Genomic DNA, 72,089 nt, shown 5'->3' with positions numbered 1-72,089 from the left:
TTATGAAATACTGTTTTTTGAGGGGGGCTTTTGGTCCCATTGTCAATTTTTGGTTGGCTAAATATTGTATAATATATGAGGGGTAAGTGCAATATTGAAGCTATTGCTTCTGTCTACACTATATTGTATAAGTATTCGCTCGCCCAAAGGTGTTCTCTCTGGTTGAGGACAGGACTCTGTGCAGGCCAGTCAAGTTCTTCCACACCTAACTTGCTCATCCATGTCCTTATGGACATTTCTTGTTTGTGTTTTTTTGTTTTGTAGTAATGTCAGAAGTGGGGCTGTCCCCACATTGTTCTTACAAAGTCAAAAAAATGCTTTGGTATGCTACGTAGAGTTCCTTACTCCTGAAAAACAAGCCTCTACTGTTGTAGAGTCCAGTGGCAGCGTTCTTGAGCAAATCTAAAGGCTACGTGAAGTTTGGAGGTCAGTATTGATTGACTCTGCAGAAAGCTTGTGGCCTTTAAACACTATGCAATTCGTCATCTGCTGACCCCGCTATGTGATTTTACATGACACATACTACTTCATGGCTGAGTTGCAGTCCTTCCCAATTGCGTCCAATTTTTTATAATGCTACTAACAGTTTACTGTGGAAGGTTTAGTAGCAAGGAAATTTCACAAGGTGACATCCTGTCATGGTAGCACGTTGGAATTCATGGCGCTCCTGAGAGCGATCCATTCTTTCACAAATGTTCATAGAGGCAGTGTGCATGCCTAGGTCCTTGATTTTATACACCTGTGGCCACGGAAGTGATTGACAGCCCACATTTAATAATTTGGGATGGGTGAGTGAATACTTTTGGTAATATAGTGTATTTCTTTCTTTTTTCCTTTTTTTTTTCTGTTTTGCTATGATCATGTACAAGATTCTATGTACAAGAATCCGTAGACACACCAAAGCACAACTTCACTTAATCCCAGCAGGTCTTCGGGTATTAAGCAAGTCTAATGAAAAGTAAGTCTAAAGTGAGTGAGCTATGAAGGGGTCATATTCAAAAATGTTTTATTTGTCAGACAAATCATTTGGCTTCAACTAAAATAGTCCACATAACCAAACTGATAACACCCTTTTAATGTAAATCTCCAAATACACAATCTGTTTGTTTTTGTTTGTTGCCAGCGACTGATTTTGCCAGGATCTACCATGTGTCTGATATGACACAATGAAAGTGTATCCAACAGACTAGCCAGTAGTGCAGCTAATTTATGTAACAGCAGCAGGGAATGTGCATCACTGGACTTCATCCTACATCAATATGCACGACCTGATTGAAATGCTCTCCAGCCCCTGTGTTTTGCAGTCATCACAGCTGTCACACACACACTCTCATCAGTCATTAGCGAAACACCCATTTTTAATCATTTAAAGCTGCTCTGTTGTCTGGACAGGTTTTTAGTTGAATCCACTGATCTTTAAAACCTCCAATAATTAGTTTAATGGATCACTTTAATGGGCTGCTCTGATGACGGTGACCAGCCTTAACAGTTACTACATGTCTGTATAGATGCACTGATGTTTCCCTACAAAGTACTTTTGAAATAAGTGGAAATAAAGTTGAAACCTACAATATTACGTGCCATTTACAAATAAAAAGTGACAAATATTGCAGTCTATAATTTATTTCAAGTCTGTTATTGTAGTATCACATTGCAGTATGTGCTGGGTTGAGTAGATACAAACATAGATAGATACATACATACATACGTCAAACCAATGGCATCATGGAGTAAGTCCTTATCCTCTACTATTCCATCCACCTTTTGCAATGTACAAGTGTACCACTACCAATGGCAGCAAAACGGTTATTGTGGCCAGATGGTTCAATCTTTTTATATAGTGACACATTCAGATAACTTGCACTTACGGACAGTTGAATTCACTGAGTTCCTTAGATTTTCCCAGTGTTCTGAGTATTGATCAAACCAGTGAGTGATGTCAAACAAATCATTTTTATGCTGGCAAAGGGAAACTACCAGTTGAGATCAAGATAACTAATGAGAAGTTAATAGGCCTTGGCATTGTCAGGTTGAAAGATATTGCAGAGACATTAGCAACACTTATCAAAAGATTTAAGCGAAAAGTATATACATTTGAGCCTATATGTATCCTTTTGGCTGTGTGTATTAGAAAAAAAATGCAAAATAAATTAAAACCCAATTATTGTTTTTAAAAGTCAAATAATATGTAGGCAGCAGAATCTTTCAGCACCCTCAGAAAAGAGCAATTCGAAGAAATCATTAAAATTACCATGACATTAATGTTCATGATGAGGATATATAAACTTGCTGCAGATGCAGAATTAATATGAAATCTGGGGAAATTATATGAAATTATAATTAGAGGAGAGCATATCCAGATTGGCTAATAACAAGAAAATGAAAGACTAAGATCATCACAAAAATCCTTAAGTTAAATATATATTATTTTAACAGAGAAACAATGACAGACCCTCACTTGTTAAGGAAGTCTCACCTGTTCAACGGGATCTAAGCGAAAAAGGAAATACAAAGGAGTGAATGCTCTTGTCTCGTTCGGCTCTTCGGCTCCTTTTTCCTTTTGACAACAGTTGGCGCCCTCTCACGGTTTTTCACTAACATTACAATGAGCGGTTTGGGATCAAATAACTGAATAAACCAACGCGAATCCGACGGATAAGTGTCATTGAACGTTAAAACACGAATTATTCATAAGGCTAAAGGGAAAGCTGGTGTTCATCTCACTCCGTAGCTCCGTATTTGTGTCTTTAAGGAGAAAAACAAGTCTGAAACAACTTTGAAAACAGCAGCCAGTGAACGAAACCGTGGAAGTGTCGTAGAAAGGGGATGATTTTTCACATAGAAATATATTCTGTAGGTTTACGTTTTTTTTAAAAAAAAAAAAAAAAAAAAAAAAAAAGACGTGTTTCTGTTCGGTTATTTTACACATCCGCAAGAATCCAGTGTAGTCAGCTGTGCGCTGTGCTCTGGTAACGTTGACCATCTGTTATACCCTCGTGTTTCATTTGGTGTACGTTTACGATATTATCACGTGGCTCGTTGGTCTAGGGGTATGATTCTCGCTTAGGGTGCGAGAGGTCCCGGGTTCAAATCCCGGACGAGCCCTCGTCTTTTTGCGTTCGTTCCATAGGTTTTAATATCGTTGTCCCTCAGGTTTATTTTTCTAAGCGCGTTTTGTCACACTTCTTTTTCCACTATAAATTAAAGTGTTGTTTTAATAATTTTTTGCTACATAAGTTTGCTCACTAGATCACCCTTCAATATTGCCTACTGTCAGGTGAGGGAAGCCCATGGGTGGGCTGGTTGGGTTGATGGGGTGCGGCACAGCAGGGGAAATATTCATTTATAAATAAGTTGCTCTGCTCATGCTGTTTGTGGATTTAGACAACTGAATTCAACAATATGTAAACATGTGTTTCGCACATTATCATGACTGTTTTGGATTAATTAGGACATAGGAAGTAAGCAAAATTACCTGCCACATGAAAAATGTTACTCCGTTTGTGCTCACTCCTCTACAACAACACTAGATAGATGCTGAATTACCAGTTATGCCACTTTGACATCTATAAATGCATGACAGGGAAGAGAAGGGAAACTGAGATGTGTTGAGGCTGTATGTGAACTATATCTCCATATTGTCTGCTGGAAGTAACACCAGGCTAAAGCAAATGAAGAATTAACTTTTTCCGCAGTGTTAACCTGCCTATCAAAGGTGATTACTCATTTACTGAAGTTACCAGAGCCCTAACATTTATTAAATGAAAAAGCTAAAGCTTTGATTTTATCTTTAGTGAGTCATGTATAACCCAGCTATTCATTCAAACACAAGGTAAAAGTAAACGAGCCTATAAAAAGGTTTAGCCAAAAACATCCCAAATCTCTAAAGCTGATGACTTGTTAGTACCAGGATAGCATCACACAGTTGTTCCACAATACAAAGGTGCTCTATTAGATTGAGATCTGGTGACTGTGGAGGGCATTTGAGTGCAATGAACTCATTGCCATACTCAAGAAACCAGTTTGAGATGGTTTGAGCTTTTTGACATGGCATTTTATTCTGCCGGAGGAGACATGGTCCCACAGATCAGCAGTACACTGTACAGTACACAACAATACTCTGTGGGCCGCAAAGAGTGCCAAAAAATATCTCCTACACCATAAAACCTCCACCCCCAGTTTAAACCGTTGATAGAAGGCTGGAGGAACTCATGTTTTCATGTTACTTACACCAAACTCTGACACTATAATCCAAATGTTTCAGCACATATTGAGACTCATCAGAGAATGCAGCATTTTTTCCAATTATCTGTTGTCCAAATCTAGTGAGCCTGTGCCTCAGTTTTCTGTTCTGGCCTTGTGCTCCTGTGGCCCATCTCCTTTGAGGTTTGACATGTTGTGCGTTCAGACTTGTTACAAACATTACATTGTTATGTTTGTAACAAGGCAGATAAAGGAAGCCCAAAGGCTGATAAAAACTTTTCATGCTTTTTTGCATACCAATTATTAAGAAACGCAATTCATTACATCAGAATATTGAAGAATATATTTCATATTTTATGCATAATTACATCATTTTACTTTCTAAAGAATAGCCTGGTTGTTTAAGGCTTAAATTTGAAAACGAGTGTTTTGGTTAACAACGCTTCTCCTATCCATCTGTCCATCTGTTCATTTTCCTTTCACTGTTTTATGACAGTTTTATACTAAATTTCGAGAGTTTATCAGTGAATTGTTTAACTGAAGATTGAATATAATGCAGTTCACCTAAAGCAGCAGCTCTAAATGATAAATAATCTAAATAATACACTCAACGTCCACCGGAGGGCACACATCACCAAACTATTTTTACCGCATGCTGCTGACCTGTTAGCATGAGCATATTCCATGCATACATTTATTTTCCAGCAAGTGTCAGTATCGTACCTTCTGCATTCTTTCAGCCTGCTAGCTTCACTAAGCTCCAAGCGGAGTACGCATCACAGAAATCAGCTCTCTCTCAAACTTTGCTCATTGCCACTGCAGCTAGTTTAAAGTACACCAGCTATCAGGCCCTCCTTCAAGCCCGTGCAGTTTCCTGGTTTACGTGGTGACAAGTAGACCTCTGAAAGTGCTTTATTAAACAGAAATCAATGCCAGCACACATCAAAACCAACCAAACCTAAAAGCAACTATATTGTAAAATCTAATTAGATAAGAAAAAGTAAATAGCTTCTCAAAGACAAACTGCAAAGAAAACAGAAAGATGGCGTGACCTCTTTTGTTGTCCGTCCTGCTGAGCAGGCAACCTGGAGGAGGTGAGTCCTGCAAATATTATAATTTGTTCAGCACAAGAGCTAACCAGATCTTTAATTACAAATAATAATAGTAATTTGAAGTTGGAAAAAGTTATGACTAAGATCTTCTAGTCCACAGAGATAGGATGGTCAGCATCTTGTGCAAACTGTCATTGTGAAATAATGCCTGAAAATATATATAAAAATACCAATTAATTATGAGCTAATAAACACAATCCAAGGTAAGAGCATGTTGTAATAATCTCCATAACAACAAACTCTTAAACCTGCTTAAAAGACTTTAAAAAACACATCCAGTGTGCACAAGGATGTGTCTGCCTTTACATTGCATGGTTCACAGTGCCAAAGTAACCTCCAGCGTGCTTCTTTTAAAAAACAAATAGAAAAACAAATATTTCCAGGAACTTTTTTCTATCTCTGAGGGAGTTTTGTTTCACTTTCACAGCTTGTTTTACGTGGATGAAAGAAACAGTCTATCCCACGCCCGTATTTCTTATCCTGTTCATGGTCGAGCCGCTGGAGCTCATCCCACTACATCCTTACACAGAAAGGGGATGTTGACAGTCTTTGTCTGGGTCAACACAGATACGGAAAGCTTCAAAATTTCAGATTCATAGTGGCTAAATATTGACACGTGTTTGGATTGTGAGAGATCACGCACAGTTAACACAGGCGAGGCCCCCACAGCCGGTGGGTCCCGTTTGAGCCAATAGTCTCTTGTGAGAATTTGTGAGAGTTGCATTTTGGATTTTCACAACTCTGAATCCCCACATCCAATCAGGTGTCCTCTTTGAAGGACCAATACCCTGATTCATGAATTAAGTCACCAGTTTGAACCAAACCCAGCATTCCAAAAGGTGAAGATCAGTCTTGTTTTCAACATTTACGTTGGTCTGAACAGATGAATGAAACTTTTACACGCCCCAGTTTTTTTTGTTTTGGTTTTTTTTGCTCCAACGCTAAATTTCATAATTTCAGCAGGTTACTGGTAGCACTAAAGCAACCTCCTCCTCCTCAGCCTCCTCAAACCATACTCCTCTACACCTGTTGGGCAAGTTTAGCATTCATCCACACATACAGTTGATTCCCAAGAGAAGCGGATAAAAGCAGGCAAGTACTAGAGGAGGATGAGGACTAGCACTGCACTTTCGTGAACACCAGATTATAATAACAATTGCAGCTGCATGTGAAAGGAGTTTAATCCATTCCTTACAGCTTTATTTTTGAGGTTGAAAACACCACCAAACTCTGAGCACTCTGAGCTGAGTATTTCTCTCAATAGATGCATGCTACGTGCTCAGCATAGTGAGGGTCGGCAAGCTATGACTTCTTTGGTGAAGGGCTTTATGCTCAGTGTCAGAATCACAGGGCATGTCATTGCTAAATCGTCCTTCATGCTCAGCACATAGTTTCCTTTGATACAGCATGTATACGACTGAGCCGACTTTAATTTATTTTTCATTGGATGTTTTCTGGATTAAATCTATGTACCAGAAAATGAGCACATAAAAGAAAGTGCGTGGTTGTGGAATTTTGTGAGTCCTGACTTGAATCCTGCCTGGAGCATCAAATGTTACGTCAACATGCCGCAACATCTCAAATCTGTTCCATGATTTACAATAAGTATGTTTCTAACTTTCCCCCATAAAACTAAATCTCTTTATCAGTTGAGCAGAAGACTTTTAGTTCTTTTAGTTTTACAGTCTATTTATGCTGAAAGGCAAAATTCTGGGACATTTTGCATGTTTGAAGTTTTTCCTGCTATCAGATATTTAACCTAAAGGCAGTGAAGGGCTTCAGATGAGCGTGCAGTCACTCTGTATCATGAATTTGATAATATCACAGTACTGAAATAGGAACAGAGGAATGCTGCATTATCTTATTGCTCTTATTGTACGTCATGATATTGTGCAGTCAATCGTGATAGGGTTCCATGTAATGCATATTCTCATTAGTGATTAAACTGCAGACTTTGCAGGAATTGTAGATATTTTGATACCCTTGATCAGTATCCATTTGCACCATTACAGCTTTGCAGTATTTGGCTGAATCTTTGCATATATAACATGCATAGCCCTGTATCATCCTGCTGCTTCTATCAGCACACATTATCAAAAACAACTATAGTGACCTGGTTCCACTTGCGTCCATACATGCCCATGCCATAACATTCCCCATATCATGATTAAAAGATGTGGTATTCTTCAGAGCATGCCTGTTTTTTCTCCTTTCCCATACTTTTCTCTTCCCATCATGCTGGTACAATTTAATCTTGCTTTCATCTCACAAAAGAATTGTTTTAGATGCTTTTTAGCAAAGTCTAATCTGGCCTTTGTGTTGTTGAGTGTAGAAAGTGGTTTCCATCTTGTTGTAAACCCTCTGTATTTCTATTAATGAAAATATTTCTTGATTGGAGACTTTGACCATGATACGGCTACTTACCCAAGTTTACTTGACTTGGTTAAATGTTATGAAGTTGTTTTAGTTGTCTTCTGTCATCTTCCAGGATGTTTGCCCAGTGCATTCCTTGTTTTTGAGAATGTACCAGTGTTGATGCGACCACCCCTGAAGTTTTTGTTTTCTCTACATTGGGTTTATTTTGCTTTTTGAGGCCAATGATGGCTTCGTTAGCTTGAATCAACATTTCTTTGGACCTCATATTAAGAGTTGAACTGAACAGCTACAAAATGTAAGTTGAACAGTTGGAATCACCTTCAGATCTTTTATCTGCCACACTTGTCATGAAATAATGAGAGACTGACCTGACCATGAAACTGGTCTTACTTTTGAGCCTTTGAAAATGGGGAACCAAATTGTCAAAAATTCCAAAGCAGTTCATTCAATTTGTTAAACTCTCTGAAAAAGAGTGGAATGTCTGTGCAGAGCCAAAATTCCCAAAAACGTTGCCATTATCCAAACATTTGTAGACCTAGCTATCTAAAAATTATGGGAAAAACATGACCATAGATTCACAGCATCTGTAGCCTGATAAATATTTAGTTACTCTAATATATCACAGTTTAATGTTTGACCATTTGATCTTGGATGAAGCAATCAGTTGGAATAAAGAATGACTTAATTACACATAATTTCAAGAATACTGAACTAATATTTTACCTCTGATCTGATGAACGAGTCTTGCTTTTTTTAAAGTAGAGCCACATGTCAGTCTAAAAAATGGGAGAAAAACAACCCCAGACAACACCAGACTGCAGTATAATAAATTAATTGTTTACGTGCAGTTTTCTTGATGACCAAAGAAAATCTATGATTTTGAGGCAGTTACAAAGTTATAAATATGTTAACGTTCATCTTTGGCTTGATTTACTCAGTTCTTGAGTTTGTCATTTCATTTAATTTGTGCATTCATCAGTGAAAATATTCATTCTGTCAAGTGTTTATACTTGTTTATTTTCCATGCAGACACCGACTTGTAGTCAGTCCTCAGATGCACCTCAAAAGGCGTAAATATTTACAGCAGCACCAACACACATTATAAATGGAAGACGTTTGTCTCTTGCATACTAATCTAAACAATCAAAGACTCCAATGTTTGTTGTATTGAAAGTACTAATACCCTCAGGTTATTTATTATTCACACATGAATCGACTTTCAAAGCAAGGTAAGAGTAGATCTGCCTATAAAAGGGTTGCAATTACATAAATATATCTCAGTTTTTCCACATACATTGAATCTACCGTCATTTCAGCCTCTTTCAGCTTCATTCAAACCTATGGACTGAGGATCTGTTTATCTAATTACATGTACATTACAATTTATAGTCAGTAGGCAAGCAAACAAGAGCAGTTTGATTCAAACACCTTAGCTAACTCTATAAATATTTGAGGTATTGTAATCAAGCGCATTTTGTATTTGGGGGTTTTAGCATCCTAAAACACCAGATAATTTTATTTGTTAGTGAATAAATATTATAATGAACAAAAGTATGTTTCTTTTACAATACAGAGATGACAACAGACCTCAGAGCATAGCTTTTATGTTTATGTTCTTCTATTAAAATTTAAGGCCAAAAGAAACAATCATGGCTCAATGAAAAAGAGACACTTTTGATATACAGAAAATAAAAATTAAACTAACTAAATTAATTAATAAAATTAAACCATAGTCAGATATGAAAAGCCCTGGCAAAAATAGATATTTTTACTTCCATCCTATAAAAAAAAATCTAAACTGCAATTAAAGCCCCCACCAACATTCATCACTGTTATTAGGTGTTCGGTGAATGTGCCATCTTTTGGCAACACTTTGAAAATGTTATTTTTTTGCAATATTCTGAAAGATATGAAGCGATCCCAGCACTGGGACATCCAGAATCGATGAGAGTTAGAGAATCTTACGCTTGTTTTCACTGAAACAGAGCAAAAAGAAAGCACAGATAAATTATGTTGTGTTTCTAAGACAAGAGCACAAAACTAAGTCTACTTTTTCCAAACACAGCGTTGGCAGCACTAAACCAAAAACACATTTCCAAATGGAATTCTGCGTTAGATTAAAACAATAAGCGCCTTTATTTTGGAAACATTTTCGTTTTGTGATTTTTACACCAACATTGTGCTCAGGCAACTGAAAGGACAAATAAACTTTAGCCAGCGAATGTACAGAACAACCTTTCAATCTTTTTTACTTTTGGCCCGCTAAATTTCACAGCCATAACACACACACACACACACACACACACAGAAAGAAAAACATAAGCTTTAGCATGCACTGATAGACATTTGACCCACCAACGCAAACAGTCCTTTCCTGCAGACTTTTCAGTGATTAAAGGTTTTTTTTTTTTCATTCTCTCATGACTGTATATGGATCTGAGATAGGAACATACACACATCCAGAAAACTGAGACAGCGGTTTGTTGTGTTCAAACTTATGCAAACCGCAGATCAGATAAACACCAAAATCCTCCTTTAGAGCCAGAAAGGTTTTACAATCATTGCTTTGAAATTATATACATTTATAGTCATAACAGAGTGAAGTTAACTGACTATTTCATCTAAAACCCCCATATGGTTGATATTGTTAAAAAAAAAAAAAAAATTTAAAAATTACTTGCACAGGTGGGTGATTACAGTCTGGTGCAGAACTTATTTCTAAAATAACCCTGCAAATAATTGCAGCTAAAATAATTTTGTGTAATTTGGCCATCTGGATAAAATCTCTTTTACTGTAGATAAATGAGATCCTCTGAGGTTTTTCTGCTTGATAACTGTTTGTCCTTAAACTTTTTTAAGCAGCACAGTGTGAAATTAGATTTTTATAGAAAATAAAATTAGTTACATCTGTTTTTGTGATTTAGCCGTAGGTACGAGCTGTTGAAATGCCAGCTTAAAGTTGAACGCTGCCTTCACTGATGTTTTTGTCTTTATGGGTTCATGTTTTAGTAACTGATCACTGTTAAGTGTATACAACTATTCACAATCACACTCCAATAATGAGAGATCACTCGAAACAATCGAACATGATTGACTGAGATAGAGAAATTAATGTATTTGTCGATTAGACTTCGATGACCCATCATGGCAAAACAGAATCCCCCCACCCCCATAGTTTAGACACTGGTGGTGAAGATGAAGACTGAGGCCTGGATCAAGCTCTGACTGAGATGTCAGAGCAGATGGGGAGGAGTAGGATTGCACAAATGAAGGTCTGAAAGGGAGAGTGATGGTGATCACAGATCTAAACTATGCAAAGTGGAGGCTGATTGGCCCAAAGAAGGCGGGCAAGAAGATGATTGGACTAATGGAGTAATGATGACAATATTGAGATTGACAGCGAAAGCGTTTAGAGAACAGAAAAGCTGCCTAACACCCAGGAAAGCAGGCAGATGACTGATTACAGATCATCCTTATTGAATTTACACATAAGCTTCATTTTAATATTTATCTATGCATGCAAAGTGATGATTTTCACACAACTTCTGAGGTGGGCATGATGATAGTGTACTATAAAATGTTCATGTAACAGTCTACACTGATTAAAATGCCATTTAGAGCAATGAGAAAATTACTTATTAGAAATTATACGTAGTGATGATTTGTTTATGTACCTTTCTGTTTCTTGTTAATGCACAGAAAATGTCTTTTTATCCTGTCAAATTTATCATACTGTATGTTATCTTTGGGGGAAAAACATGAAGTTTTAGACAATTTAGACAAAGAAAATCTGCCAATCCAACCTCTCTCTCTCTCTCTCTCTCTCTCTTTCTCTCTATCTCTCTCTCTCTCTCCCAATTAATCTCATTTTATAGCCAGATGGACTGATAGGAGGTTTGGCTGCAGTAGTATGGGATTACACTTGAATGAACAGCACATTTGTGTCCTTCTATGAGCTGGATAAGATAAAGCTGAACAAACTGTGGGTTTTGGGAATGGGACTGATTCAAATGGGTAAAGATTTGTCATAATCTGTCAGTGTCCACCAGAAATGTCTCTGGCCTAAAGGTTAAATAGAAGCAGACGTCTTTTAGAGTTTAATCAACAGAAAGCTATAGACCAGGTTTGCTTTGCTGTGGCTTCCATCCAGTGAAAGGAAGATTGTATATATAATGATTAACCCTCAAGGTTTGGTCAGAAATACGTGGATGCCAACTGTCTCTCATTAACATCCATCAAAGAGCCCTCTGTTTGAAGCAGCCACTCATGTGCTGCTGTACTGAATAAACAACTAGGAGCCATCTGTAATTGAAGACTAATGAGACCTTCTGTTCATTTCCATGTAACAAGGAAAAGGCTTCAAATTCTATTTTAATTGGGAGCATTATCAACAGTAGAAGCCTGTGGGAGAAACCATTTGGATGCACCAATCAGGTTAATTGGATACTAACTCTACTTGGCAAGTAATTTTCAGATGAATATGAGAGTTTAAGGAGGTCAGGCAAAGTATGACGTGCAGTAAAAGCCATCTCCACGGCAACAAATCTAAAAGCTACCATTCCAGATTGTTATCAAGACATGTGTCATTACTCAATAGGAGAACTGTGGTAGAGCGAGAGCTGGATGATTGATTTTCCTGCCTTAAGAGTCTCCTGTGAGTTTCTCATCTAACAGAACAGATCAATGCTGAGTCCTTATAAAAACACAGGTAAAACCACCTTGCTGACTTCAGTTTGCTGGTTAAAGACACATCTGGCATTTCCATCTGACAAGTGTGCATAAATTGTCGTTGTTTTACTTAATCTCGTGCAGAAAAATCCAAAGGATTGTTAATATAAATCTGGAACAGACCAAAAGGTTAGCGTATCTAATAATGAAACTACTAAGTCTTGGCTGTTTTTCAGTCAGACAAGGTGAGTCACGACAGTTTTAGTTCAAGCAAGTTTTGACTCATGATCACTTGGCTTGTCATGTAGGCTTGGTGTACTGGAAGACATGTGCTTCTGTTTATACTGTACACGCTGCTCTTTTTTGTGTTTTTAGAGGTTTGTTAACTGTTTCCATCTGTAAAAGTAAGTGCCAGCAGACCTCAGATACACATCTCTCAGATTTCTGAATTGCCCTGGTTAATCTATTGCAGTGACTGTTTCCTGGCATGAGAAGCTCATTAAGGCTCGGCTTGGCGTCCTCTCTCCCACCGAGTTTTTTAAGGTCTGGGGAGGGGAATAGCACTACGTTCACTTTTTGGATCAACTTATGCATGCAGCTATGTAGGAGAGTCAAGACAGTGGGTGGGGGAGGTGATGGAGGACTAAAAGGAGAGGGTGGGGGTGGGGGGGCCAGGAGACTACAAAAGAGATCAACTCTCCTTCACTTGAAAGCTGTGCTCTGAGGAAATGTAGGAGAAAAGAACATCAGAGCAGAGATGAAGCATACAAACCAAAAGGTCAATATGGGGGAAAAAACAGGGAAAAAATGTGTCTTTTTAAATTGCCTTTTTTATATTCACTTCCATTTCTTTCATATTTTTTCTTGATGTCTTACATGAAGCACTTTGCATTCTGTTGTTGGAAGGTGCTTGAAAAATACACTAGCCTTCTCTTATGAAAGTAAATCAATACCCTATCTAAAATAATGACAGAGGCATTCAGCTTTTCAATATAGAGTTATTTTAACAACTTAGCCTAAAGTTTCAAAGCTTTTATTTGATGTCAAATTAAGTTTTTACTCCACACCCAGGGTTGGGTCTTACCACACTGGTTAGAGTTTAAAAGACAGACTGTGCTCCCAAACCTTTTTTTCTAACAATTTTCTGAAATTTGATCATTTTGTGTCACGTTATGAACATGTTGGACAGATATAAAAATGTAATACTTACATAACTGCTACTGGACAAAGCTTGGGTCATCAGTTTCAACTTTACACAAGAGCTTTCCAGCACAGTTCAGTGTAATTCACATCAATCAGTTGACTAAAGGAGGCTTTAAAGGACTCTTTCTCATGCAATTCTCCCAAACATTTGTTTGCTATTAGTCACATCCTGGTTATTTTATGCTTTGTGAGTCATTTTGTTGTTTAGGTTATTTCAGTTTTCTTCTTACATTTCATTTTTACTTCAAGATGTATTCCGCTAAGCTCACCCTTTCCCTGTCTAAACCCTCCACCCACCCCTCTTTCTTCTATTCTTTTCCAACATGCCACAATCAAAGGCTGTGGTTGCATAATCAAATGATTACTAATGTAAACGGTATGCCTCTATGGTAACCGTCTTATGCTTGGAAAATGTTTCATATGAGATATTCATGGCCATAACACCTGATAGAGACTCAGACAGTCACCTTAGCTTCTCAGCGATATCTGAAGGAGGCATTAATTTATTCATAAGTCTGCCTATAAAGCCGTACACAGCTTGTAGACCACATATATAAGGTACAGGCAGTCATGTCTAACTTTGTTTGGTTAATGTGTTTTCTTCCAAAAGAATAGTCAAAGGAGTTTGCAAAGAAAAGCGTCTGGACTTCTTTAAGTTGCTTGAGGACTCACCAACTACTTTCTTAGGTACAATTGCTCATTAACACAAATATTTAATCAGCCAATCATACTGGAGCAACTCAGTCCATGTAAATATGAAGACATGTTCGAGATCACCTCCTGAAGTGCAAATTGAGCATCAGAATGGGGAACAAGGGTGATTTAAGTGGCTTTGAATGTGGTATGGTGGTTGGTGAATTTTCCCACACAATCATCTCTCGTGTTTACAGAGAAAATGTCACGGTTTGCGGGCCAAGCCTTGTGGTGTTTGTGAATAAAGGAGCCAAAATGCAGGCAAAGGCTGTGATGCGAGTGAGCGTTTATTTACAGTGAGTCAAGTACAAACAAAAAGCGAGGGTGGTAAGGACAGAACTAAGGAATGACCTGAACTGGGAAAACTAATGAACTAATGTAAAACATGTAGCAGGGAGAAACATGGGATGATGAGCAGAGACATGCAGAGGCATACCAATTAACGCAGACAGACCAACAATGAGCACAGGCAACCACACACTATATATACACACACAGAGGGAACACGGAATGGCAAACCACAGGGAGGCACAGCTGATCCTAATTAACATGACGAGACAAGAGACACAGACCTTCAAAGTAAAACCGGAACCCACAGACTGAACTACCGACAACGACTCAGGGACATGAAACAGAGCACAGAAAGAGCACACAGACAGAGATAACCTGGCACACAACAAAGGAGACACAGGACAAAACTCTCAACTAGAGTACATAATCAAAATAAACATCAAATCATCAGATAATAATGACAAAAATAATAATGAACACAGAACACTGGGTCACCGATCCAGCACCATGGCAGAATATGCTTTGTTGATGCCACAGACCAGAGGGAACTGTCCAGAATGCTTCGAGCTGATAGGATGGCAACAGTAACTAAAATAACCACTCATTACAACCAAGGCATGCTGAAGAGCATCTCTGAATGCACAGCACGTTGAAGCATAAAGCAGATGGGGTACAGCAGCAGAAGATATTTTCTTGGCACACTTTGGGACCCTTAATACCAACTGAGCATCCCTAAAATGCCACAACCTACCTGAGTATGATTGCAGACTATACCCCTCCCTTTATGACCACAGTTTACTCCTGTTCCCATGGAGGTTCTCGTCATGCATATGCAGCTGACACATCTGCAGTAAATACCACTTGAATATGGGCCAATGCCCTATTCAATAGGAATCTACGAATGCCACAAATGCTTAAGCAAGCTGTGAGCTGGTACTAGCAAGGTGTACCTACTAAAGTGAATCCAGTGCGTATATTTTTGTTCACACCTGGAATTTAGATACACATGCAGAGGTCGGTCAGAGTTCTCAGACAGTGATCGTGTCTGCCATCAATTGGCTGTCTCTGAGGCCACTGGATGAGAGAATGACTGCACATCCTGTGACAATATAATAAGAGGCACCAGAGCAGAAAATAAGTGTCAGCTTATCAATGGCTAACAGTGGGTGAATGCAGCAAGTGACACACAAATAGCATAATTTCAACATTTTAAAAGTGAAAATTCACATTATAACCACTGACATGGCAGCTTTGTCAGTAACCTGTTTCACAGCCTGCCAACAAGCCAAAGAAGTGTAGCTTTGTTTCATTAAATGCCTCAAGAGCACAGAGACCAGCTACCAACACTGATGTATGTGTCTAATTTTTAATGTTAGTCATTATTCTTTGTGTCTTTACTTCAAAAGAATTCAAACCTTCTTTTTTTTTTTTTTGCACTGAGGCAATTGTAGATAAGGTGCACTCTTTTTTGTGAAGTTAAAAGCTTGGCTTCATGTGCTTCTAGTTAGCATGTAAATTTGCTGAGCACATCCCTCCCTGACTTTATTGCAGATTTTTCCTTCCATAAATTTGGCCACAGCGGATGGTGTCACTCTAAAGTTCATTCATTTGCCGCAGTCTTCATTCCCTGCACATTTGGGAGGACAGTTTAGGCCGTTATATTCATGACTGTGAGGCTGTATGGAGGAGAAATGGAGAAAGTGAATGCAGAAGTCAGGGCACAGACCTGAGGCTTCATGCCCTCATTAGGTGCACAGGGACTGGCCCTCATGGGTGCCTCCCTTATTGAAATGAGGCTGTGGGGGGTGTGGGGAGAGGCTATTAGGGTATTTAACCTCTTATTAAAAGGAAATATATAATATTGAGACTATAAACAGATCCGGAAATGTGCAAGATACAATGGCAAATGTACTTAATGCAGCATCTAAAAGAATTACCAAGTGTAATAGTAACTCTGTAGAAATCAGTATAAATGCAAAACAGACCGAAATTCATCACAGCTAGGAGGGTGAGAGAGTAAATATTGCTTTCCTCTTGTATGCAAAAGCAAATAGTTTGCATACTGAATAATGCAGTGAATCATTGTTGATTTATTTTATTTCTTTAAAATCATGACAGCAGTTAAAACTATAAACTATCACGAGTTTTAAATGCACTCAACTGAACTAGATTATCGAGTGAGTCGTTAATTTTATTTTTGCCCCTAGAAAGATCTCTGCTCAGAAAAGGGAGAGAATTAGCATCTTCTTGCAGCCTCACTGCTCCTTTTATACCGCAGCCCTGCAGCTGTCAGCCTTGCCTTCCTTTCTCAGTTTGATCTGTCTGAGCCTCTGAGTCCCAGCCCTCTCCTTTTTCCCATCTCTTTTTTTTCTATTATTCAGCCATGCCCACTGTGAATCAGGGGTCTGGAGATCATGACACAGATTGTAGAGCGGATCTCTGATACAGAGACAAAAGACTATTGATATAAAATATCATAACGTAAAAGTAAAAGTGACCCAATCAAAGGGAGGGAGACACGTAGAGGGGGTGAAATGGAAAACATCGAGCTGTCACAGCACTCTGTTCAGGCTGATTGAGGTGAAGTTTTTGATGAGCGATTTCATATCAGCCGTTTCAGGGCGAGTGACACTTTGATGACACAGTCAGAACTTTTTAGATCTATAACTGTTCAGTTTTTCCATTACATCCGAGCTTTCGCTGACATCTCTTAGGCTATACCCAACCATTTTTTCCATCTTTAATTAAAGCGGAACATTAGCAAGAAGAAAGATCACACTTCTATCTGAAAAACAAAATCTTTTAGAAAAGATTAGAGCTTCTTTGATTTAAATAATAAATTGAGTTTATATTGCTATTAAGACAACAGTTCCAGCTCTTTTCTTCAGCTACATTTATGCACATTTTATTCACAATTGAGCCGAACATATTTCTTTTATTTAGTGTCCTTCTTATCTTTTTTTGTAAAATTCCGTGATTTTTTTAAACTATTTATGGCTGTACAGGAAAAAAAAATGTTTTTAATGCAGCATATGTGCAGTTTTAATCGTTGTTTGGATGTTTTCTTCTGCTACAGTATGAAAGACCTTTACATTTCTTGCCTGAGTAAGCTTCACACTAAGCGCACTGGATGTCCATCCATCCATTTTCTACCACTTATCCAATTCAGAGTCACAGCGGGGTTGGAGTTTATCACAGCAGCCACAGGACGAGAGGAGGGCTACACCCTGGTCAGGTCGCCAGTCTGTCACAGGGCTAACAGAGAGACTGAAAACCAATCACACTCACATTCACACCTACTTGCAATTTTAAAGCACTGGTTAACTGAAGCCCACTCACACCATGTCTTTGGACTGTGGGAGGAAGCCGGAGTACCTGAAGGGAACGCCACTCAGACACAGGAAGAACATGCAAAGGCCACACAAAAAGGCCCCAGCAGGGTGGTAGATTCAAACTCGGGACCTTCTTCCTGTGAGGCAACTGTACTAACCATATTGTTACAATAATCTATCATCACTTAGACAACTGGCAGCTGTCTTATTAGACAGTTTAGTCAGCTTTCAAGACACTATGAGTTTATTTTTGAAGTACATGTTGCTCTGTTATTTTACATTCCTTTGAGTTATCATTAGAGTACAGCATGTGACTCTCTTGTCTAATTTTAGCTGGTTAACTGCTGTACTCCTTAACAGATAACATGCTAGGGGAAGGATGGGAACAAACTGGAAAAACAATACACTATCAGCCAGATATGATATAAAGTTTCCACTTTACATATTGAGCGGAAACATGACTCAACATTAGCATTTGCTTTAATTGTTTTTGTGGAACTGAGGATGTAGATCTACCGACACTTTGTTCTCCATTAACAGTATAAACATTATTGTGTTTCTATTGCCTACATAGAATTGGTGAAAATAAAAATACATCAACAACAAAATGAATCGAGCACATAATTTGTCATTGTGAAACATAACTGTACTGAAACTGCAATGTTTCTCACAATAATGAAAGACATCTACTGATTTACGAGTTGTATATCACTTATTTTGATTCACACTTGTGTATATTTTTTGTGTAGTTTCTTCAATTTTTTCAACTTTCTTAAAGGAATTAAAATTTGGCACAATTATTAAACTTGATTCCAGAAAGCTGATTCAAATGTGTTAGTCAAAGGTCGAGGTCACCTCACGAAGACTTTTTCAGGTATAATTAATCATATTTTCCAGCCAAAAGGTCAAGAAGCCCACATTGTGATGTTCATTAGTCACCATGATTGCGTCTCCACAGGAAAAAAACAGTTTGTTCTGTTCCTCACTGAAGAGGACTTCCCTTTTATTTCAGTACTTGTAAGAGACCGCATTCTTCACTTCCTATCCCAAAGTAATAACCAGGACAAGGGGAGGTCTCTGTTCTTCTAGTGGTTTGACCTCAAGCTCACTGGTTTTGCTGATTCTCCTCGGGGATTTTAGTTTGGGTGCTTGTTGCACCATTTAACAAAGCTTTCTATTAGTCTTCTCTATCCTCTATTCAGTACAATTATACATTCTTCTCATCATAGTGATACGTTACATTTCTCCCTTTTCATTACACCCCTTTTATAATCCTGACAAGATATTGGTGTGAACTACAAGTGGGCTGATTAGTTGAGGTAAATAGTCATTAGGCTGTAATTGCAGTTTTATTGAAAACACTGGCTAGTTGAGCAGAACTATATGCTTTCTTGATCCCAACTGCTTTGATGTTTCAGTTGCTCATTTACTCACGGTGAACTCCAGGCAATCAGTAAATAAAGTGTTTTTAACAGGCCAATGATCAAGCAGAACGGCTGTATAGTAATTCCTAAAATTCGATCTACTTCTTATTTCCTTTATTATTTATTTTATTTTATTTATTTATTTATGTTGGAAAAAAATTGTCCATGGTACTTCATGATTAGTGGAAAGTTGTGTAGGGTACCTGAGGAATGTCACTTATAGATGATTACTTTAGGTACATCTTTCTAGAACAGTGTTGGAGACCCTTTTTGCTCCCAGAAGAGCTTTATTTGTTTGTGCTAAAGATTCCCAACACGTGCTGGAAACATGGTTTCATGATTTTGGTCCATACTGATACAGCTGCTGAAGATTTGTCAGCTGCACATCCATGGCACAAATCTCCTGTTTCACCACAGTACAAAGGTGCTCTACTGGACTGAGTACAGTGAACTCATTGTCTTGTTTAAGAATCCAGGTTGAGATGATTAGAGCCTTGTGACATTATGCATTATCCTGCTAGAAGTAGCCATTAGAAACACTGTTATCAGCAACAAAATTCAGACAGGCTACAGCCTTTAAATGATGCTCAGTTGGTATTTAGGAAAACCAAAGTGTGCCAAGAAAATAACCCCTCCACCACTACACCATCACCATCCACCTGGACTCTTGAAATAAAGCAGGATGGGCCCATGCTTTATTGTCGTTTACCCCAGATTCTGACCATACCATTTGAATGTTGCAGCATAACTTGAGACTCATCAGACCAGATAGAGCAGGTCATCTACTAATCAGAAGACTAATGGTTCGATCCCTGGCTGCTTTAGTCTGCATGTCAAATATCCCTGGGCAAGATACTATGCCCAAGTTGCTCACTGATCCATCCATCAGAGTAGGAATGTGTGTAAATGTTAGATAGAAAGCATTTATATGGAAAGACCATAGAAAACAGTGCTTGTGTAGATGGGTGAATTAAGCAAGTTGTATAAAGCAGTATTTAACAACTAGTTCATTTACAATGTTTTTTTAAATCTTCCAATTTTGTTGAGTCCATGTGAACTGCAGCCTTGGTCTCCTGTTCCTAGCTGTCAGGAGTGGCATCTTTAGTACATGGTCTTTAGCGCGCCTTGGTTGCAGTGAGTGGTTATTTGAGTTACTGTTGGCTTCCCGTTAGCTCATAGCAGTCACACCATTCAGACCTTTGGCGTCAGTAAGGCATTTTCCCCCAAAGAACTGCCGCTCACTGGATAGTTTCCCTTTTTCTTTGTAAATCCTAGAGACGGTTGAGCGGGAGTATCCCAGGAGTTAAGCAGTTTCTGAAATACCAAGACCAGCCCATCTGGCACCAACAACTGTGCTATATTCAAAGTAGCTTAAATCACCTTTCTTCCCCATTTTGATGCTTCGTTTCAGCTTCAGCAGGGGATCTTCACCATGCCTACGACTATATAAAACCTTTGGTCAGGCAAATGTAAACTGACATATTCTAAAAGTAGACACTTACTGGTTGTGCCAAAGGGAAAGGCCCCATGAGGCATGACACTGAAAATTACGGTGAAAGTGAAAGTTTTATGAATTTAAACGTGGTGTTGTAATATGAACTCAGCAGAGGTGATGACGTGCCTGAGAAAACTGCACATCTATTAAGAACAGAGCATTTCCATGGAATTTCAAGCTGAGACATGACACTGACTACTTTCCTTCACCTTCACTGCTTGCTTTGTTGCTCATTGACTGAATGGAAAAATCTGACAAGACAACTGGAATCAAATGCACAAGACACCCCCAAGTGCTTTGTATTTGAAAAAACATTTCATCAAAATCAGTCAGTTAAGTTGCATACTCGGGGCTTTTTGATATTCATAATATATAGTCTGATGCTATCTCTCTCTAAATGGAGAACAGAAACGATAAAGTGGGATGGCAGAATGATGTGCAGCTGGGAAGAGGAAAAGAAGATAAACCAGTAGAGCAAGTTAACTTGAAATCATGACATGTTTCCTGAGGGCCTAAACAAGCCATTTTCAGTCCTGATATTGAGAATGTACTGCTAACAAGGACTTCATTTCATATCTGCTTAGACTAAACCTCCTTTTTGATGCTTCAGTCAACATGAGTCCCCTGTTTTCCCAGTGACCACACGATGCCAAGAAATTAGTGGGTTCAATACGCCCACATTCCACACAAGCCACAACAAAGCAGATGGAAAAGTACAACACACATGCATGACACCCTAAAAAGGATGCTGGCCGAGAGGTTTTTTGAACAGATGTGAGACAAAATGTTTGAAATTTTTAACTGTTTCTACTTTGTGTTGATATATTGCATTTTATGAAAATTTGTCTCGTTTCATCTTAAAAAATTTAATTTATCTCATATGTTGCTGTTGCCTGCTTTTCGGTTTTTGTTTTGTAAAAACTGTTACATGTCAATAAATCTGACTTTAGTATTTTTCTGCTGAAATGCTTGAAGCACTCAGTGAAAAGAGCGCTGTAATGAAAATTTGGAGGAAAACTATAAACCCTAACTTAATCATGTGTGTTCCACCAAAACTGTTAACAAGATTATCAGAAAAACAGACACATTTCATTCATTGAATTTGAGCTTTTAAAACTTGTATTTGGACAGAACCATCGGTGGGATTTTCCTTTTTTCTTTCTCAGTTTTTTTTCAATTATGCAAAAAAAAAATATGTATGACAACAAAATATCTTAATGTATCGTCAATTATACATTCATTTGCCTCTTTTGGCAGAAAAAGAAAAACAATTTATGTAATTCTTCAAATTGTGAACACATTATCTTTGAAAGCTTGTGAGGTAGACTGTTAAATGCACATTTAAAATATGAAACAAATTCAGACATTTGCAAATTCTGTCTATTTAAACAGAGACGGGCTGCATTAAAAAAGGAATGAACTAGAAATGAACGAGTCTGAAAATCCTTAATTAATAGAAAAATCACAATTGAAATCTCACAATTTACAATGATCTCTGCCACAGCATCCTTTAAAAAAATCAGTGCATCACAGTGGGTTGATTATTTTGTTTTGTTATCCGCTACACTTTTGTCAATTCATTATCGTAACAATAAACGTGTCTAAAAGTGGTCCCATATTTAAAATAGTGGAGAGAGAAATAAAAAATAAAATAATAAAGCAATATCATCAAATTAAAATCTTAAAGTGAGTGGTTAAAGTGGGTGCATTAACAGCGTGGGGTGTCTGGGAAAGGTCAGCACAAAAGTCGCGCAGCTGAGAGAATGGTTGCAACAATGGAGAAGGCTGGTCGTAATCCAGCTGACCCGCTGGATGACATACAGTGTTCCCTGTTCTGCCCGATACAGGCTGCATATGCCATTACATGGGGGATGTAGTTCTGTTCGTGGACCCCATGTAGGAGGTGAGCCAAGGGACCTTTTGCAAACACAGCCACATCCTCTCCTCCATGAGTCTCCGCATTCAGCGGTACAGCTGCCTGGGCCTGGTAGTTATTTCCCTCTGAAAGGAAGGGACAGAGAGAAAAGATGCAGGCAGACATTATTATTTTTAACTTGCAGGGGATGATAGGGAGTAACTCCCAGTGATATCCCTCCATGTTTCAGTGTCCTGCAAGGACACCAAGAAGCTCAGGTACTCTGAGCATATGCTCAATGTCTAAGTGTTAACAAATCTGAATCCCCAATTAAACACCCCTATTTTGGTTACCAGGAAAAAGCACACAACACACGCTCCAAGTACACCCACACTGCTCAGTGTCTCACACCGTGGGTGATTCTAGAGAGGAATAAAGTCTAGCCATCCTCCAGTAGACTAGTTCCACAAATACTGAGCCCAACTATATCTTGGAGTCCCTTCATCACCAGCCAGTTTAAGCAGCCGGGTATTGAACCACCACGGTCTCTGCCTTTGACCCCTGCCCAAATAACAAGCGCTATCTTATCATTATTCTAAAGCAATGTGAATAAAACGTTTTTACTTACTATAGTCAACAGTAGAGACGTTCTCCCTCGCACCATTGATAACTTTGTAACCTGGTCCGTTTCCATACAAAATCGAGGTGAAGGGCTTCTGATCAACATCACTCAGCATGGGAGCCAGACCTGTGGAAGAACCAGATGTAACGTAAAGAACTGCACGTTCTCCACTTCAGCTGTACAGTATCGAATACATGCTTGTCATTACATACCAAATATTGTATTTCCTCTGGGTGTGTAGCCTCCAAAGCTGAATACGTGAGAATGGTCAGCAGTAACTATGGTCAGCGTTTCATGGTCGCTGGTCAAAAGACCTGCCCGGCCAATAGCCCGGTCCATTTCCACAGCTTCATGAAGAGCCTGCTTGGCCTTGCCTTCATGGTGTCCATGGTCAATACGTCCTCCTGGCGTAAATATTTACAGTTAGGCTAACATGACCTCAGAGTGGTTTGTATAACATGTAATTGAGACAGATTTGTTTGTACAAGAAAATGCCAATGCAGCTGCTTTAGGAATGACAAAGGGCATCTTGGGAGAGACTTTGAAATCCTGCTTATTTTCTCTGTTTTGTAAACTTGGCCAGTTGCTCCATGAATTGGACCAAACTGGCTAAAACTATCAGATCACTCCCCAGTATTGCTATCTCTATAAAGATGTGGAGGAAGCCATTTCAGATGGTCTGGTATCTAACAAAAACCTCTCTTAATGCAAGCTAACCAGAGGTGACTAAAGTATACACATTCTTCACTTAAGTAGTGCAAATACTTGTGTTAAAAATACAAGTTTAAGTACTGATTCAGAAGGCCCTGAGTAAATGTGGTTATCCCAGCTGGACATTTGTCAAAGCTGGGAAGGTGCCCAAGAAAGCGCCAGCTGATCCAGGAGAGAAAGATAACTGCTGCCTAAGCGAAAACCCAAAGTGATCCTGTACGTGTCAGGAGTATCGGAACAGTTGAGATGCATTTTTTCTAAACACTGCGCTTCTGTGGCTTTTAAACCCAAAAAAACGCTGCGCCAAAAATCGTTCCACCCCAAGCATCGGGTCCCCCGACACAAACAGAGTAATGTATTGTACGCTGTTAAGTGCCAGGAGGATTGCACAGATTTATACATCGGGGAAACCAAACAACCTCTGGCGAAGCGGATGGCACAACACAGAAGAGCTAACTCGTCAGGCCAGGACTCCACAGTCTATTTACACCTACACTCTTTCAATGATGACGATGTACACATCCTGGACAGGGAGGAACGCTGGTTTGAGCAGGGAGTCAAGGAGGCCATTTCCCTTTTCATTTACATGAAAAGGGAAAGACCATCTCTGAATCGAGGAGGGGGTCTAAGGGTACATCTTTCACCATCTTACAATGCTGTGATTGCAGCCATTCCCCAACTCTCTGTGAATGGTACTCATGGCCATTGATTAATGATTAATGATTGATTAAATGATTAAATGATTGATTAAATTCAAATTTACAATATCAAGTAGGTTATAGATTCCATGAAATCTGTTATAATATTCTTTTCAGAATATATTCTCAGTACTACATAACAAACACAAAGATGATGATGAGAAGACCAAACTGCAGAAAATTGTTGGAACAGGAAACTAGTTACACATACAGTCCTTGATTGGTTTGTCTCCAATGTAAGATGGCTTATGTTATGAAATATATGTTTTTGTTTTTGTTTTTCCATTTTGAAAATTGTGAAGCGAAAATTATGTTAGTAAAAATGAGAAAACTATATCACTACATAACATATATATGATGTATATATACTGCTTAGGTCAGTAAATTGCTCCTTTTGACCTGTTAATGAAATTCGGTGCCCTGTGGTGAATTTTTAAGGTCAGGTTCCAATTTTATTAAGAAGAGACTTGAATAGTTTGTGGTTTTTAATAGGAAATGGTGAAATGCTGTTTCCATGGGAACACAACATATCAGTATGCTGAGTGACTAAAAAAAGAAAGACCTCTGGCTAAAGAACAGTTTTGCTAAACATAAAACGCACTGCTCTTTCTGTCAACTGTCATTCACACTTTTCCAAGTTGATCCTACTACAGGATCTATGTGACCACAGCACAGCCAGGTCATGGCTTCACAAAGAAAGCCAGTGGATCAAATACGTAAAGCCCCTTATAGAGTTTGAGATAACCATGAGCTTCACTTCTCCATTATAGAAAACTCTGGCTCACTGAAGTGTTCTCAAAGAACTACAAATGGTGATCCAGCACAAGCGAACAAACCAAAGCTAGCACAGGGCAACAAACCAGACAAACAGACTGAACCCGCCAAATTCAGTTCTTCCTGTTTCACTTTGTAAAATGAATGGTTTGAAGTTTTACTAGGAGCTAATAAGAGACTTACTCTGCTTCTGAAATCTCTTAGTATACTCTGTGTACTCAATATATATGTTATTGTTCAGCATTTATGAATTAATTAGTAGCTTCTACACTTCCTGAGAGCTGTACTGATGGTTAAAGATGGATAACATTTGCAAAGTGACCTGACCTCAATTGATATGAGCTACATACTAATAAGATTCTAAAATATAAAATATGCCTGGCAAAGGGAAACCTTTTATGCTTAAACACATACATTAAAGAGTTACTGGTGTTAAATATCAGCTGCCTTGATCAATTTCAAACAGTGCAGACACAATGGTGTAATACTGTCTTGGAAACAGTATACAACCAGTATTTTAGGTACATAATAAGATTTTTGAAATGTTAAAAAATATCTCACATACTATTTCAGCTTATTAAATAGTAGCTTGCACATTTGATGCAGCTAGAATTTTCCTCTCCAGGATTTAATTTTCATGCTCCATGGATGCAAAAGCAAACCACAAACAAAACTATGTTTCCCTGATGAGGAAACAGGAACGGGATTGCGTCACTGTAATCGCATTAGGTCTTTCAGTAAAAGTAATTAATGCGTTACTGTACTAAATTCAGTAACCGCACTGCAGATACAATTACGTACTTGCATTACAAATGTTCTGCACAATAGGCAGAAAAACACATCAAACATATCTTTTTCTTCTTGTGCACTTGTGCTACCATCAGCTGATGTTAGTTATTATACAAGGAGGAAGAAAATGGTGGTGCAATCGGAGATTTGAGGTGTGGAGATACAGACATTACGTTTGTTTTTATTGCGCAAAAGGATAACTTAGTAAAGGTACAAAGGTAAAGTTGAGCTAGTCCTGTGTCTGTTGATGCCAGCCCAGCAGCCAAACTCTGAACTCCAGCAGGTAAAAAAGCAATGATGAGCAGCTGCTGCTGGACTGCTGTTAAGGTTAATTTTGTTACCTGGCAATTATATGAAAATGCATTTCAAATTATGTTATGGAATAAGGTGAGAGCAAAATTTACTTTTTCCAGTGAGTAATTAATCAACATACTTCATTACTATAAAGAAAAGTAACTAGAAATGTGTAAAACATTAGTTTTTGTAAATAATGACCCCAACACTGGTTATGAAGACCAAATCATATACAGTACTGCAACATACAGTCACAACAATGTATACCATATCTAAAGGATATTTACTACCAAAATCTGTAGCATCTCTTACAAAAACTTTGACCTCCAGCTGCATTTTAAATGGAACCAGCCTCAAATGCAGATCCTTTCATATTTATGAAGTTCGATGTTTCAAACAGTGTAAGATAACAAAAAGTTGCAACAACAGAAACAGTTCCTCACCTTGCAAAAATAGTACATAAACATGGCAAAATAATAGCTTGATACCTTTCTGTCAAATATAATGGCACATGCTTTCTGAACTGCAATATACTTGTCATGGTTTTCATCTGAAGACAAGATAATTTACTTATAAACCCCTGTTGATGGTGAGAAATGCTAACAAAAGGGCTTCAAGTAATAAGTAAGACTTCAAAATAACAAGATATTTCAGACCTCCTATTCACTCCCTTTTAGCTATAAAAGGGGTGGCTGTAGCTCAGGTGGCAGAGCAGGTCATCCACTAACCAGAAGGTCGGTGGTTCGATCCCAAGCTGCTCCAGGCTGCATGCCAAATATCCTTGGGCAAGATACTAACCCCATGTTTGTATCCACCTACTGGTGGTGGTCAGAGGGCCTGGTGGCAGCCCCAGGACAGCTGTGGCTACAATGTAGCTTGCCATCACCAATGGGTGAATGACTGAATGCAGTGTAAAGCGCTTTGGGGTCCTTAGGGACTAAGTAAAAGCGCTATACAAATGCAGGCCATTTACCATTTAACTATGTAGCTAAGTCTTGGTGAAATCAGCACAAAAACAAAAAAACAACTGTGTAGTTGTAGCATCGCAGAGGCTTCAAACTTACCCTCTACAAGCAGGTAAAATCCACTGGGGTTCTTCTTTAGGATCTTGATAGCCACATCCACCATCTCTGTCAGTGAAGGATCACTCTCAGTGTTCCTCTCCAAGTCATATGTCATATCCCCAGGTTCAAAGAGACCTGGAATACCAGACGGCACAGCTCAATGAGTAACAAGGTATTACACACAGAAAATAAGCCTGCAGCAAAAGCAAACACATATGGCTCTTTATTAACACTTCAATGAAACTGTCATAACAAGACTGAGACTCACCCAGTAAGTAATCCACGTTGTTGGGGTTTAGGGTTAAGAGCTGCGTCTTGTTCCACACATAACGTCCATTCTGCAAAAAAAGAAAGAAAAAAAGGTACAGAACAGTTTTGGTGGTACAAATGGAGTCACTTTGAACTTCAGAATATGAAAATGCAATTAGGTAGATAAAGAGGAAATGAGGAAAAAAGAAGAGCAAAGAGAAAAAAAAACAGGAAAAATTACTTTGTTCCTCATTCTGTCAACCCACTCCTCCACCAGGTTTCTTCCATCTTTCCGTGTGCCACTGTGCTTCAAAATATTAGGATACTCTATATCCGACGCGTTTTTGGGAAACATATACTTCCTTCCTCCACCCATAATCACCTGATTTAAAAAAAAAACAGAGATAATCTTAATCACAGTTTTTTAGGACCAAATAAAAACATGTCCTGTGTAAGAAACCATCTTACCAAACATTTACTGATGGCTCATAAACACAGTGCTGATGTTCAACGACGCTATCAATTTGTAACTTTGCCTGACCAGAACTTCAAATTAAGCAGCATACAGGGGAGGAAGCTCTATGAGAATATTTAAGCCCATTTCTAGCTCATTGCTAACATCCATGCAAATCTGAATCTTCAAAACAAAGAGCTTTATTTAACCAGGAAGGGAAATGTGCGAGATTAAGAATGTCTTTTGCAAGCATGTCAAGCACTGGTACAAGATTACGCTAAACAAGTTCCAAAAGTTTTAAATATCTTCGTGTAGATGTGTACATTTGTATACTTGCCCACTGACAAACAGTGTATTTCCCACAATAACAAAAGTATTTCGCCACTTAGCAGCTTTTCACGTGAGGTAGCACATGAAAGTGCAACTGAAAGTCTGCAGCTGTGTTTCCAACATGTTTCCATTTTATCCGGGAATGCCGCAAAAGACGCTTAGTTTTCATTCGTGCAAATAGTATAAATATTGCAAAACTTTGACAGAGACAAAGTTTTGCAACAAACAGACAAGAGACTCAACCACTGTGGTGGATTTTTGTTTGATATGTATAACTATGTAACTATATACACTATATATCTGTGCGCACTGAACATATATATTTTAACTTTCATGTAGAGTCTTAAGCACAAGACATTTTTGCTTCACCGAGGTTTATTAAGTTGGTACTGTAACAGGGCAGTTAATGTAGGGGGAGAGTTCTCTTGAATAATTTACTTAATAATTAATTAATTTAACGTCTTTAACGCAGCACAACCAAAACAGTAACATTGTAATAGAGATCCTGAACACATCACGATAAAATATCATACAAAATACACACACACACACACACACACACGCACACTTTGAACCCAAACTGAAGTGTTTATTATATGTTATAAGATTGTGCCACTTGCTGTATAAGATTTAATAATTAGGATTAATGTCTGACCTTTGACCGTGTCATGACCTATTGTGATAAGCCAGAGCAAGGGGTACTCAGAGTCCTGACTGGCCTTTGGCCAAGACCTTGGCCGCTACCTGACCCCAGCAGCTGTGCTGGGCGTGTGGGAAAGTTACCCAGCAGCAGCGGGCGGCGATACTGGTCCCTATATTAGGGGACCAGGGGACACCCCTAGAGCTCTTTTTCCTCCTGCTGCTGCTACCTGTCCGTCTCTGTGTTGCTCTGCTGTCTGTGCTTAAGGCTGTACACCCCGGGGTTTTGCTTTGCTTGCTTTCTGCTTTGTAATTTTCTTGCTAAATGTCTGTATGTATTTTTCCTGCTGTTCATATGATTCAGTGTATTAAACTCTGTTCCAAGAATTCTACTCTTTTACAGAGCATCTTTTTGAGTGTCTTGGTTTTAATTGGATTTGGATCTCCACATCGTTGGTGGAAGAAGGTTATCAGAATGGCTTCAAAATTTGCGACCACAATTGGCGACGTACGAAGGGACAAGGAATTAAGGTGATTGCTGGGAGCCTTGGGGAATGCCAAAGCCTTGCACATCAGAGAACACCAAGCGGCCGCTACAATAAGGTAAGCAGAGTTTTTTTTTCTGCTCAATGTTGGTGTTGTCTGGGTGCAGAAGGGGGGTTCCACCTTGGCTCCAAGTATTTCACCTAACCTTGAAAAGGACTTTAATCAAATGGTCGCTGTTATTCTAAGTGATAAAGTGTTACACTGTAAAAATAATGCTAGTTGCGGATGCTGAAGGAGTGGAGTTTAATACTGCATCATGTGTGTGTGTGTTATTCCTGTAATTTGTGTGACCCGCGGGGGGAGTGTGAGTGAGCGCTGTATATGTGTGTGCGTATTTGGGGTTTTTGTGTGTGAGAGGCTGCTCTGCCCTGTGCTGGAGTATGACTCCAGGGCTGTGTTGGGGGAGTTTGGGTTTATTTTTCCGCTATTCTTTAGTGCATCTGAAGAATAGGCGTAAGTTGCGCAGAAGTAAAAAGTTGAAGTGATGAAAAGTGATGAAAAGTGATAAAAGTGATGAAAAGTGAAATATATGTCGGCACCCCCAAGGTGGTTACCGCTGGAAACCTAGTTATCCATTAAGGTAGATAAGGTGACACAGGTTAACTAGGTTAACCATTTAATTGGTTAACCTAGTTAACCCAAGTGAATTGCTAGGTAGTCAGGACTGCTCGGGCTTTGGGGAATTTTTGGAGATAAATTCCTAGCAAGTAACGCGGGGACTTGGGGCTCGCAGTGGGATTCTGAGGGCTTTCGAGTCCACCGGTCTGGACAGGCTAGATGAACTGCGCGCGTCGCTGTTCAATTCAATTCAATTCAATTCAATTTTATTTATACAGCGCCAAATCACAACAAAAGTCGCCTCAAGGCGCTTTATATTGTACAGTAGATAGCACAATAATAAATACAGAGAAAAACCCAACAATCATATGACCCCCTATGAGCAAGCACTTTGGCGACAGTGGGAAGGAAAAACTCCCTTTTAACAGGAAGAAACCTCCGGCAGAACCAGGCTCAGGGAGGGGCGGCCATCTGCTGCGACCGGTTGGGGTGAAAGAAGAAAAACAGGCTAAAGACATGCTGTGGAAGACAGACAGAGATTAATAACAGATATGATTCGATGCAGAGAGGTCTATTAACACATAGTGAGTGAGAAAGGTGACTGGAAGGGAAAAACTCAATGCATCATGGGAATCCCCGGCAGCCTACGTCTATAGCAGCATAACTAAGGGAGGATTCAGGGTCACCTGGTCCAGCCCTAACTATATGCTTTAGCAAAAAGGAAAGTTTTAAGCCTAATCTTGAAAGTAGAGATAGTGTCTGTCTCCCGAATCCAAACTGGAAGCTGGTTCCACAGAAGAGGGGCCTGAAAACTGAAGGCTCTGCCTCCCATTCTACTTTTAAATACTCTAGGAACAACAAGTAAGCCTGCAGAGCGAGAGCGAAGTGCTCTAATGGGGTGATATGGTACTACAAGGTCATTAAGATAAGATGGGGCCTGATTATTTAAGACTTTGTATGTGAGGAGCAGGATTTTGAATTCAATTCTGGATTTAAGAGGAAGCCAATGAAGGGAAGCCAAAACAGGAGAAATATGCTCTCTCTTTCTAGTCCCTGTCAGTACCCTTGCTGCAGCATTTTGGATCAGCTGAAGGCTTTTCAGTGAGTTTTTAGGACATCCTGATAATAAAGAATTACAGTAGTCCAGCCTGGAAGTAATAAATGCATGAACTAGTTTTTCAGCATCACTCTGAGACAGGATATTTCTAATTTTAGAGATGTTGCGCAAATGGAAGAAAACAGTCTTACATATTTGTTTAATATGTGCATTGAAGGACATGTCCTGGTCAAAAATGACTCCAAGGTTCCTCACAGTGTTACTGGAGGCCGAGGTAATGCCATCCAGAGTAAGAATCTGCTTAGATACCATATTTCTAAGATTTTCAGGGCCAAGTACAATAACCTCAGTTTTATCTGAATTAAGAAGCAGAAAGTTGGCGGCCATCCAGGTCTTTATGTCTTTAAGACATTCCTGCAGTTTAACTAATTGGTGTGTGTTACCTGGCTTCATGGATAGATAGAGCTGCTTGTCATCTGCATAGCAGTGAAAATTTATGCTATGTCTTCTAATGATGCTGCCTAGGGGAAGCATGTATAATGTAAATAGAATTGGTCCTAGCACTGAACCCTGTGGAACACCATATTTAACCTTAGTGTGTGAAGAGGACTCTCCATTTACTTGAACAAATTGGAGTCTATTAGATAGATATGATACAAACCACTGCAGTGCAGTACCTGTAATACCTACAGCATGTTCTAATCGCTCTAATAGGATATTATGGTCAACAGTATCAAACGCAGCACTGAGGTCTAGCAGGACAAGCACAGAGATGAGTCCACTGTCAGAGGCCATAAGATCATTTGTAACCTTCACTAAAGCTGTTTCTGTGCTGTGATGAGCTCTGAAACCTGACTGAAACTCTTCAAATAAGCCATTCCTCTGCAGATGATCTGTTAGCTGTTTGACAACTACTCTTTCAAGGATTTTTGATATGAAAGGAAGGTTGGAGATTGGCCTATAATTAGCTAAGACAGCTGGGTCTAGAGATGGCTTTTTAAGTAAAGGTTTAACTAAAGCCACCTTGAAGGCCTGTGGTACATAGCCGATTATTAGAGATAGGTTGATCATATTTAAGATCGAAGAATTAATTAATGGCAGGACTTCTTTGAGCAGTTTTGTAGGAATGGGGTCTAAAAGACACGTTGATGGTTTGGAGGAATTAATTATTGAAGTTAACTCAGAAAGATCAATTGGAGAAAAAGAGTCTAACTTAACATCAATGGTACTAAAAGTAGCTGTAGATAATATTACATCTGTGGGATGATTATTGGTAATTTTTTCTCTAATGATAAGAATTTTATTTGTGAAGAAGTTCATGAAGTCATTACTAGTTAACGTTAAAGGGATTGTTGGCTCAGTAGAGCTCTGACTTTTTGTCAGCCTGGCTACAGTGCTGAAGAGAAACCTGGGGTTGTTCTTATTTTCTTCAATCAGTGACGAATAGTAAGATGTTCTGGCTTTGCGGAGGGCTTTCTTATAAAGCAGCAAACTATTTCTCCAGGCTAAATGATGATCCTCTAAATTTGTGACACGCCATTTCCTCTCCAGCTTACGAGTTATCTGCTTTAGGCTACGTGTTTGAGAATTATACCACGGAGTCAGGTACTTCGGATTTGAGGCTTTAGTTTTCACAGGAGCTACAGTATCCAGAGTCGTACGTAGTGAGGAGGTAAAATTATTAACAAGATAATCGACCTCTGTTGGAGTAGCGTTCAGATAGCTGCTCTGCTCTATGTTGGTACAGGGCATTGAAGATGATAACAGTGGGTGGATTATATTCTTAAACTTAGTTACAGCACTTTCAGAAAGACATCTACTTTGATAAAGTCTACCCTCCGCTGCTGTGTAATCAATTATTGTAAATGTAAATGTTATCAGGAAATGATCAGACAGCAGAGGGTTTTCAGGAAACACTGTTAAATGTCCAGTTTCTATGCCATATGTTAAAACAAGATCTAGAGTGTGATTAAAGTGGTGGGTGAGTTCTTTTACATTTTGAGAGAAGCCAATTGAGTCTAATAACAGATTAAATGCCATGTTGAGGCTGTCATTTTTAGCATCTACATGGATGTTAAAATCACCCACAATAATTATTTTATCTGAGCTGAGCACTAAATCAGATAAAAAGTCTGAGAAATCAGAGAGAAACTCTGTGTAAGGCCCAGGTGGACGATAGATGATAACAAGTAAGACTGGTTTCTGAGTTTTACAGCTGGGGTGGACAAGGCTAAGCATCAGGCTTTCAAATGAATTAAAAGTCTGTCTTGGTCTTTCGTTAATTAATAGACTGGTGTGAAAAATTGCTGCCACACCGCCCCCTCGGCCTGTGCTTCGAGATTTCTGGTAGTTAGAATGACTCGGGGGTGTTGATTCATTTAAACTAACATACTCATCCTGCTGCAACCAGGTTTCTGTAAGGCAGAGTAAATCGATTTGTTGATCAATTATTAAGTCATGTACTAACAGAGACTTGGAGGAGAGAGACCTAATATTTAATAATCCACATTTCACTGTTTTACTCTTTGGTTCAGATGTGGATACTGTATTGTTCTTTCTTTGTGATTTTTTATGTTTAAGTTGTTTATTGCTGGTTTTTAGTTTGTTTTTTGTCTTTTTGGGAGCTGACACAGTCTCAATGGAGATGGGTTTTTGGGGGGGTAGCAGGAGGAGAGAAGCTGCAGAGAGGCGTGTAAGACTGCAACTCTGCTTCCTGGTCCCAACTCTGGATAGTCATATTTTGGGGGGTTTAATAAATTGGTCCATATTTCTAGAAATGAGAGCTGCTCCATCCAAAGTGGGATGGATGCCGTCTCTCCTAACAAGACCAGGTTTCCTCCAGAAGGTTTGCCAATTATCTATGAAGCCCACATCGTTTCTGGGACACCACTCAGACAGCCAGCAATTTAAGGAGAACATGCGGCTAAACATGTCACTCCTGGTCTGATTGGGGAGGGGATGAAAGGCGACACCTTCGGCCCAAGTGTAAATATGTAAATAGCTGTTACTAACCTTTAAGTATAATCGCTGCTGTAAATATTGCTAAGTAGTAGTCTAGAGTATAACAATGTATTGCTGTAAATATTGCTTAAAATAACTCTTGCTGTAAATAAGAGGAATACGCGTAAGGGGTGAGTTTTGATAAATAAATACGGAAAAGGGAAGTTAGTAGGTAGATAAGTAAAAAGTTGTAGAGGGACTGATTTGAGAGACTAAAAAACTGAGCTCTCTGTGCTGCAGAGCGCTGTGTCTGCAGGCAGTTTGTGAATCATCCCTCTATGTGGAGGAGTGAGAGGAGCATCAGAGCAGTGAAAAGAGATAAGTCGGCAAAAATTAAGAGTTTTTGAATATAAAGAGGAAAATAGACACTGCTGCTGAAAAATAATGCTGTTGTTTAAGGAATTTAAACAGAAAGATCTGTAGAAATAATATTTGTCAAGCAGCAACATGAAGTAAGTTGGAAAATTTGTGGGTAAATTTCAGTAAAAGAAGATATTAATTGCCAAAATAGGGATAATGAGTAAATAGGGATTGCAGGCACTTTTTTGGATTATTAGCTTAATAAAAGTATGACCAAAAGTTAAATAAATTGGAAATAGAGCTGCTTGACTAAAGTAAAAAAATAAAAAAGGATAACCTAACCTAGACCTAAATTATAACATATCCAAACTAATAACAGTAAGAATGAGAACTATAAATTAATTCTAATAATAAAACATAGCTGGGATAAAACCCAGGCCTAAAATAATTAGAGGGAAAGTAAATAAATCACACAAACAAATAATAAATGAAATAGGGAGGTTTGTGTTGTGTTTGGAGAAATATAGACGGTAGTGGTGATGATCTAAGACCATCTGAACATCTTAGTAAAGAGGGAGCGATAGAGACTAAATAAAAAGAACATGTTTGGGCTACAACAGAGATAAGAGAGTCAAAAGAGCTTCCATAAATCGATCTCAGTAAAATGCAGGAGTTGTAAAAGAATCTAATAATGTCTCAGAGTTTGCATGTGAAATGTATATGAGGGTTTGTTATCACTCACCAAAGAAATAGTAAATAATGTTGTAGAAAGTTCTGCCGAGGGGTCATAAACTCACCCAAAAGCATACAGAGAGTGCAAGAGGCACCTGAGTAATATGATGTGAAATGAATGATTGTTGGAAATAAATTGTGTGAAGCTTAGAGGAGTTCAGAATAAACAGGCTGACATGTGGGGTGAAGTGGTCATGAGGACGAATAATGAACAAATTAACAAAAAGAGACACCTGCTAGAGATCTGTTTAAAATGCTGCCATCACAAATAAGTAGTTGGGAAGAGAAAAGAAGGTAGACAGGTTTAAATGCAACTAACTGATATATCAAACCCAGAGCATAAGAGCTAAAATCACTGGGTGGAAAATAGTGAAGTGAAATAGAAGAGTTTTGTTGGAAATGGTGGTTTAATAAGTCAGAGATTGTGACTTAACAATTTCAAGTAAAGTTTAGCGCCTGTTGAGTGTGGCAGAGGGAGACAGTAGCAAAAAAAAGGAAAAGTGTTGTACTGAGAGAGCTCACATCAGCTCAGCCACTGCTGCAGGAGGCGGCCTGTAAACAGCGTCACAGGGTGTAGCTGGCTCAAGTTGCTCTGACTGTGGAGTGTGTGGGGTGGGCCCTGACATCCTGCCAAGAGTGTCCTTGACCAGTGCACAGTGCACAGGCTTTCAAACGATCTAAGCCAAATGCGAGTGTGTGAGAAGAAGAGTAAAAGACTGACCCGCATGTCTCAAAGAGGTTATTGTTATGGTGAGCTTGTGCGAAGCTCAGAGGAGTCACCTGAGACAGGAAGCAAAATTGTTTGCTTAAAAAAAAGAAAAAGAAAAAAAAAGAGATGTAACTTGTTTGTAAAGTTTGCGGCCCACATCAGTTAACATGCTTAAACAAGTGATCAAATGCTGAGTACTATGAACAAAAAACAACAAAAATGTATAAAAGAATAGTGCCCATTAGAGTGAGGAACAGGAAGAAAGAAGCTCTAAATTTGAGAATAAAATATTAGAAGAAACACCTGGGAGGAAAATGATAAAGCCAGTAAATTGGTTCTCAGGTAAATTAAAATAAATATAACAAACTATTAAAATAAGAACAGGGAAGTAAGACAGAACTGAATGACAGAGGGGCAAAAGACATAACAGTAGAGAAGCAGTGGAAAGAATTGAGAATGGTATAATTCAGTGAGTAAACAAAAAGCCTAAATACAATGACAACTGATTAGAGTGTAATGGTAACTATAACAAGACAGTAATTAGAAAGATGTAATAAATAATGCCATTAAGTGTAATAGTAAAGTAAGAGGAAGAGTAGGTAAGAATGAAAAGTGATCACAGTCAAGCACTTTAGAAAAAAGAATAAAAAATTTAAAGAAAAAGAATATTTGGCTGGGAAAAGAAACAACAGAAATAAAGTTGTGGGATGCATGGCTGGTTAACCTGCAGCTGTGGATCATTAGAAATGCTGATCAATAAATAAAAAGCATGATTAGATATTGTATGGGGGAAGGGATTAATAAATGGATCATTGGTATCTAAAACACTCGCCTTGATGCTGGTCAGACTGTGTGTAATCCTTCTTCTATAGCTATGAGAGAAATAACATTTAGACGAGCTTCAGAGGTGCGTGACATAAGAGGGCCTTAACCCTTTAAGGCCTCGAGGGTGAGGCTTGAATCAGGAAATATTTAAGTTTTAAGAGTCTCAAAATATCAGAGTGATTTTTACCATCCAAGAAAGTAAATAAATAAATAAATTGCACTTTATACATTTAAGAAATAACTTGCAAAATGCTGTCTTTAGCAAATGCAATATGGTAATTCTTACATATGCAAAATTAATATTGTTTTTAATTTGTCAAGTTTAATAGGTGTTGTGACAAAATTTGGGGGTAATTGTTTCAGGAATCAGGGTTTTGAATAGTGACAGGGTTGATCCCACAGCTGCATCTTGTCACTTACAGGAAAGTTGGGCAGAAAAACATAAAACTGTTGTATATGATAATAAAGCCCCTATGATTTTGTTTTAGTTTTACAAGAAAAATAAAAGCAAATATAGATAAATCTCTGCTAAATCTAAGCTCCCTGAATAAGCAGTGTGCATCATTCAGGTCGAGATACACAGGAGCAGGGTTTGAAGGGGATGACATAGCCTTTGTTTCAGCAAAAGCTGGTAATTAGAAATAAAACACATTAACCTAAAATGCAATAAGGAGAAATCAAAAGTTGAGCCTTTGTACTAAAAAAAAACTAAACAAAAAAACAAAAACCATGACAAAAGTGATTATGGCTTAGAAGAGGAGAAGTAAACACGAGAAAGTTTGAGATGTAGGAAGTCAGATAAAGGAGCTGAAGAGTGAAGAGTGATTAGATAGGTGGGACAAAGACAGTTGTGAGTCAGAGGAAAGGAAGCTAAATAGGAGAATTCAAAGACCAGGAGTAAGATAATGGAGAGTAACATGAGGTCGAGCTCACAGGCAAAAACAAAAAAAAAAAAGTGGAGCAAATGAAAACAGTTACTAACTAACTGATGTATGCACATACTCGAAACAATGACTCTCCTGCTATAAAAAAAAAAAAGGAAATAACTCCTTACAGATGAAGGAGCTCACCAACGGAAGGGGAGAAACACAGATCACCAGTGAAAGACACCAGGCCATGAGCCTGTGGAGTAGAGCAACACTGGCACTGCGAAGGCCTACGTCACTGATGAGGCCTGTACAAGGGTGGAGAGGAGGAGTCAGCTGTATGACGACATCCAATGGCTGGCACATGTGAAAACCCAGGAAACCAGAGGGGATCTTCCCAGTGAAGATCCTCAATTCATGAAACCGAGTCTCCTCGAGTCCAATGAAAGACTGTATCTGCAGAGGGCTGGAAAAGTGTGTTAAAACACACTTTTAGTCAGCTGACATACTCATCAATCTGCTGAGGACTGACAATCGATGGCCTCTAAGAGCCAACATCGTCTGCATCTGGGATGTTCTCTGTGTGGATGTTCCTGGAGAACTCCGAGAGGAATGTGGGCAGCACCATAACAACAAGGAATTTACTGCCAAGAGAAATCTTCAGTACATGGACTGTGACTGATACCAGAGTACTAACTATCCATGTTATCTGCAGTGAACAACATCAAGCAGCTGCATCAGTAACGCTCCCAACAAACTAATAAGTTTAAAGCCCTGGGCTCCACCCCTTGTGTTACTCTCCCAGTAGAAAAAGAACACAAATAATATGAACTAGGCCACATGAAAGCATTAGATAGGAAATTATTACAAATATATTCATTACTAACACTCTTACATTAGAATATTATTGAAAAGTTTAATACATAAAGGGCACAGACATGACTCTCATTGACACTAGAACAGATACACACAGAGCATTAGAACCTCAGTAGAGCATGGGATAGATAAGTAAACTTAGAGAAGTTATTAATCACCTTATGAGCATTGCATTATTGAAGGGATGAAACGTACACATGGGGATTTACTAAAAGTTGGGGTAATGATGAAACTCAGGATCCCTGGTAACATGAAATGAGAAATTTAAACATCTGCTGTTTCTGACCCTGATACACTGCTCTTGGGTATCCTCCTGACATGTATGTAACTGTGTGGGTGCAAATATGTGTGACTCTGTATGCAGATATGACAAATAATCTGTCTTTTATCTTTTTCAGTGCGGCTACATATAGACCAGTGGCAGCTACTTCTGTTCATGTATTGAAGCTAATAGTAAGATGCTAGCTCTAAATGTGCAGCACTAAACCATCCATACTGCGATAATTCAGTGTGAGCAATTTGTAGTTACTTTCAAATGGAAGAAAAATAAAAATGAATGCAGTGTGGAGGAGAAAGCAGCGAAGGATTCTGTCATAATCTTAACTGCATTGGGAAAAGGGGGGAACATATAGCTTAGCAGAGCTAAATTGTTAACTCTCCCAAAGAATGAACCCCCCCAAAAAAGAGAAAATCTAAATTATCAGATATTTTGGAGGGAAAGAGGCTAAAGTCTGATCTCCTATAAAATGATCAAACCTCAATTTAGAAAAATGGGGCCTAAATTATCTTTCCTGTGTGTGGCAGGGTCCAGTTGTCTGTGGATTGACATATTTAAATTACTCAAATGCTTACTCTAGCAAAAACTGAGAACTAAATGACTCTATTCTAGTTCTATTCTAGTTCCAGTGTGAAGAGGTAGAGTTTGAAGCACTGAGGAGGGACATGCAGTCTGACCGGGCACTTGGCAACCAAAAGGAAAGAGAAGAACATTTCATTGGTATGGGGCAAACTGAGAAGATTAAGGTAAGGCAGAGTTGAGTCAGAATGATTAAACCTCTATAGGTGAGCGACTATTAACCTAGTAAAATCCAAATTTACAAAAGTTGAAGTAGACCTTTTACCCTGCAATTAGCACTGTTTGTTTTTCAGGAGGTCTCAGTGTTCATCATGGCCATCCAGGTGTATTGTAAATATAATGCCAATTACATGTATTATTTACGGTCCAAAATTTACTATCACTCAAGTTAAGGAAAATGGGGTGTGAAGTAATTGTCTGCCTCAGAGTCCACCACCAAATTGTGTAACAAGGTCCAATTAGGGAATTTCTTATGATTACTGTCTATAAACAACCCATGCATGAAAATTTGTATGAATAGTCTAATACAGCTGTTTTAGCTTTTCAATGGCTATTTTTCTATAAGAACAAAGGCTGTCATGCTGTATATTATTCAACTCAAGGTTGAACAGGCATGAAATCATGATGCCAGTCATCTAAAGGCACATTATTATCTAAGGATAAACTGCAAAAATAAAACATTAAAACACAATTATTTATCTGACCCCCTTTTAGCAAGAAATTTGGAGAGGAGGAACTCCCTTTTTAACAGGAATAAATGCCCAGTAGAACTGGGCACAGGGGGGAGTGGTCATCTGCTGTGACCAGCTGAGTAAGGAGAAGGACACAGGACTAAAAATATGCTGTGTAGGAGAGCCAGAGATTGATAATAACTAATAACTAATAATAACTCAAAAGAGAGACCTAAAAACTGGAGGCCTGGCTTCCCATTCTACTTTTAAATATTCTAGTAAGCTTAAAGTTCGAGAGTCAAGTGGGGAGATATAGTACTATAGGAGCAGTATGGTAATTTAAAAAAAACCAAACAGATTTAACAAGGAGCCTATGAAGAGAAATCAATAGGAGAAATGTACTCTGTCATTCTAGTCCCTTTCAGCATTCATGTTGCAACATTTTGATGTAGATGGATGCTTTTTAAGGAGTTACAATGTCTACAACATCCTGATAAAAACAAATTACAGTGGGACAGCCTAGAAGTAATAAATGCATGAATTTGTCTTCCAGCATCACTCTGGGACAGGACTTTAGAGATCTTGCAGAAATTGAAGAAAGCAGTCCTGAAAAAGCACATATTAGTGCATATTGGGATTTAAAAAATTACTCCAAGAAACCTCACAGTGTTAATGGAGACCAAGGTAATGCCATTCAGAGCATTCCTTTAGGTTGACTGACAGGTGTGTGTTGTTTGGCTTCATGGATGAATGAGAGAGAGGGTGTCATCAGCACGGCAGAGGTATGTTGTGTCTTTTGTGGTGTTACCTGAAGGAGGCATGTGTTATGTAAATAGAAATAGATCCTGGTGTGAAACCTTGTGAAGCTCAATGGTTAGTCTTGTGTATGTGGGAGGATTCTTAGAATAACATGTTATGGTCACAAGTGTCGAACATAGAGATCAATCCACTGTCAGAGGCCTTAAGAAGATCATTTTTAACTTTCATCAAAGCTGTCTCTATACTGTGATGTGCTCTGAAACCTGACTGAAACTCTTTAAATAAGGCATTCCTCTGTGGCTATTTTACAGCATCTCTTGTGGGGATTTTTGACATAAAGGAAAGTTGGAGGCCTATAATTGGCTAGGACAGTTAGGTCAAGTGATGGTTTAACTACTGCCAATATGAAGAACTGTGTGGTTAATATTGCATTGTCTAACTTAGCTTTGAAAATTTCAATTCTGCGGCTATAGAGGTGTGGGAAGTTTGATCAGCCATATAGCCAGCAACGGCAAGTCTAGGGCTAAAAGCGCTAATGATGAATTGTGACCTGGCAGCCGGTAACAGAGTTAATGTTTATCCAAATTCAGCATATAAATGTGACATGTGCTCAATAGTGTTTAAGAACAAAGGAGATCTTAGAGAAGCCAACAGAGCCCCAATACTGTATGAAGAAGCAGTAACTCAGCTACTAGTCGCCCTAAAGCTCCCTGGTGCTTTGGCTGTGATTAGATGTCTTGATCACCAGAAAACAGACACATTAATACCTAAATGAAACAACATGTTAGAGCTTTACTATGCACTTCCTAAATTGATAGCTAAGTAAAGATAAGTAAAGCTTTCTCTTTATAACAGCATTTGGGACAAACATTTCAAAGTGCTTCACAAAATAAAGCAATGAATTGGAATTTGCTAAGGAAGAGGTCAACTGGGTACAAATATTAACTCTAGTACTAAGGTGCATGTAGTTGGAATTAACAAGACTAAAACAACTAACATTGCATGGCATACTCACAAATGTCCATAGATAAGTCCTCATAAAGGGCCTGTATTGGTAACTGTGAACACAACTAATGCACTCTGCAAAGCTATCTTTCTGCAGGAGATGGCTTCTGGATAGCAGATAGAGATGCAGAGGTCCTGGAGCAGGTGCTGGCAATCTGATGACGAGTGTGAGGGGACAACGGAGTGAAACAGGCTGCTCCAGAAAGCTGAGCCATGACCCATCCGGTAGCTGTTGAACCTGCTGCAGAGCCTACAGCCCAGGTGGAGTTGTACAGTGCCCAAACCAGCTTCTGAATGATGGATGTGCAAGATCAACTACTACCCATCGCCGACCCTGACTTTAATCAAGAGTAGGACCAAGTCGTCTCGAGTATTCTTAGAAGCTATGCAAGATCCAGCAGTCAAGAAGTACCATAAGAGACTTTTCTCGGACTCATAAATTAGTTGAAATATGGACTGAAAAAGGGACACAAGTTGAGTAAAGGTTGAAGCTGACTGCAGAGAAATGTCAACCTTGAAGTTATCAAAGGACATTTCAAAGCCCACACTGAGAAGTCTGTTCAGAAAAAGAAGCTGCACCTGACCAAGATGAAACCCAAAACTTAGAATTAATTGTTTAATTGTGTTATTTTTAATGTCACTAATGGTGTTGTGTAATCCATGTATGTATTATGTGTCTCTGCTGATGTGTTTTATGCCTTACTTTCATTTTCCTGTAATTAGGCTGATTTTTAAGTTTCTTGAGTATTCTGTTTAGGATACTGTGTAGTATGATTTGCAAATGAAGATGAATCAATTTGTCTTAAATTAATTGACTAAGAGAAATGGAATCTTGGGAGAATGTTATGTTGATAACTGTGAGGTTTTTGGTGGAAGGAAGGGCTTATTCATTTGAGCAATAACTGTGTGGGATCTTTATACAAATTCTTATGTTCTATTTACAGCTTGCTTTAAAATATGTTAGCAAAAAAACAGCGCACGCATTAGTTTTCACAATTTTTGTTCTTCTTTAGTTATGGGGTCTTTTTAGGTGGTACCTCCAGGTACCACAGGGGGAATGTGGTGGATTTTTGTTTGATATGTATAACTATGTAACTATATACACTATATATCTGTGCGCACTGAACATATATATTTTAACTTTCATGTAGAGTCTTAAGCACAAGACATTTTTGCTTCACCGAGGTTTATTAAGTTGGTACTGTAACAGGGCAGTTAATGTAGGGGGAGAGTTCTCTTGAATAATTTACTTAATAATTAATTAATTTAACGTCTTTAACGCAGCACAACCAAAACAGTAACATTGTAATAGAGATCCTGAACACATCACGATAAAATATCATACAAAATACACACACACACACACACACACACACACACACACACACACACACACACACACGCACACTTTGAACCCAAACTGAAGTGTTTATTATATGTTATAAGATTGTGCTACTTGCTGTATAAGATTTAATAATTAGGATTAATGTCTGACCTTTGACCGTGTCATGACCTATTGTGATAAGCCAGAGCAAGGGGTACTCAGAGTCCTGACTGGCCTTTGGCCAAGACCTTGGCCGCTACCTGACCCCAGCAGCTGTGCTGGGCGTGTGGGAAAGTTACCCAGCAGCAGGGGGCGGCGATACTGGTCCCTATATTAGGGGACCAGGGGACACCCCTAGAGCTCTTTTTCCTCCTGCTGCTGCTACCTGTCCGTCTCTGTGTTGCTCTGCTGTCTGTGCTTAAGGCTGTACACCCCGGGGTTTTGCTTTGCTTGCTTTCTGCTTTGTAATTTTCTTGCTAAATGTCTGTATGTATTTTTCCTGCTGTTCATATGATTCAGTGTATTAAACTCTGTTCCAAGAATTCTACTCTTTTACAGAGCATCTTTTTGAGTGTCTTGGTTTTAATTGGATTTGGATCTCCACATCGTTGGTGGAAGAAGGTTATCAGGATGGCTTCAAAATTTGCGACCACACCACCATCGTGTTACCTCACTGGCACTTCAAAGGCATTTATTCAAATAATAAGTGTTATTTCTATCAGTTTTAGGCTGAGTTCCTTCATTTGGTGTGCATGTCATTTGTGTTGCAGCTCTTTGGTCACAGTAAAAAGAGATAAAGAATATTTTTGAAATATCATAGAACAGTGCAAACATCAGTGATATTAGAGGATCATTGATGTCTGCACTAGTTTATGGCAATCAAATCAAAAGTTTATAAGGATATTCAACTATAAGCAATAAATGTGACCTTCACTAGACTTAGTTATCTCTGGACAGTGAATGTCTGTAATATGTTTCATGACAATCATTCAGTTGTTAGAAAAAATGAATTTCAGAGTGGCATGAAATGATAAACCAACAAACCACAGTCTGGATACTGGAGCTGCTAATATCGTCCACAGATGGTCGATCAATTAATCTTCAGTTTTAATCTGAATCTCTACTTTTCACTTACATCAATGTTGGGAATGTTTTCAAACAGTTGTCTGGCGATATCCTTGCAGCCAGCTTGCAGTGCTTCTGCTGGCATCTCGTTGTCAGAGTACCAGTCTCTGTCCACACAGTGTGCGTACGCAGCACTAGGAGTCGCATGGTTGACACGTGTTGTTGTCACTATGCCCACTGACTTTCCTGTAAACAAGCATGGATATTGAGAAACCCCTCAGATGTGTAAATAACCTTTTAAGGACACGTTTCCATCTTTGTGTTCGGTGAGTCCTTTCAGTGCAGCAGTGGAATAAATTCATGAGTCAGTTGCTTTGTGTCTGTATTGGTAAGAATTGGATGCCACTGTAGCTGTTTGTAGACTAGTTCTTCCCCTTGGTCAGGGCTCCTGACTAACTTCTTGCCATGGTTGCACTGGTGCTCTGTGGGTGCACCAGCACAAAAGTTAGGCGCACCCAAATTTTTCTACCGCATCGCTTAACACCACAGTTTTACGTGTGCACTTTTTGGGGGGGGAAATTGCTGTCCATACAGAGAATATTGATTTGTAAATGATTAACTAACAATCATGTGCTTGTGCTTAAAGTGCGTTGGCACTCTTTGGCAATGTTGTAGACAATGTTTTGGGGGTTAATACTAAATATTGAATGTTGTGGTGCAGCACGCAGGACCGACAGCGCACAATGTGCTTTGAGGTAGCAGCCAAGAAAGGTGTAGTTTATGTCTATGGACAGTGAACACCCGTGTGCACACCTGTGTGGATCAGCGCGCTTGTATTCAAAAGGTTTCCCCATGTAATGGTCTGCTAGCGGGTGTAGGGAGCCATAGCCCCGTCCCCCAGGGCATGAAGCAGGCATGGAGGAGATCCAGGCCCCAGACATATGGCGTTATTTTTGTGCCACTATTCTGAGCGCATGTAAAAAAAAATTGAGCGCATGTAAAAAAACATTTGCAGGTGCAAGTGTCGCATTTTGAGGAAAAAATTGTTTTGAGCGAACAAAAGCTAAATTTGCGTGAACAAAATTCATTACTGCGTGCAAAAAATGTATTTCAGTGTTTGCTATTATCCATACACACACACAATAGCAGCCCCTCTCGCTCAGTTTTCGCATTTGCGCTTGCTCGCAATGTGTTGCTTACGCTCTCAACATTTCTGCCCGTGCGCGCTCAACTCTTTCTGTACACCGTTATATTTGTGCCACAAAACCAGCCAATCACAGACTTGGATGCAAAAAAATCTGATTGGCTGTTTTGGTCTCCAATCAGATCGAAATGACGAAATGCAATATCCCAGAATCCAGAAGCTCCTGAAGAAAATGTGTTACTATGAGGTCATAGAGCTAACCACTGAGGAAAATAACACTTTGCCGTGAATTATTTACACATAGCATAAAAATAAGAGCAAAAAATGCAAATGATGAAAAGAGTTGTTAGTTTCTTGTTTGCAGGGTTTCAAAAAAGTATAAAGATTAGTGTGACAGTTTTAATCAGATTCTCAGATGAAAACATTTCCTTCTAAATTCTCAGTATTCACCTATCAGCATTTAACCAAACATTTTTTATCTCTGTGCCTAAAAAGACTCATAGCCGACTTTCCACGGCAGCTGGTTAACCAGATACTGTAGAGATGTAATCTATTACTCTTCTGAGAAAGAAGGTGTCTCTGGGATGTACTTAGAGTGATCGCGTATCTAGCAATGATTTTTTTAAAAAACATTAACTAGAATGAGACCATGATTATAGCTCCTTCCAAATCATATTCAAAAACAGCCATATTAAATCATATTAAAAACAAAAAAAGAATTGGATGCCACTGTATTGGGGGGGGGGGGGGGGGGGGGGGGGGGAGATCAGTGGTAAACAAATTACACAATTTACACCTTAATTATTAATTATGGTATAAAAAGCCATGGAGATCTACTGAAAACACTTTTCAGGGTGTCAAATACTCCCTGTGATGTTCCCAGAGGAAAGACTCTCTTATTGTCTGTGACCTGTGAACCATCCATAAACCAGTAGTAACAAGTATAGGTGATTAAAGTAAAACACAGAAATCAATGTCAATACAGAACAAGTATATATTGTAATGCCAGAAACAAAGGTAATAATATTAAGGCAAAATATTTGCAGCCTGATGAACACCAACTGCATCCAAGCCATTTAAAATCACCTTAACTTCATTAAATGAGACCAGCTGTTAAAGTTTTATCTGATTCTGCAACTGAGTCAGTGTGAACTATTGTTACAGACAGAGATAATGAACCCTGAGACCTACAGGACAATAACTTCCCACACTTTTCTGATGAACATAAGTCAGTAAGTAAAATGGGATTAAGTCTGAGTCTATGACATGACAAAGCAGACCAGCCAACCCAAGCATATACCATAGACTGAGTAAAAGCTTTAAACTTATCCCCACCACTGCCATACTGTAGCACTCATTCACACCTCACATCTGGCTCCTCTTCCGTGGTGCCTTTTTTTGTTTGGTGGCTAGTGTGAGTGTTGAGTGTTTGAAGTCCAAAAGCTAATGCAAAATCTGAGCTTTGTTGTTAGGATACCTGGCAAATTAGTCACTGATGAGACTTTAGACATGCTTCTCTAGGCTGATCAATATTTAACTTATTATGCAGGTGAAGAGAAAAAACAGCATATTTACTTTCTAGTCCACAGACATGCATGTTAGGTTAATTGGTGATTTTACACTGGTTGTGGATATCAGAATCAATGTTTGCCTGTGTCTTGGTGTTAGCCTTGTGGTGGTCCATGGTTTTCAATCATCCCCCAAAAAATACACATGCAAGCCTAACACAATCCCCACTGACCCTTGTGCTTAACACGCCTGGATGGACTTATTACCATGATCTGCATTTTTGAAAAGTTTGTTGTCACTCTACCTGCGTCCTTTGCCCATTTAAGGATCGAGGTGACCTCATTCCCCTGTGTGGTGTTACACTGGGAGCGGACAGCGGCTGCACTCACGCCCACTGTGCCCTCATTGGCCTTAACCCCGCATAGGTAAGCTGTGGCTGTGCCAGCACTGTCTGGCACCTGTGCATTGGTGTTGTAGGTCTGCAGGGACACAATGCAGGAGAATTTGTGTTAATATGATCAGACTTGTTTAAACTTGAGCATTAACTATGAGCACTGACAGCTCTATTTAAAAAAACTAATAAAAGTAAACCACAGTGTATACAATTCTAATGAGCTTGAAAGTCTCTTTTCTTGGGCTGCTGTCTTGTAATTTCTTTAAGTAATCTTCAGGAATAGTTCTCCAGGCTTCTTGAAGGACATTTAAAGCTCTTCTTTGGATGTTGACTGTTTTTTTTTTCTGTTCCCCGTTAAGATGATCCCACACTGATTCAATAATGTTGAGGTCCGGGCTCTGAGGTGGCCAATCCATGACTGATAATGTTCCACTGTGATTTTTCTATCAAAGTATGGTTTTACTGTGCTGTCAGTATTAATGGTATCGTTGTCATGCTAAAAAATAGTGTTGCACAGTGCATCAAAATCTGATCGTACTTTTCTGCTCTCATAATTCTTTCAATTTTAGCAATATCCCCAAGCTGTAATGCACCCCAGAACCACGACAGAGCCTCCACCAAATTTTACAAGGAGCTGTAGACACTCACTCTTGCACCTCTCTCTGTAAATACTGAAGACTGTTTGAACCAAAAGTGTCAAATTTGATTCTTCACACCATCAGACCTGCTGCCACTGATTATCAGTCCAGCTCTGCTGTAATCTGGCATACCTTTGCCTTTTCTCCCAAGCCTTTCCCTTCCTTAAGAATGGCTTCTTGACAGTTACATGCCGCTGAGATCATTTCTATCTTCAGTGAACAGTACAGACTTAAAGGCTCACTGCATCTGTCAGGTTATGTGTCAGGTCTATGTTGGATTTTTGTTCCATTTCTTAAGAACAAGACTTTTTAATCACTCATCCTGTTCATTTGCTATAAATATTGTTTTAGGCCTCCCACTCTCCTCCATTTCAGATTCCTCAAATTTCTTCCAGTTTACAGCTCTTTGGTAATCATCTTGTTGTTCTTTGGTATTTTTCATAGATTCAACTATAGAAATGTGAACAAATCATGTGTTTTTGTGACAGCCTGCCGGTACTAAAATGTTTAAAGATACCATTTTAAGTTGTTTTTTGATAAACTATTTTGTTCGTAGGCACATTTCTTGAGCTAGATGCCGTTTTTTCTGCCTAAATGTTGCCACGGTCAAGTGCAAGGACTGGACTGAAAATATGTGGAAAAGCAGCCAAAGGAAAACAATCTTTCTTGAGAAAGCCACGAGAAAGATCTCTAAAGACCGCTTTAAAAATTACAAGAAATCCTGGTTCACAGAAAAGAAAACAGAGTAATTGGGGTGTGGGGCTCAAGACTTTTACACTTTTAACCCTCAAGCGACCAAACTATTTTAGCTACTTTATTGGGGTGACAAATGATTCTATTGGTTATATTTTAATGTCATTTTGAAGGCTTCTCATTCTATTTATCACATCTATACTCTTTCTTTATCTGTGAAAAATATTCCAAAATGTTCTAAGATAAATAATTATGGTTTTCAATGTAATGCTTAGAGCTGGAAAATGAAAAATATCAAAGACAATATTGTCAAAACATTACGTAAAATATAAAGTAGGAAACAACTTAGTAATTAAAATTATCATAACAGCTCATTAAATATTACTCGGGGTCATAAATGACCCCTCTTGGTCACTTGAAGTTTAAAGAGTTAGAGCAAAAGGTTTTCGTTTTTCTTACTGTCATCATATCATAAAAAGAACAGAACCAGTAATTCAATGGTATAATTCAGCATTGTCTAACTTCCCTTCGCGAGTTCTGTGGCTCTTACATGTAAACAGGTTAAAAATATATAGTCAGATCTTTAGAAAATTGCTTGAGAATTTCTATGTCCTCCCATTTTTAGAGAATGTTACTGTAATAAAAATATTTTTTTAAGAATCATTGCAGTCATTGCAATTTCTTTCTTATCTGATTTTTGTCAAGCATGCATTTCAACACGGAGCACTAGAAGAGCAACTTTTATCAGGTTAGCATAATAAAGGTATTTTTGAATTGAATACTAAAAGAAATACATCCTCTACTAAAAGAAAATACATTTTCTAAACTCTAAAATAAATAGTTTGCATAGTGAATTGTCGCTGATGATTCAATGAGATATAAATAATCAACCTATTTTTGTATTTTTATTTATTTTTTTAATCTATAACTTACACACATCCAGTATGATGTGACACACTAAACAGCCTTGTTTCCGGTCCCAGGCCTTTTCTGAAAGCCATTAATAGCCAAAGCACGATCAATACATTGTGTCATAGTGCACTTTAGTCAGACCTTGGATAAAGATACAAAAGGGAACTTGTCCATTTCCAACTGCGTCTCTTCTCCGTTCTGTCCATTCAGCTGACCCTTCAGTATGCGAGCAGCTGTCACCGTGGGAACACCCATCCCTAAACCGCAAAAAGCACCGAGTTTTATGACAGTTTTGACACAGCAGGGACAGAAAGGAAAACCCTGTGAAAATCAAAGATTAAAGAGTTCATTGTACTTCATTTGCTGCACATGGACATTTTTTTGTTGAAGTTGACATCCTAGAACAAAATGACTGCTGATAGGCAAAACATTTCTTCTGGATTCATATTACTTCAAAAGCAGATACCAAAAGAAAAAGAAGACGAAAGAAAACAACTACACCTGCAGCAGATACTTTTTAGGTCACAGAGATGAAGGAGTGTTTTGTAGCTACAATAGAGAGAAATAATAATGTGCCCTACATACTCAATATATGTGCTATGGTCCAGCGTAGCTTTGTGCAAATAGACACTATACACCTTTCCAGACACATTTCTTTATGCATTCACATCAAATCGAGAGAGTTGTGCAGTGGCACCATGTACTTAAACACTTAAAGAGGTACTGGAGTAAGATCTGAGCCGTTCTGATTACAATCCAGCATGGTCTGCTATGTGCTCAGCGCTGCAGTGCCTTTTGGGACACTGATTTCAGCACAGTCCAGTACATGCAAGTCTTAATATTCCCCTGGGAATAGTAAGCACGTAGCAAGTTGTTGGGTGCATACTAAGTTTTACCACATTAACAAGTTTCTTATGCTGTTTCACATACTAAATAGCATGCCAGTGTTGAATTCCAGGAATAACTCCTAATGCATTTTGATGACTCTTTTACATTTTCAGTTAGAAAATGAACTCAAAACACTTAATTGATCATTTCAAACACTCCAACATAAGAGACTATTGTAATAAAACTCACATTTATAGTTTTGTACATAGAGAGCAAAACTAATTATTATGCTTTAGCCTTAGCTCTTGTTTTATATTTATGTCGAAGGTCGCCCTGCATGTAGCTTAGCTTAGAGGTCCACAGAGGAAACAGCTGACTTTGGTGCTGAGTCTTGTTACTTAACAGAATCCTGTAATATTCCTGGTAAAGAGTAATCAGTAATCTTTAATCAATTCTTGGGAAACATTAAATAGTTAAACAACTGCACACACCTTTTTTTTTCCATTTTATTAAGTTTTCTGTTATTGTATAACCCGGCAAACATAACTGTGAATGCAGCAGCATGCAAGAATGTCATGGTGTGCACATAGAGCAAACAGAGAGGCTGAAAGCAGAGGCCCCCATGGAGGATAAAAGTTTTTGTGCAACCAGCGAGGAATCCAGCACAAACAGAACCCCAGTGATCCAGTGGCAGCACACTTGCTTTGTTTGCTCCCATTCATTCACCTCACATGTTGGAAAAAATTTGAAAAATCTCAGTCATCTTCTACTGATCAACTGAATCCTCTGTAATATCATTCAAGTCTAATTACAACGCGTAATTAATTTTACACTATCAAAGTGTCAAGGCTCCGCGCTGACCCCAAGTCTTTGGTGATGAGCCTATTGAAGAGCTAATGCTTTAATAGCCGCAGTTGCATTTCAACTTTCATTTGCAGGCATTAATGTAACTTTATTAACATCTTTCCACAAATCTGTAATGGCGTGTCGCTTACCATCTCCAAGGAAGAGGATGAGATTCTTTGCTTTGTTTTTATTGAGCTCTTGCAGCGTCAAAGCATTCTTCAAGGTTCGCTGAGCCCATGCGTTCCAAAACTTTGGATCTTTTTCTTGCTCTGTGTATTGCAATAAACAAATCAGGTTATATTTGGATAGTACTAGGAATCACCAGATGCAGGTCTGCTGAGATTTTGCATTGACACTGTTCAAAATGCCAAAGGTGCATTGGTTCCAGCTTCTCCAGCATAAATATTTGGGGATTTCTTTATTCTTTCAAGATAGTCAAACAAATATCTTTATCTAGTTATCAATCCATTATTTAAAACAATAATTATCGGATTTAAGATGAAAACACTTTCGAGCAATGTTAAAGCCAGAAAATTACTTCTTTTTTGTGGCAACACTAAACCAAACACAGCTTGATATAAAAGCTTCTTTTTAGGATTTTCAACCTTCCTAGTGTGTGTTGGACACCTACTGTCAAACTATAAACTGTTAGACTGTTTCTGTTGTTCTATTTGTTGGGTTTTTTTAGCAGGTGACTACAAACACAGTGACTTACCAGGGAATTGTGGTTTCCCCAAGCTCCCCAAAATCAGACAAAAGCAAATGATTAGCAGGGCTGTCATCTTCCTGTTGTCGAGTGTGTGCGGGTGACACGTTACTCTAGACAGTCACCACATGCCACTTTGAGAAGCTGGAGAGGCCTGGCCACAGTCGTCTCACAGCTACAAGAGAACAAGGGCACAAACTAGTAATTTTGCATGTGTCATTTCATCATACACTGACTCTGACATACTGGTTTAATATTTATTTACTCCATGATAATGTGACCAAGTGCAGTTGTTAATTGCAAGCTACACTTGTCTTTCTTCTGTGTTATGTGGAGACTGGAGTTATAGGCAATGAATACAGACATTAAGCAAGAGAAAAAATCTCAGGTTAATTTTTCAACCGAACCTCAGAATTTGCTTATTTTACTTGATCTTTACAATAAAGACAAGCTGATATGAAGCCAAGTCTTTTCAACATTTGGTCACCCTTCTATAAGAAGAAAGTGCGGAGATAAAAGTCCTTTCTGTCACACAAGCTTCCCCAAATGAAGAAACAGGCAAAAGGAGGCTGTGAGGGGGTGGGGGTGACACAAGAGGAATACAACCATCTGTTTTCATTTCATCTAAGCCACTTAAATGAAAGATATGCCTTTGCATTATTAATATGACTTGCTCAAAAGTGGAGCTTTCAGCCGCTGAACACTTTGTGGGCAAAACAAAAGAAGAGCTTGGTAAAGTTAAGCTTGAGGCCTCGCTGTGAATGTAAGTAGTCACAACAGGGGCCCTTATGGGTCCTGGCCAGTCAGGCTTTCAACTATAATTATCCACACCCTCTTCTTTCTTCTCTGCGCTTATAGTCAAGGTCATTTTAATGGGATTGCACTCCATGGCACTGAGAGGTTTAAGAGCCATGACAAAGCCGATTAACACCAAATGATTGACTGCACATGTCCACCCTTGAATGAAAACCTCAACATTAATACTTCTTGACACAAATCTTTACCTGGGGCAGCCTTATAATTACTTCAGTTACAATTATTTCACCACCTCCAAAAATAAGCTCAAACTTGAATCTGTCCCAGGCTCCAACTAAGAAAGAAGTAAGTCTGAACATACCAGGTTAACTAAAAAGAAATGTCAACACCAACCAGGCAAGAAATCATTTATATAATAATGTAGCATTAAAGCCAGTTAATTTTACCATTCCCCAGATGCTGCAGGTCAGTGGTGATTAACAGCCTCAAAATCTGCCAGGTCCACCCAGTGGCACTGAACCAGCCAGTCTGCAGGTAAAGTAGCAGAGCAGTGCCATAACTGCCACCAGCAGGATTCCTGTCAGCGCAGTGGTCAGTATCGCATTGGCTTCCGCTTCAGTCATGGTGTCACCAGACATTCAGATGCTCCAGTGTGTCCGAACCGGTGTCAGCTAGAGTGAGGTGTCCCAGCACCAAACAGCTTCGCACCTCTCAGCCTTCTTAAGCTCCTATTGAAGCTTGAGGCAGGTCACGGGGGCACTTAAATGTGTAATTCCAGCAGGCAGCAGCACCAAAGTATGGATTAGGTTTTTAATTCTGCTCAGAATTGAACGGCTGACAGATAGAAGCTATTACCCTCAAAATATTACATCAAAATAAGGGGATCAATGTGGTGGCAGGTTTTCAGACAGCAGAGATTGTGCTGTCTTCTCTGTCACAATTTTAAAAAGGCAACTTGTTTTGCTTCTGACACCAAGCTGCCTCATGCAACCTCTTCTATGCACACAGAATAACTAACACTTCCCCAGCACTACACACAAATGTGGTGGAAAGCATTTGATTGCAATCTCTATACTTGAAATGGTTAAAAAAAATACTCAGACATCCACAACATGAACTTTTACAACATGTAACTTTTGGGGCTTTAAGGATTTTGCTACATAAAATCCTTTATTCATAAATGAAGTACGTAATCCGAGTGAAAATGATAGAATACTGAGCCAGTGTCTCTGCAACAGATGACCAAAAACATTTTTTTTAATCCAGCACAAATCATTTTACACGGCTTTACAGCAAGCATTAACTGGCAGCAATGCCACAGCAGATGGAGAGAGGGAAAACACAATTAAATAAAGGAGGGGAAAACGAGCTGAACACCCACATTGCTGCTTGTACTCCGACAACGTGGTTTCTCCGAAAGCAACCTGTTATGTGTAGAAACCACGGCCAAAAAACAAAAAGTTCATTGTAGTTTTACTTACTGCAGTTGGCTTCCGTAGGCAAAAATTACATCAAAATGTGCTTGCAGTCCACTCAGTCCTCCCTCTTGAAGCGCGTGTCCTGGTCGCTGCTTCCACGGTGCTTTTCAGAGGGCCACACTTGTTCGATTGAGGCTCCAGGATCTGAGAATAGCGGTCTGTATCCCACGAAGGGAAAAAAAAAAAAAAAAAAAAAAAAAAAAAACCTTAGAAATAACGATGCCGTGCTGCTGCCGTGGGATTAAATGGACCGAGAGCTCCGCCTGCCTGGCAACCCTGGAGTTGCTTCGAGAACAGAGCACAGTGGCGCCATTACAGCGTTCAATATTCATACTTCTGCAGCAATCAGGGGCGTTTCCAGGGAGACCAACAACAAAGCAGTCTACAGGAAATCTGAAAATGTATTCATAAATAAATTTTACATAGATAACTGGCGTAAAAAACAATGGGCACAATTTTCAGGCTGTGTGCAGTACTAACACAGTTGCATTATGTGAAAAGTGGTACTGAAAAAGAGCACGGAAATCGTGGCCCTTTCCTAATTCAACCAAAGTTTTGGAATCATAATATAATCATAATATATACCATCATATCATGTTTAAATGTAATTTCAAGTACTCAGACTTGAGAACAGCATTTGTCAGAGTTACTGATTCACTCCTGTGTATATCATTTTAATGTTGCATGCTGTTAATCTTATATAAACATATTTATATTTATTTTCAAACTTGCTGAATAATACATGGTATGGAGTTCAAATTACAACACTTGATACCAAAATATGTGTATTTAAATATTAAAAAGGGATTTTAGTAAAGTACATAGATTACATCACTGAGCCATACTCCCATCCAGCGGTTCTGAGCAATTATTTTAAGTCTAGAGTGACCACATGACCCCAAGTACATGTGGGACAAAGAGTGTGTTTTTGTTTGGGATACTGTGGGTTACTAATGCTGAGATGGGGGCCTAAATCTTTAAGAAACATGTGCAAAATGTGCAGGGTAGATTTTTAGCATGTGAAAAACAAGTATGACAGCTCTTATATACCAAGATCACCGTTATTTCGGCTGCTTTTCTGTTTGGTTACGCGTCTGTAGATGAGCACATTTCTTTTTGAGTCATGTGTATTTTTTGGGCTGTCGTGTGTGCCACTTCACCCGCCACTTCATGTAATTATTATTCTTAAAAATTGAGGTATTATAGTAATATCATCATAATAAAGGCACATGAAGGCACATAATTATTTTTATTATATTGTATATGCACTTCCTTTTGTTTTATTATATTCCAAAGAACTCGTCATATTTGAGACTTCATGGAGACTTTCTCTGTTGAACATAGGGACGGGTGATGAGGTGCAAATGCTGTGGAGTCCCACATAAAGTGGAATACCTGCTCAGGGAGTATCAGTCACACTTATCATTTATGACATGAATGCCACGAAGTTAAAAACAAACAAACAAACAAAAAACAGACAACCATTCACACCTATGGCCAATTTAGAGTCACAAATAAACCTAACCCCACTAACTGCCTGTCTTTGGACTGTGGGAGGAAGCCAAAGTATCTGAAGAGAGCCCACGCAAACACAGAGAAAACATGAAGCTCCAAATAGATGATGGAGTCTAACTCAGGACCTTCTTGTGCTGTTTAAAGTCGTCGGTAAGGAGTACTGCAGTTTCAGCTTGCGTGGTTTTATTTTGGATATGGTTCTTGCTCTTTACTGTGACCTCCTTTGGGTGTCGCTGTTAGACCTGCTTTCTCAATCATCAAATGCAGTTACATTCTTTAAACAAATTTCCTAGTTAGCACTGGTCTGGTCTGTCAGGCTAAAATAAAATAAAATAAAAGATAAAAAGCCATAGAGCATAATGTCGTTCATACCCTTTCCAGTCTTAAATAGCATTTGTTCTGGGGGTGCTTGGTGTATTTTTAGAGTATTTGTTCAGTTTACCAAGGCTTCAAAATGAACATAGATAACAAAGGTCATATATTCAGAAGTTCAATGTTGTGCATAATGTGTAAAATTTTAACTCTGCATGTTAAAAATGATTCAACATAATGTACATGTATCACTTTCTAAAGTAAAATACAATATGAGGACTACTGGGAAGAAAAAAAGCTGGAACTGTTCTAGTTGTGACGCCAAAGGGCTTCAAGGTGAGTAAAGCTAATATCAGGAGTACGTATTAACAATAATAATAACATTTTAAAAATTCAGACTTTTGAATGGGAATTTTAAAGTTAATGGCGCTAGAAGTTCAAACAAGCATACATTTTGGTGCTTGTTTGAACTTTTGATACATTGTTACACGTGCTTAGTTAATTTGTCACCTGTTATATTGATGTCATTGCTCTGGCAAGTTCAGCATAGCCCAAATGCTTAGTTAATGTTGGGTTAACTTACTAATACAGGCTAATACTACTTAGTGTTTATCTTTTACTAATCTATGTAGGCTACAGTGTCGATTCGGATACGGGAAAAAAGAGAGAGGTCACTATTAAACCTTAAGATTAAAACCTAATTTGATGTTTTTATACTGAGAGAGCAGCTTCTTGCCGACGCCTCTCACTTCAGTTTGAGTGCTTCTATCGGAAACCTCTAGGCGTGGATGTGCTGATTTCCGGGGTAGAGGCGCAGTGGGGGAAAGTTTCAGAGGGACGTGAACTATCTTGACATTGAAGCGCAGGCTCTTTGGCTGTTTTAGCTGAAGATCGCTCACTGTCCCACGATCAGAAAGCGCACCGGAGTCACGGTGGCGGCGGCAGATCAACGGAGAGCACGGTAAGACGTCCTCTGGCAACACGCGATACTGATTCAAAGTGTAATTACACAACTGGACTGTGCGCAGTAACGCATTAAGAGAGACTGATTATTACAAACTACTGTGAGGTTGTGGTCATTAAGGGAAAAAAACACTGTTTTTAAAGGAAATGTTAATGCAAATGTGTGGTTGTGCTTCCTATATAACTAAAGAGCAGGCTGTATACAGAGCCTTGCATGGAGTTTAGTGGCCTTATTCTAGGTTAGCTTCATGCTGTGGGTTTTAATTTGACAGTAACTATCCAATAGAGACTCGGGGCTTTGCTGCCATATTCAAATATGTTGCAATTATATTCTTTGTTTTGTAGCCTCCCTGGTTTTCACACCTAACTTTGACACACATCAGGCTTGAGTCATCAAAGCTGTGTTCATAAATACCCAGGGGTGCGTTTAGTAAGTCACACTCAACATCCTATCGTTTCATGTACCATTTAACATGCTCAGCCGTCTGCACTGACCTGTGCATATGTGACATTTTAGTCACCACAGCTGCTACAACCAGCGCATTTGAGATTAAATTTGTTAGAATTTATTATATATAGAGAGGCAAAAAAAATTATCGATTGTTTTGTGCCTCTGCCCCCTCTTTGTTGTACTGTAAAGAACTAAATAGTGAAAACTATCTTTAAAAGACTCTCCAGAATGTTTGCTGCTGGTGTTTAGGGACCAACGCAACCATAATAAAAGTTTCAAGTTATTACATCAAATTTAATGCAATTTCTTCCTAAAATGGATTGCTTCACCTTAACCTCAGCTTTAGAAGGAATTGGATTTCCTGATTTTCATGTCCTTTTACTCTTTGCCACTTCCTTTTCCTCTCTGTTGAGGGCTACTTCTGCTTTTCACTGCTTTTTTCTTTCTAATTTATGAAGCAATTAACCAGTCCAAACTCAAGTTAAAATCAATATCTGGGTTGTTTGAAATACTGCTCTGTTGATTGCGGGCACAGAAGGCAACTATTTGTACAATTTCATGCCTGGGTGATTGATTGCTTTAAAGATGTTTACAAGGCTCTGGAGGTGCTGCACTTGGGGAGCTTGGTTCACTCAGTTATTCATTACCTAGGTGTGATCCGGAGTGTGCTGCAGGATGCCATAACAACAGCAGGAACAGGTAATCTGCTGTTATCTGTTTGTGCTGGTGCAAGCTTCCATGTGCCACTCCTTTTAATCCTGACCTTATGCTAAAAAGGTCCCGCTTGGAGCTCTTTAATCATATATGAGAACTATTTTGAAATATAGCAATATGCCATATTATATGTATCAGAGCAAATATTATTCTACCATGTTTAACTTGTGTGCATGCAGGGTCAGGGTGACTGAACTTAATACTTTGGTTACTTGCAGCAGACACACAGCATGATGGCGAAACAAGACCTTGCTCACTGATATTTGATCACTGTACATACGTCAGAGTACCTGAAAAGTACACAGAATAATGAGTTGGAGTCGTACACTAACCAGGAATCTGAAGAATTTCAGAGCTGAAACCTGCATATTAAAAACCATGTGAGAGAAAATGCAAGCTCTTTATTTTGTCAAAGGAGGCATACACAGAACACTAAAAATAGGCCTGAAGTGTTATGATTCTCATAAAGCTCCTCAGCTTAGTTTAACAATCATAGCTGGGGAAATCCTGGGAAAGTAGCTTTATTTTATTTTTTTATTTCTTTGTGGGAGGGGGGGGGCGGGGGGTGTCATTATCAGGGTGTTTTCCCCAAAGGAAACGTTGTCTCTGCACTGTGACAATAAAGAAATTTCCACTGCTGTTTTGACATCAGGGATCAAGAGCTGCAGCCTGAGACGATTTTGTCTTATCAGCGGCCTTCAGGCAGAAACAGGAGACTGACAAAAAGATTAAGTGGTTGGTGGATCCTTTTAGGAATGTCTGCACCAGTCATTTCTAGTTTAATTTCTTTGCTTAATTTGCTACGTAAACATGCGAATATTAGGCACAGGTTGAAAACTCAGCTAACAAGTTGAAGCCGCGAGCACTGAATTGCAGTACTCCAGTAAACACAGCCAGAGGCAGCTGCAGTGTGTTCAGCCAGTTTCTCATCAGGTAATATGTTGGACTGGATCAAAAAGTTTGTACTTGTTATAGTAGGATGTTTATGTTTGACAGTGTGGTATTCCTGGAATGTTTTTCCTGAACTTTGGATTCACACCAATGGGTTAACAAAGAGCTTTAGGCTTGGAAAGAAGCCCGTTTTTCCCTGCTTCTTGCTGAAAGTCTTCTGAGATTCACCCCTACATGACACAGCAGAGCATGATTCAGATCTGAATCATGCTAAGAAGTCAACAGACATGTGTCTCTTGTGCAGAATTCTCGGCTTATATTGTAACTTGTTTCTAGCATGTAGTCATTAATTACTGATCTTATGTGGTCTGCAGCTGCATCCAGACCTAGCGTCTCGCTGGCTTACCACAGTGGTTGACCAGGCCACACTTCTTCCCGTGCCGAATGGGTGCACTGCCAACTCATGTCAAACACACCTTTAAAATCATCTCCCTCCTTCCGCCGACATTTTTTACACATTTTCTTTTTCCTCTCGTCCTTCTCTCATTTGTCTCTTTGCTAATAAACTGTCAAACTCTGCACGCCACAGCGCATGCAGCACCCAATTCTAAACACAAACACACTGAAGTTATTCTTGGAAGAATGCCCGAGCGCTACAAATAATCGTCTGGTTTGCAGGATCAGTGACGAATTACTGACGCATGGTTGGGGTTTACAGTCTCCCTCAAAGGCCACAGTCTCCCGTCATTTCCAAGAATTGGAGGATACTTACCTCGCATACTGTCGGCTTTACTTTGGGAAGACATCTTTGGGCCCTGTGGGACACCATTAGGGATTTCCTACAAAGTGTCCACAACTGACCTTGACCACAGACTGTTAGTGTAAGATTTGCATCATTTTATGTTTTCATATGCCTCCCACTTGTCACTTAGCGTGACTTCCTTTAAGAAAGGGCATCAACAGGAACTTGTGAGCAGGCTGCAGGCTTAACTGATGTTATTCAACAACTCAGTTAAAAACATGGAGAGACTTAAGGTTCATATTTATAATTTATAACTCTTTCTTTCAGGTCTGTGTGGATGAGTGCATATTAGTATTGCGTCAAGTATTAAAATTCACATCTCCTGAAAATAAAAGAGGCCTTTATTGGTCACAAAATATTAACAGGAAAGGGGAAGTGGTATTGTCACTACGTGGTGATTCAGCTCACGAGGGGTCAATCTGTGTGGCAATCTGTGCGTACACATCTGCACAGACTCTAGCTGCCAGGAAAGTGTTCAGAAACAGTGAATGTGCACAGGAATGCCTGTGCAGCAACAACATGGTCAGTGCCAGTAAATACTGCATTTTGTTATCCTGCACTGTGATCCAAAGCAGACTACGTGATTAAACCGGGGTGTTTTTCTTTTTTGCATATCATTTTGTTGAGTTAAAGTCACTTTGTTTAATTCGTGAGGCACTTTTTTTGTTAAATGGAACAGCTGTAATCCTTTAATGAGTTATAGGTCAAATATTGATGGAGCAAAATGTATGTGTGTCAAAAGAGAAGGTCAAACGGCAGTGTCCCCATTAGACCTTTTGCTTTGAGCTATAGGCCATTCGAAACCATTTATATAATTGAAAGTGTATCTGTGCCCTCATATTCTGCCCTACCACTTTCCCCTCATCATTTTAGTCTTCCATTTTTTCATAAGCTGATTGTATGACCTGGCAGGCCAGCTGCCAGCCCTTTATTGGAGTTCATAAACACACCAACACAGTGATGGTTTTTGCAAAGTATGTAGAATCGTCCTTTTTCCTTGTTTGTTTTTTGGCGTGCAACTAATCCTGCAGTGTTTGTCGCAGAAACACTCTGACGACTGCTACAGCATGGGTCTTGGTGTCAAATTTTCAAAATAAAAGCCCCCAGTTTCTTAACGTAAGCTCAATATATTTTAAAATATATCCAGTTTCCAAAATAAAAGCCCCCAGTTAAATACAAAAAGGTATCAGTATGACCATATCTTTACCAGAATGCTTTAAAGTGTCACCTTTTCAGAATTAAGTTAGTTAGCAGATGTTAGAGATGCTTTACACTGAGTTTTTGTTTTTGTTTTTTTTAAAGAAAGTACTTTCCTTCTTAATGTAAGCCTGATATGTTTTTTTTTAATTAAAGCCCCTAGTTCTAGGAAGTTATGAGGACAACAACAGCAGTAGTTGTTTTCCTGAATAAAAGCCCCCAAACAGTTACTGGCTGGTATCAGTGTCTTCCCTAGTAAGTTTTATACTAGTGATCAGAATTAAAGCCTTTGAATTTAATTTTTTTTTTTTTCAGTTTTCTTCTGCTTCAGTAACTATTTCTTTTTTTTAGTCGGCCTATTTATGTACAACTATTTAAGCAGCAAGCAGCCGACCAAGAACAGCAGTACCAACAAATCCAACACTCTTTCTCAACAAATTTTCAGTTTAACTTCAACTGACAGCTGTTCCCCTTCTCCCATTGGGGTTCATTTCATAAATCTCATCTAATAGAAACCAAGATTTAGTAGGAATCACAGGAATCTGTGCTCCTGGTTTGCATGGAATTCTCGAGGATTTTTGTGGTAGGAACATCAATTTTTGTTTATGAGAGACAAGTGGGAACGAAAAGAAAGGATCTGACCTTCTGGCTGTGCTTACGAGACAATCTAATAAAGTCTTAATCAAGTAAACATTTATTTCAGTCACTGGTTTGTTTTTTGGTCAAGAGACTAACATGTGAACTGTGAACCCAGAAGGAGAGAAACTAAGACTGGACAAAAGGGCTATTTTAAAGTCTGATTACATGCTTGATGATCAAAATACTCAAGGCAAAAATGTTTTTAATATTCCCCCTGTGGCGTTTTGCATTGTGGTGAAACATTTACCGAGTTGACAGGCAGCTGAAGTTAATCATTGTCCTATTAACAGTGTTGAAATCGTAGCATAAGAATAATCTATATCTCTGGCCTCTTGTGCTTCAGCTGTTTACTAGTGAACTGCAGATATGTATATTTACTACCAAAAGTCTGCAGTCTTACTTGTGTAAGACAAGTAAGACAACTTTTTGTGATGCATAGTCTGGAGTCTTGCTGCAACAGAGTAGATGGCTTTACACGTGGTTGCCTGGTTGGCAGAGGCGGGATGTAAACAACAACTAAGATGGCATTTAAAAACTTCCCGAGCATGTAATGTGTGTGTAACCTCACAGCTAGCAGTTCAATGTCAGAGCTGCTGAAAGTGTCCTTAATGGTAATGTGACCTGGGTGGCGCAGTTTGTTAATAAAAGCAGCAATCTAGCCAACGCTTTCCTTGTCACTCTGATCTTTTCCTGTTACCAGAAACGCCTGAAAAGCGGTATCAATAGGAGCCAGTAATTCCTCTAGCTCTCTCTGAAACAGTACACACAAGATTTATTGCAGAAGTTTTTTTTTTAACTTGTCCTCATTACTGAGGCAACAGGCTCTCGGGAGTAATAGAAAACAACGTTGTGTAATGTTAGTCTCTGTACTAAAAGGTCTGTTTATAAATTGTAAGTGATAGGAAGTAGCTCCTTAGGCTTGGAAGTTTCAAATTAGCTCTTAAAAATGGATTGCACATTGCCTTTAGAATAATCGGAGCATTTGGAAATTGACTCTTTGAATTGCAAGCAAGAAACGAGATTGTGTTGTGTAGTTTAATATTCCCCCCAAAATGATGTCCAATTATTCAAATATTTGAGATTCATTGTGAAATAGGCTGCTATGAATACATTCATAAACTCAGATGGATTTTAGATCTTACTTAATTTAAACACTATCACTAAGCTGTTTTTTGTTTTTTAGTTGTTTAAATGTGATTATATAAAGGTAAAAAATTTAGAACCCAAGAGGCAGGTTTAGCTGCAACATTGACAACCAAAAAAAGAATTACAAGTCTAAACAAAGTCCAAAAGGCTTGTGCAAACACGACAGTAATCTGGGAGACCACAAGGAGGGACACCAGGTGAAACAGCAGACAGCCTAACCAGTAACACAGGGTGAGACAGGAGTATATACACACAGGGCTAATGGGCACAGGTGAAAATAAATGAAGACAGGTGAACCTAATGAGGGTGGGGCAGGTAATCACAAAGGTGGCAAAGCAACACACAAAGACACAATAACCACTCAAAAAGAGGAAGTGAGTGATAGTGACACAGAGTGAAGAAAAAGGAAATACAGGAGACATGAGAAAGTAGTGCTTTCTAAGACAATAAATGAGATAAATCTTAAAATCTAAATAAAACCTAAACACCATATAAGCCATTCATGAAAGTTTCTTTGACACTGTAGAATTTAACTGATATTCCATGTCCCCATTTGTGCATGTTCTACCCCACCGTCCCACCCCTGCCCACCTGCCTTGGTTGGTGTCCCCCTGGAAGAGGAGGTGGCTGGGGAGAGGGTGTTCTGGCCATCTCTGCTTAAATTGTTACCCCTGTGAACACAACCTAGATACGCAGTGAAAAATAAAAGGAAAGACAGCTATGGTTTAAATCTGTACCCTGCACCACAGAATGGCGTGCACCTTCACAGTAATATAACTACGTGTTTATGCAACATAGACTGCAACAGCCTTGATAGGGCTGTTTGGTAGCATGGTATAACCTCAGTATATTGATTAACACAGGGAGGATACCTCTGTGTAACAAAAGTTGTAACTGTCTCGTGCTTACAGTTATGCTAATAAAATAGCTAGTTTTCTGCATGTGTAGGCATTTTCTCATTTTCACAGTCATAAAAACATGTATCAATGCAGCCTTCCTGCATTTTAGTAAAAGTAACTATTCCTGAAGTTTCATCAGCTCCAGATCCAAACAAAAACTGCTGGTAGAGCAATACACACAGATCAATACACATAAATATATATATAAATACAAAAAATGACATCATCCCTCAGTGAGGATTCAACGCAGTACTAAATCATGCTGAGGTTTAGCCGAGACACCCTTCAGAGAAAGCTGCTCACATTCCTGATCATGTTCTTTTGGTCATAAAAGCATCAACATTCGTTCAATTTCTTTCTTAATCAGTTCAGGGTCTTAGCTGGTCGCCAGTCATTTGGAGAGACAGACAATCATGCACGCTGCCATTTACAACCACGGCCAACTTAGAATCAACAGTGAAGCTAGCATGTATGTGTTTGGACTCATGGAGGAGGCCAGAGTCCCACAGGAAGAACATGTGTTCCAGCTGGGCAGCAGATTCAAACCTAGGCTACAGTTCTGGACACAATGCTATGAGAACCATATTGCTCTCCCTCCCATCATCACAGGTCAAAAATAAAGCAGCTGCTTGATGAAATCTTTATAGCTTCTTCGGCAGATTCGCAATATGTGTTGTTGTCTAATAAACCAATGGATCCATGTGCAGGCCTCAGCTAATAGGGTTAAACTTCTTTGTCATTTGGTGACCAGCTTCCCACTCAAGCTCATAAAGGAAACTTTGAAGTGCTATTTCTATTCATTATTATAAAATATTATTAGTATTACATTACCTTTCAAGTTATTTTTCTTTTTATAATGGAAAGTTAGTGTGGTTGTGCATTATTGGTGTTTGTGTCGCTTACCCACTTAAATCAGCCAGACATTATACTTTAATAAATAGAGCCATGATACATTTTCTTTTATTTTTCACATATACTTCCCAAAGAAGGAATTACTGCTGATGGTCAGCTGTGAATATTCTTTGTCTTATAACTATGTGTTTAGGTTATAGCGGTGACAGGTTCCACACACACGTCATGGTACAGGATTTCTGTTCTGTCACTTCCTGATTTATTTTGTAATCCTTGGACCATGTTCATTCCTGTTAGCTTTGCTTCTGGTCTTGCTTACGTTTCCCTCCAATTTTCCACCACACCTGTCCCCAATCAGATAATCACTCTCCCCAGCATATAAACTCACAGCTTCCCTTCTGGATGGGTTTCTTTTTAAAATAGCTTTTCATGTTTGTGCTTTGTGCCCATTTTTGGGTGAGGGATTAAACATGAGAAGAAGCGGCTATTATGACATTCAGGTATCAATTGCAAAAGAAACTGAGTATGTATGTAAAAGATTGTTGTTGTTGTTTTTTTCTGTGCTCCTCCTCCCAGTCCATTGTGTCCTATAGAAAAGACAAAGGGCGTGAACTACAACTGCGCACTTGCCTCCCCAAATCTAAGTGAAACCACATTTGCGTATGTGCTTTCACACACACTCACACAGACGCACGCGCTCACACAATCAGTACCATACACTCAGTCTCAGTCATGTAAATTGCTGAAGTCAGAGCTGCTTCCCGTTTTTCAGTAGTTCCGGCTTCTCTGTTGCCGTGTTTGGATAGACCGTGCTGAAAAGGAAGTCTACAGAAACTTTGCTCAGGAAGAGAGGGAGAGGAGAAGCGCAAGGAGATCGTACTTTCAGGAGGAGGAGGAGGTTTTCCTACTGTTGTGAAGTTTGCTGCGGGGTCTCTGCCTAAAGCCATGGGGGCGTTTAGAGGTGTTGACAGAACTGGAGGGAGCAGAAAAGTGCTTTGAAAGGCAGACCAGCACGTGTTGTTTTTTATGTTCCATTTTTTTTCCCCCAAGCAGTTTTGCTCTGAGTGAAAGAAGTAAACCGGATCATTTTGTTTTCTCCTGATGGATTTTAGAGGGAAACCCTACACTGCCATAGATTCCTGAGGAACAGACGCCGCACACAAAAACTCTCACACACGTTAGTGGGATGTTATTAGATGCTTGAAGAAACATGGAAGCACTGAGAGAGTCTTTTCTTCATTTGACTTTGCAGATGTCCACATACAGGCGAGCCACCCTGGACGAGGAGGACCTGGTAGACTCCACCAGTGACGATATCTACCCATCAGCTCCCATGCAGGTAAGAAAGCAAATACCTTGGGCTAAAAATAAGAAACAGGTTGGTGCTGGTACTGGATTATTATGAAACATGTGGGTAAGTGTGTAACTGTTGAGGTTTTGCACCTGGTATAAGACGGCAGATTTTCTAAATTTCAATTACAGATGAACCAACAGCAATTTAGGCTTATGATTAGATGTTTTTTGAACCAAGCTGTCCTCATTTAGTGGTTCAATAAAAGCTGCCAAAGTCACTCTAGCAGTAGTGTTAGTTTAACATGTCTATCCATAACTTTAAGATATATAGTACTTAGAAATGTATTCCTATTCTGATTTGTGAAGGAATTTGAAGTCTTCATGTAATTTTGCAATGGCCAAAACTTCTAAATAGAGGCCTCATTCTGAACTGAGCGTGTGCATGAAATAGAAGATTATAAGATTAGTGAGTATATTTGCATGACGGTTGATCGAGAGACGGCCTAACTGCTAGTGAGCTGGGACATATCCTCCCCAGTGTCTGTAGTTCTCAAACTTAATTTGGATCCACTGGATTACTGTTAATAAGTTAAAAAAAGAAGAGAAGACAGTGGGCTTTAAACTTTCTTTTCTTCTGAAGTCACCAGAAAAAGAAAACTGGTCACATCACTTGTGTGGGTTTTTTCCAGTTCTGTCCAGAGACGGTGTTTTGGTTTTTGCTCAGCGGTGGCCGGGGTGCACCCAGCTCTCACCCAGTATCAGCTGGTATTATTCCACTGAAACTGGTTGGATAAGCAGTTAAGAGAAGGAATGAATTGATGGATAAATGCATAGCTGTCATTTATATCATTTTCATACATGTTGGGTGCAGATTGCTGCCTCTGAATTATTTTTATTCATGGTGGGGACAAAATAAAACACCTGTAAAATAAAATTGTCAGTGCTATAACTAAAAACAGTCTATACTGCAAACAATACTGAAATCTGAACTTTACCTTCACTGTTTTGCTTGGCTTTCAGTGTGGCATCAAGCACAATTTAACCATGTCAACAGTAAAAATAATGAATAAAGCTAGCTAAATAAGAGAATTCCCAACAGCATGTACTTGTATTTTACAGGAGCCTTACAGAAACATCCTGGAAATTTTATTCTCTGTAGTAAAACCGATGCAAAAAGCCATCATCAAAATGGACTGTAAGAGTATACTGTTGCTACTGCCCTTTCTCCTATTCATGTATTTGGTTTACAGCATTTTGAGATCATTTTATAACATTTCTGCAATTTGGCAAATATTAATGTTTGGACAAATGTCTTGATTGTTACTTGTATAATTTAAAAAATGATTTGTCTAAGAGACCACAACGCAAAAATATGCCACAAATTCACTTTAGATTTAAAACAGAATGAAATTGGTTGCGTTTTTTTCTCCCCATTGAGATGAAGTTGTCTTTATTTATTTTTTTATGATGGTTTTCACACAAGGAAGTTGTTGCGCACAGACACTGAAGCATTTAAGCATGAAATCCTTTGTATTTTTTCTGCTGTTGAAAGAACACAACATGTATAAAGAATTTCACTGAGACTGTAGATAAAGACCATTTGGCCTGATTCCTTAAGTTAAACAGTACACTGTTCACGTCCATATAGTGCAGACACACACTGCTTTGTGCAGTTCATCCTTCAGTTCATTCATTCTTTAGGTGCTTTATTTAACCAGGATTGAAATGGTGTTCAAACTGTGCCTAGAGTCAAGTATGACTTGTGGGTTTTTTATTTTTGTGAAATGAAATGTAGCTTCCTAAGACTGTGGCAGACTACAGGTGAAAAAGACTTGGCAGTGATTATCCCAGTTATGCTCAGAAATACAGCTCTGGACCAAACCTGCTTAATGCACTAAGGCTTTGGGATTAAGAAGCCGCCTTTGCTTCGATCGCACTTTAATTTGGCTTGTGAAAACGTCTTCTAATAGCAGCAAATCTGATCCCTATATTTATAGTTTGGGCATACCTGGCTTCAACAGTGTAGTGTGTGGAATGAACAAAAGCCACCATTTATTTATAGGAGTCTCATTTAGACTGACCAGAGTTCTTAATGTGTCCATTGAAGGATATGAGTGACTCTTGGAATCAAAGTCTTTGAGCCGCTTTTCAGCAGATCGTTATCGGTAAACTCATCATTTATAGGTGAACCACAAAAGCAGCAGATAAAGTTCAGCGTTGTCTTGTCTTATTTTAGGCCAAAAGTAAACTGTGCTTTTATTAGTAAGGAAACAATGAAAGAATGCTTGACCTTTTTCCATGTATGAGAGCTGAGGAGACTAATGGAGAAGCCATTGTGCTGTGAAACCATACCTGTCATCAAATCCCTGAGAAACTTTGTCTATACACAATATTTTCCAGTTTTTGTTCACAAGTAAATAGACTCATTGTGTGTCATTCATGCAGTAGTGTCTGTGGCTTTGACTTACACAAATCCTTTAGATGGCTTTTTTTATGTGTGCAGGTGAGCCTTCTGCGTGGCCGTTCCTCATGTTGGCCGAGCAGGACACAGACGGAGAGGAGGCTAATGTGCTTGGTGTGTGTTCTGTCAGTGGGCCTGTTCATAACTCTCATCACAACTGGGATTTTCTACAAACAGAGTGAGTTCAAAGTTTTGACACCTCAGTGACATACAGCGAAAAGAACCACCTGTGATTTCTGTGAAATTGACTAATTAAATAGAAAAGCCCACTTCATACCTATAATGGTGCTTTTATCTACAACAAAGGTTCAATAACTATTATTTTTGATCTTTCAGTGATTTTATATTTAATCTTATTCAGTTTTTTTACTGAACTCCATAAAAAAATTAAAGAAGCCTAGCCTGTAATTAACTGATATGCTTAAATTTTAAAATCAGCTGTTTCCAGTAACTAAGAAAATGCAGAAACCATCAAAATATTTGGATTACTGAAAATTTAATTTTCAAAATAAGTTTATTTCTAAAGAAATAAAATGAATAAAAAAAATAGACTAAAAAAAATTAAATTGAAAGAAGCCCTGTGCCTGTATTTACAAATTTCATAAATGACCCCACACAACTTTGCTTTCTCCTTGCCACATCAACCATGTCTTGTGACAGCTGTAGGTGAAGTAGACAAATTATTGTTGGAGAAATTTTAGAAATGTCACAGCTACACTTACAAATATATAGATGGTTCAAAGGTGACTCTGCTTGATCCCTTGAAAGTTGAGGCCAATCAGCAAGTTTGTGCTTGATGTATTAGACATGCTTTTGCAATGTAGAAATGCAAAGGGTGACCTTGTGTCTACGAACCCAGAGAAAGACTCAAGAAAATCTAGCAAAACATACAAGCGCTACCCCATTCATGCGTTTTTCTTCCCTTTATCCAATTCGAGGTCATGAGTGGGATTGGGAGACCCCCTGGACAGGTCTTGGGCTATTGCAGGATTAACACATGGACAATTGTTCATGCTCACATTTACATCTGCAGCCAGTTTACTGTAAAATCACCTAACCCTCTGAATTGTGGGAAGAAGCTTGAGTATCTGCCAAAAAAAACATGCAGACACTGGGAAAACATGCAAATTCCATAGAGAAGGCCCAGACCCAAACCCAGGATATTCTTGCTTTGAAGTGACAATGCTGTCCTAAAAGTGTTTTGAAAAGTCACCTCTGCAAGACATGAAATGGAAGTGATGCACAAGAATGCTACACCCATTTTTATTACAGTAGTACCAGTTGGCCTCATTGCTTAATCAAAGAGACAAGACACCTTTCTAAAAATGGCACCAGGATTTGTTTTTCTAGCAGCCTTTGAATATCCCTGCCTCCAGGGTTTAAAGGTTATATTTGTACTTCTAAATGTGAAGCTATAGCAAAAAGCTTGCTTACTATTTTTTTCTTTCATTGTTCTGCACAAGGAAATACTGTAAAACTGTAATGTAATTTGCGGGGGGGGGGTTTATTAAATAGGGAGTTGTGTAAAGTTCCAGACATTCTAGTAAGAATGTCTGGATTAGGTTTCTTCAAGTCTAAGCCAGAGACCTTATAGAAGAGAGGCATGGCACTCAATGTTGTAAAAAATTAAATATGACAGAATTCTAGAATGGTCCAGATGAAGAGTGGGCAAATAAACTTGAAATTATATTACACTGAACAAAAATATAAAACGCAACACTTTTGTTTTTGCTCCCATGAGCTGAACTCAAACATCTGAATTTTTCTACATACACAAAAGACTCATGACTCTCAAATATTGTTCTCAAATCTTTATAAATCTGTGTTAGTGAGCACTTTTCCTTTATCAAGATAATCCATCCCACCTCACAGGTGTGGCATATCAAGGGGCTGATTAGACAGCATGAATAATGTACAGGTGTGCCTTAGACTGCCCACAATAAAAGGCCACTCTGAAATGTGCACAGTTTTGCTTTATGGGAGGGGGTGGAGGGGCAGAAAACCAGTCAGTATCTGGTGTGGCCACCATTTGCGTCATGCAGGGCAACACATCTCCGTCGCATAGAGTTGATCAGGTTGTTGATTGAGGCCTGTGGAATGTTGGTCTACTCCTCTTCAATAGCTGTGCGAAGTTGCTGAATATTGGCAGGAACTGGAACACGCTATCGTATACGCCGATCCAGAGCATCCCAAACATGCTCAATGGGTGACACGTCTGGTGATTTCTGGTGATTATACAGAGGCTGAACAGAGTCATGGACGAATGGCACAGCAATGGGCCTAAGGATCTTGTCAGGGTACCTCTGTGCATTCAAAATGCCATCAATAAAATGCACCTGTGTTCGTTGTCCATAACATACACCTGCCCATACCAGAACCCCACCGCCACCATGGGCCACTCGATCCACAACGACATCAGCAAACCACTCACCCACACGACGCCACACACGCTGTCTGCCATCTACCCTAAACAGTGAAAACCGGGACTCGTCTGTGAACGGAACGCCTTTACCACGTGCCAAACGGCATCAAATGTGAGTGTTTGCCCACTCAAGTCGGTTACGACGACGAACTGCAGTCAGGTCCAGATCCCGATGAGGACGACGAGCATGCAGATAAGCTTCCCTGAGACGGTTTCCAACAGTTTGTGCAGAAATTCTTTGGATATGCACACCGATTGTTGCTGCAGCTGTCTGGGTGGCTGGTCTGAGGCAATTCTGGAGGTGAACATGCTGGATGTGAAGGTCCTGGGCTGGTGTGGTTACACGTGGTCTGCGGTTGTCAGGCCGGTTGGATGTACTGCCAAATTCTCCGAAACGCCTTTGGAGACGGCTTATGGTAGAGAAATGAACATTAATTTCACAGGCAACAGCTCCGGTAGACCTTCCTGCAGTCAGCATGCCGATTGCACGCTCCCTCAAAGGTTGCGACATCTGTGGCATTGTGCTGTTTGATCAAACTGCACATTTCAGGGTGGCCTTTTATTGTGGGCAGTCTAAGGCACACAATATTGTGCAATATTCATGCTGTCTAATCAGCCCCTTAATATGCCACACCTGTGAGGTGGGATGGATTATCTTGGTAAAGGAAAAGTGCTCACTAACACAATTTATAAAGATGTGAGAACAATATTTGATACATGGGTCTTTTGTGTATGTAGAAAAAAATTTCAGATGTTTGAGTGCAGCTCATGAAAAATGGAGCAAAAACAAAAATGTTGCATTTATATTTTTGTTCAGTGTAAAACTAAGTCTGTAAACTAAGCTTTTTTTCTTTCTTTTTTTCCTATACATCTAAATTTTGTCTTGGCATCCATTTATGAAATGTTTATGTTAATAACACTTCAAATAAGTGTGTTTGCTCGAGGGTATTTCCCAAGCCCAGAGCAAAACAGCTGCCAAGTGGCAAAACTTGTTTCTGGAAAGACTTTGGTAAGTTAAATAGTTCCAGCTCCAGACATGGGCAGTACTGATATCTTACCTCAAGAATGGAAATCAACTTTGCTACAATGAAAGATAGTTTAAAGGAGATTTTTCAATAATACAATTCAATATTTTTTTTTTTTCTTTTTGCCAACTGAGGTAGAATCTCACAGAACTGTTTGTCCTAAAAGTGTTTTGCTGTT

At 39.0% G+C, this 72,089-nt stretch overlaps 2 protein-coding genes, 1 long non-coding RNA gene and 1 other non-coding gene across 8 annotated transcripts in view; 3 read left to right on the top strand and 1 right to left on the bottom strand.

Annotated features, from left to right (window-relative positions):
• Positions 1–3,033: 3,033 nt before the first annotated feature.
• Positions 3,034–3,105, top strand: trnap-agg (transfer RNA proline (anticodon AGG)). Its single transcript has one exon. It is a non-coding gene; the product is annotated as a tRNA-Pro (tRNA).
• Positions 3,106–21,893: 18,788 nt separating this feature from the next.
• Positions 21,894–54,508, bottom strand: alpl (alkaline phosphatase, biomineralization associated). 2 transcript variants are annotated; one of them, XM_003447683.5, is made up of 12 exons: positions 54,333–54,508; positions 52,105–52,270; positions 51,539–51,658; positions 49,857–49,972; positions 47,383–47,557; positions 44,496–44,671; positions 28,095–28,235; positions 27,873–27,942; positions 27,605–27,739; positions 23,487–23,678; positions 23,281–23,400; positions 21,894–22,798 (listed from the first exon to the last, which is right to left on the bottom strand). In XM_003447683.5, exons 2-12 carry the CDS (start codon positions 52,169–52,171, stop codon positions 22,533–22,535), a joined length of 1,578 nt encoding a protein of 525 aa, XP_003447731.1. In that variant the 5' UTR covers positions 52,172–52,270; positions 54,333–54,508; the 3' UTR covers positions 21,894–22,532. The 2 variants fall into 2 exon arrangements, with proteins under 2 accessions (XP_003447731.1, XP_005469691.1); XM_005469634.4 differs by lacking the exon at positions 54,333–54,508 and adding an exon at positions 53,298–53,559.
• On the top strand, positions 29,649–41,722 carry LOC112846889 (uncharacterized). 2 transcript variants are annotated; one of them, XR_003220087.1, is made up of 2 exons: positions 29,649–29,879; positions 39,646–41,722. It is a non-coding gene; the product is annotated as an uncharacterized LOC112846889 (long non-coding RNA). The 2 variants fall into 2 exon arrangements; XR_003220088.1 differs by having other exon boundaries at positions 39,635–41,722.
• A 2,453-nt stretch (positions 54,509–56,961) lies between the features above and the next one.
• Positions 56,962–72,089, top strand: part of ece1 (endothelin converting enzyme 1) — a 25,481-nt gene continuing 10,353 nt past the window's right edge. Inside the window, exons 1-3 of one of the 3 annotated variants that reach the window (XM_005469636.3) lie at positions 56,962–57,117; positions 65,963–66,049; positions 68,507–68,642. In XM_005469636.3, coding sequence (XP_005469693.1) covers positions 65,963–66,049; positions 68,507–68,642 — 223 coding nt within the window. In that variant the 5' untranslated portion in view covers positions 56,962–57,117. Of the gene's footprint in view, positions 57,118–65,091; positions 65,211–65,920; positions 66,050–68,506; positions 68,643–72,089 lie in introns of those variants that run through there. The other 2 variants (XM_005469635.4, XM_003447684.4) reach the window with 2 other exon arrangements.

This window comes from Oreochromis niloticus, linkage group LG5, assembly GCF_001858045.2.
Source record: "Oreochromis niloticus isolate F11D_XX linkage group LG5, O_niloticus_UMD_NMBU, whole genome shotgun sequence".
Lineage (NCBI taxonomy): Eukaryota > Metazoa > Chordata > Actinopteri > Cichliformes > Cichlidae > Oreochromis > Oreochromis niloticus.
This window is presented reverse-complemented; position numbering and strand designations above follow the sequence as displayed.

What these genes read in the sequence shown, in the direction of transcription:
- alpl (XM_003447683.5), bottom strand. Translation starts at nt 52,171, where the DNA reads ATGACAGCCCTGCTAATCATTTGCTTTTGTCTGATTTTGGGGAGCTTG. An exon ending in GGGGAAACCACAATTCCCTG is followed by an intron (nt 51,659 to 52,104) that starts GTAAGTCACTGT and finishes TGCAATACACAG; the next exon opens with AGCAAGAAAAAGATCCAAAG. An exon ending in CGTCTCTACTGTTGACTATA is followed by an intron (nt 22,799 to 23,280) that starts GTAAGTAAAAAC and finishes CCTTCCTTTCAG; the next exon opens with AGGGAAATAACTACCAGGCC.